The following is a 72089-nucleotide window of genomic DNA, read 5'->3' as shown; positions in this document are numbered from 1 at the left end:
TTTTATAGTTTTACATATTACATCTAAGTCCATGACACATTTTGATTTAAATTTTTATATAAGATGTGCATTATATGTCAAAATTTGTTTTCTTGCCTTTGTGTGTCTGGTTATTCCAGCATCACTTGTTGAACAGACTATCATTCCTCTGATTAATTGCTTTTGCACTTCTGTCAAAAACCAGCTGCTTATATACTATGCCATTTTGGTTACTCCAGTAAGTCTTGAAGTCAGGTAATGTGAGCCCTTCCAACTTTTCCTTCAAAACTGGCTGAGCTTATATAATTTTATAGATGGATCCTTTCAATTCTCCCACTTTATCTCCCACTTTATTCTAGAGCACTTTATTCTAGAGAAGAAAGTTCTTGCATAAGCTCTTCCTTTCATTGTTGCAACTGCTGTAAATGCTGTTGGTTTTGCTCCTCCAACCACTGCAGGAGAGGCCCACTGACTGCTGGCATCTGACTGCACAGATCCTTGGTAAACACTGAGCCATTATGGATCTTGGTTACTGAGTCCAGATGTGTAAGACTGCAAATCATTCTGTATGCATCCTGTTCCTCTTGGCACAGGAACTTGGGCAGATCAACTGCTTATTCAGGGCACAGTTTTCCAATGATTACATGAGGTACAATATGGATTGGAATTTCAATTCTCTCATATTCTGAGTTCTTTTGAGCCTGCATGGATTGAAAGCAAGTGTAGAGTAGATTGTCAATTTTTGTGCTTTTATCTACTAAGAAACAGAAAAAAATAAGTCCTGCAGAGCCTCGATCCATCATCTGGTACATGGCTCATGTGCAAATATCAACATGTAAAGGCCAAAAATTTATATGAGGGTGGGAATGATACCAGCCCACTATTCTCATTGAATGGCCTGCTATTTCAGCCACCCTCTCTACCTCTGTTGAGGCTGCAGATAGCTGCTCTGGAGAAATTTCAACTTGATTCTTCCTCTTATAAGAACGTTGCAAGATGATGGCAGAATGAATGTGAACAGTGTCAATCTGTTCAGCAACCATGTGTATTTTAGTTCTGGCACATGTAAACTTAGTCATTCTTTGTGTCATCATTTATCTCTTCTATACACAGTCCCATCACCTCCTCCTTCTCTGTGCTCAGAGCACGCTTGGAACAAACTAGGAAAACATCCGTCTCAAGATGAACCACCTGCACTGCCATCTTGGTCCGACTCTGCTCACGTCTGTCTTGGGCCTACTCAGGTCTGACCAACCCAGAGCTCCAGCCTGGGTTGGAGCTCCTCTATTTTTCAATTCAGATACTGTGCTCTATTCAGCTTCATATGCCCTGAAATACATAGAATAGATTACACATTAAGTTTTTAAACATTCTTGGAAACCTTATTCAGTTTCCTTACTAGGAAATCTTCAATTTAAACCAATTTAAAAGTCTCCACCAAATGACTTGTTCTCAATTCTGACTATGAACCACACAGGAACTGTTGGACAGATTAAATATAACATAACATATCTACTCAAGGGGAACATTATACTGCATTGAAGTAATAATTAGGAGGAAATGTGTAGCAACAAGATTAAATGTTTACAGTTCTGAGAATAGAGATACCAAAATATGTGCATTGTGTTTATCATTAAGCAAACAGTACTTATCATCAAAGTCCAGAACACAATTCACAGAATAAGACACTACATGACAAGTTAGGACTCTAACTTTTGATACTTTTGATACTAAGTCTAACTTTTGATCTTTTTTTTTATACTAACCAACTGTTTCGTATAAACTTCCATTAATTCCAAATTTACAACTGGATGCATACTCAGGGTATAGTTTGAACTTCTTTGGAGATTATTTGATAGCACCACCTAGTATTTCTAGTCAATAATAGAAAAAAATGACAACCAACTAACCAAACAAGTAAACAGACACACACACACGAAAAAAAAAAAAAAAAAAAACCCTGAAAGAGTCCCAACAGCCTAACAGTCTCAACCACACTTTTTGTAAAATAAAAAAGAAATACAGATGCTTCTCAGGTTTAACCCAGGCTCCAGTAAAAGTTTTATGAGTTGTTCCTGGACAGGCCATGTTGAAAGAGAAAATTATCCTTGTGTGATACATAGAATTTAGAAATGCTAATTTAGTGGATGCATCTCCACCATGGTACAGCTATAAAGTCAAACAAGCTTATTTTGTGACATGGAACTAGGATATTTTACATTGTGAAATATAATATATAATAGGTAGTAATATGTTGTCAAAACCCACATTATTTCGGAAAGCAAACTGGAGATTACATGGATGGGTTAAGAAGGGAAGGGGGGCAATGATGGAAAAGTGTGGGGATTAAAATGCATATATGGCAGTTCAAAGTATACAGGCAGATGTTGAGAACAGTATAGTAAACAGAGAAGCCAAGGAATTCATATATGTTACCCAAAGGCATGAAGTCAGGGGTGGAACTATAGGAGGAAATGGGTGTACTGAGAAGAGGGCATCAGGAAAGGGGCAAAGACTGAAACCCCCTTTCCTGACAGATGGACTCAGACTAAGCCCTCAGAGTTCTTTGAAATGTTATTTACTGGTTGATCCTTACCTCCTGTGTTTCTGTGTATTACAACCAAATAAAAGCCATTGAGGAAGGGGCTCTTGACCTTCCTCCTCTGAGAGATTGGCCACCTCTCCTCCCCAAGCAGATTATGTCTTAGTAGTTTTACTTTCATTCATGGCGGACAAGGGGACTTGCTGGAAAAGTCGCCCCCACAAACAAGTACAAAGCCATAAACTATGTACAACAGATCAAAACCCTTTCTTTCTAAATTAAGGTTTAGCTTTTTCTTTTTTTGCAAAGTTCATCTAGGGGAGATTTATTCATGACCACTCCAAACAATGAATGACACTATTAATTTATAAATGCTGACTCTTAAAAGACAGGTATGGTAAACTCTGATTTTTAAAAAAAATGGTGTGATTTTACCCTGCATGGTGTAGCTCAGTGGACTGAGCATGGGCTGTGATGAAAGGGTGGCCAGATCAATTCCCAGTCAGAGAACATGCCTGGGTTGTGGGACAGGACACCAGTATGGGGTGTGCAAGAGGCAACCACACATTGATGTTTCTCTTCCTCTCTTTTCCCTCTTTCCCCACTCTCTAAAAATAAATAAATAAAATCTTTTTAAAAATGGTGTGATTTCTTAGGAGCTTACTAGCTTTATCTTTCTCAGGTTAGAATTTCCATCATTCATAAGTTAAATTGATGCCAGGTATTTTAAACTTAATGAATTGAACAATATAGTTTATAAAGCTCGTGTGTGTTTAGTTGATTGTGTAGTTTCTAAATTTTGAGAACTACTGAAAGGATGTAATTAATTGATCAAAATGTGTAAAGTCTTAAGAAGTATGAAAATGACTGAAGCATAAGAACGAGCTTGAAAAAAATCAATGAAGAAATACTAGTGAAGCATTAGAGGGAAGGTGACTGATTGGGAGATTGAAAATTAAGTTTTTGATGACAAACAGGTTTTTGGCAAAGACACACAAAAAAAGAGTGAATGCTACAAAACTAATCAAACATAAATTGAATACAAGTAAGCAACAAGCAGTCTTCAATTTGAAAGTGAATAACACAGCATGATGCCAAAATTGTGAATCTTTTAATCCCAGACCATTCTAAATTGTTCTCCCAAAAGATTACAGATTAGATTTGCTACATGCAGTATTTGAACAGAATGGGAGTGTTCCATTATGATAAAATATAGATGAATAAAATATATTAATAGTTTATGAATAAAAACAAGGATATGCTAATCCAACACAGTTACACCAGGTACAACTAGTTACACTAGAAATAAAATGCTAACAACTTATTCACTGTCTTCTGCTTTAAGGACCTTAGGGGAGTAAATTCACTCTACTACATCCTCTTTGTTCATCACATCCAAGGAATCCAACATATGCAGGCCAGAGAGCACAAAAAATGCAATTGTCAACCTAAAAAAATAAGTGTAAGATTTCCTGTCTACTATCAAACCACTGAACATTTTCTAATTCAGAATAATAATAAACTAATTTATATTTCCTAGTCAATTTAAACACAACTCACATTTTGCAAAAGACAAAAACCAAATGTATTCTAATTTAGTAAGAACAGCCAAACGTTTGTTTCAATATTTTTTAAAAAAGGAATATCTTGAGGGTAACAAGCCCATCCTACTCATCTGAATGTACTGAATCCTGTATATCAGTATCCTGAAGGCTAAAAGTAGGTTTGAAAAACAATTTCCTGCATTTGTTCAGTGCAAATAAAGTCAAAGACCTGAAAAACTATACAAACATACAATATACAAATCTTAATTTTCACTAATTTGCCAGAAGTAATTCTGCTTATACCTACCTCTTAACTCCTAGAGAATGTTAGAATAAACCCATTTTTATTCAAATTTGTTAACAAACACTGTGACCTTAGGAAAAAATTATAATGGATCTCAAAAAGGAACACTTTAAAAAATACAAATGTATTTCAATTCAATTCTCCCAAGGAGGATCATTCTTTTATGAAAGAAAAAACTGTAAAACAATATGTATTTCCCCCTTCAAGACTGCACTAAACCAGTAATGTTTAGAACATAGTACCCTATTGTTTAGAACATAATGTTTATAACATAGTACCTTATTGATTGCTTTTCACATAAAGAGCTTCTTGTGTGTAATACCCTTCATGTGGAGATGTATTCCAGAATGTTATTCAGTTGAGCATGGTTATCCCATCTGCCTATTCTAAAAATTCCTATGAGTAATATGGATAAAGTAATACTTTAAACTGCCTGTCTAAAGTCTTAGAGAAGAACCACTGCAGGCATTAACTCTTTAGTGGAGATCCTAAAAGGATTAAGGCTTAATGCACTAAGGCATAGGTGCTAAGTCACTTGGACATTCAGAGATAATCTGGAGATATTTCTGGTTCTCATAAATAGGGAAGGTTGCTTCGCTAGTTGGTAAAGCCAGGAATACTCCTAAATGTCCTATGTTTCACAGGACATTTATGTTTTCAATCCCATTAAATAAAGAGGTATGTGGTTCAAGATTTCAATAGTGCTGAAGTTGAGAAACCATGCTTTAAAGTCTTATTACCTGTTTATTAGTGTTATCTAAAGTGATTTGTTGTCCATTTTACTTGCTCCTGGGAATGAAGGCAAATACAAATCAGTCATCTGATAATACACTATTTTAATATTTAGTATATGTAATTATTCAAGCCTCCTAAATGTCTAGCATTTTCAACTGATAGTGTTAAACAAACAAACCCCCTGCCTTTGGAGTGTCTTATAATTCAGTGTTATTCTTTATCTGCCACCCCCAGGAAGAGAATTGTAGCTCTCAATGCCAGAGTTTCTTAAAAAGGAAAGAAACTATTTATTAAAAAAAAGACACAGGTTTAGAGTAATGGCAGAATGTTGCCATTAAATCCCCAAGTCCCTATAGAACACTTGCAAACACATACACACTGCTCTGCCTTCTTTGCTAAACCAGGCCATTCAGGGGTACCCTATTTCAGTAATAGAAAACAGAAGTCCATAGCTCAGAAAGGCTCCTGTTCTTAATACAAAACCTCCTCCTCATGGCCAGTCGTCAAATTCTTCTGCACCCTTTCAAACCTCTAAGACAGCATTCCATTGGGCTAATACATCTTGCTTTTCTGCTTCCCTAAGTTGTGTGGTCAAAAAAGCCCCCCTCCACTTTCCAAAACCAAGTGGCTAAGCTTCCCGTAGCCTATGGCTGCAATGCCTATGTTTAAATGCTATGTGGCTGTGCCTCTGTAACCCAATTTCTGACTCCCCCCACAATCACTAACATTCCTGTATTCTCCGCTTTCCTTGGCTTCTGTAATAACTGTGGATAGGCATGGCCCCATGGAGCTGAGCCATCCATCTTCAAGCTCTCACAAATGGTGCTATGTTGGGAACTTCCCTGCCTGGTTTCAGGAGCAGTAGAACCCCCATAGATAAGTTTAAGTTCTCACCCCATAAAAAATGGAGTGAGAGTGGGAGGAGCACAGATGTGAAAAGCTGGCAATGAATAAACACCTACCCATGTTAAACTTTCTAAGAAAATTGATTAAATAATGCCACCAAAAGAAAAAGAAGAGCTGAATGGAAAAGAAATCAGGACTCACACATATGCTGCAGACCAGAGACCCACTTCAGAACCAAAGACCTATGTAGAAGGAAAGGGAAGAGTTACAAACAAATATTCCAAACAAATTGACCGGAAAGTATGGCCGGGGTAGCAGTACTCTTGTCATATGGAATAGACTTCCAAAAATGGGCCAGAGAAAGAGACCCAGGAGGTCAATTTATAGTACTGAAGTGAGCAGTCCACCAAGAAGCCATAAACAGTGTACATATACATGCACACAACATGGGAACACCAAATATAAAACAGAAATCTTGGAGTACTTCCAGAACAATATTGATGGAAGCACAGTTATAGTGGGGGATTGAACAAATCACTGTCAGAAATGATTAGACCTTCCACACAAAATATGAACAACGGTATTGTGTCATTGAACACTGTCCTACATCAGACTTAACTCATATATAGAAGACCTTTCATCCCGGAAATACAAAATGCACATTCATTTAACATGCATGGGGAAGATTTTGAAAGATAGAACACATGATAGGACACAAAACAAGCTTCAACAATTTCCAGAAAATGGAAATTATACCAAGCATTTTCTCTGTCCACAAGGAACTGAAAGTAATCTCAAGGGAGACTCTCAGAAACACTCGAACTCATGGAGGTCCTATATCAGTGAATGGGTCAACAATGGGAGTAAGGAAGAAATTAAAAACTTTCTGAAAACAAATGCAAATGTCTCACAAGAAATAGAAGTTTATAGCACATAGCTGAGGCAGTCCTGAGAGGGAAGTGCATTGGGGTACAGGGCTATTGAAATGAGACAGAAACATTTTAAATAAAGAGCTTTCCCCTGCACCTATGAAAACCAGAAGAACAATAGGAAAGACAGCCCTGACAATGTTGAAAGGAGGAAATAACCAAGGTCAGAGAAGACTGAAAAGACACAAAGACAAAAGGCACAATTCAAAGGATCAATTAATTCAGGAGCTGAATGTTTGCACACATTAACAACACCAACAAGCCTTTCAACAGCCCCATCTAGAAAAGAAGAAAGAGGGCACAAATAAACACCATTAGAAATGAAAGAGGAGCTTTCAGGGTCCTGGATTTATTGATCCTTTGAATTGTGCTTTCATCTGTGTCATTTCATTTGGGTCAAGACTTGTAGGGTCTTATTGAAAGTCAGGCCTGCACAGGACTACAATTCCTCATACTACACAAAGTGTTCCCCAGCACATTGCCTTAAACACAAGGCAGCAAAGTGGGTTGCATGTAAATTAGCACCTTTATTAGACATCCTCGGAATGAAAGACACGATGCTGCAGCTACACTTGTTATAGGGACCACTTCCTTCCCAAATGATTTTGGTTATGAAGAAACATGCACAAAGTACCCAGGTATTCTCAGGGGTGACTGGTTTTTTCTTCCTCTTTTCTTCCTGCTTTCCCTGTCAGTTACAGAAAAATGAAATTGGATATAGCTGCAGATTGGTTCTTTGAAGGCTTTAATTCTTCATAAAAATAAACTTACCAAAATATTATGAAAAGTTATGTTAGAAAGTGGAAAAGTATGGTCTTGCTGTTACATGAACTGAAGTTGAATATGTAGAAGAGTGTCTCTCTCAGGAAGCACACAGGCCACGTCAAGGAGTAAATGGTGGGGACATGTGAAGCTCACTCTCCAGGGCATCTGGGTCCATATAATGAGAGGGATAGAGAGAATGACAGGGAGAGAGATTAGCACAAAGCCAGAAGAGGGAAAGCATTCACAGGAGTGAGTCAGGGTAAGTGAGGGGTGTGGGAATTCATGGAACCAACAGCTTCTCTACATTCAATTGACTCTCAGCAAGGGGGTACCTGAGAACCAAGGAACCAGGTCAGGGTGCTTTTGATGGGCCAGCCAGGGAGGGTGGGCTTCTTCCACCCCCACCCCCTTCACATTCCCTTAACCTCTCACCCTACCTCCCCATCAATCCCCTTCTTGGTCAGATGCCCCATTCCTTCCGATAGTCTCTCCTGCCCTGCACTCCATTCCACTCTATAGATATTCCTGTTTTCCATCCCTATTCCCCTCCCCTAATCCCCTCCATGATCTCTACCGTCCTCGAACTCCACTTACCAACATGGACCTTCTCGCCCCCCACCCAGCATTGTCTTCCGTTGTCCCTCCCAACTTGCAACCCCATCTCCCTGAATTTTCCTTCATGGCCATCATGCTTTTCACTCAACATTCACATCCATGGCCCCTTCTGCCCCTGTACCCCCATTCCCCACCACCACTTGCATTCCCTTCCACTCCTATCCATTGTCCTCAAACCCTCACATTTCTCTCCATAATCCCTCCTGCAATCCACACCCCTTCCCCAGCAGAACCTCACACCCTTCACTCCGCTAAATGGTCCCTCTTACCCTCCACTCCCTGTCATTCAGGCCCCCTGTCTCCCCTGTTTCTGCCCACACTGACTTTCTGACATCATCAGCGAGTTCTTGTGAACTCACAGAACATATCTCATTCTGCCGCAAGCACACAGCTGAGGGCAGGGAGAGAGACAGGATCGGTTGGCCCTGTGCCAGGGCGGTGGTGTTTATCCACAGCTCAGCCTCAGGACTAGAGCTTTGAGTAGAAGACCAAATTGTGGAGGAGGAAGAGATGGGGGAGCCAGGGACCAGTGGCACACAGTTGAACAGTAGCCCTTCAGGTCCTGCAGGCCCACATGAGCCCCTAACTCTCCCCAACCACCACCCCTGCCCCTCACAGCCCGGCTCCAGCCTTCTTACCCACCAGCCAACCTGGGGCTGGCTGCCCCTCTAACCCTGGCCCCCCTAAACCACACCAACCATAACCCATGCCACAGCTCCACTCCTGGTTTCCCCTTTGTCCCTACTAGGATATACAGGCAATCCTCCATGGTTCTAAGGCGACTGCATAAGGAACTGACGGACATCACCAATGACCGCCTGCCCATGTGCTCTGCAGCACCAGTGGACAATGACATGTTCATATGAAAGGGGGCAATCACAGGTCTTGCACACAGCCTCTAGAAAGGAGGCGTGTTCTGCCTAAACATGCAATTCCCACACCATTACCCCTTCATTCCCCCACAGATTTACTTCACCACCCCCATCTACCACCCCAATATCAACCAGAGAGGCTACATCTGTCTAGATATTTCAGGTCGCAGTGGTCTCCCATAAGGTCCATATCCAAACTCCTGTTGTCTATCAGCTCCATGCTCTGTGACCCAAATCCCAATGGCGCCTTTGTTCCCTCCATTGCCAGGATGTATTTAAAGGAATAGGACACCTATGACACCATGGCCCGAACCTGGACCAAGAAATATGCCATGTGAGTGAGAGGTAAATGATAAACCATCACCTCAGTAAAACACCTACCTGTTGCAACCTCTGTCTTTTGACTGCTTTCTGGGAGGTGTTCTTTCCCCTTCTTTCACTGCCACATCTGCTCATGTGGAGCGGGTAGGGGAGGCAGAAGGGGGGGCAAGGCACCAGAATGTGGAATTGGGAGGGAGGACAGTTTTCATGAACATTTTACTGAAAGCCTTCTTTCCTTCTTTGGGATGGGAAAGCAAGAATAAGGGGGCAGTGGGCTTAGCATGAGTCCTTTAGAACTCAGGGGAGGAAAAAGTGGATTAAGATTAGAAATCCATTTTATTCTGAAGAACCAGTGTCTTCAGGTGTGTTGCTTTGAGCAGGATGAAGAGTAATCTCTATCCTCTACTTTGAGGTCTACATTGAACTGGACAAACATCAAGTGGATGAGGGGTAACATAAAACAATGTAATTTGTTCTCAGAATTCTCCAACCCCCACCCTTCAATGCCCACCTTTTGGACTAGTCTGCCTCCCAGCAAACTCTGGGTTGCACCAGAGGTGCAACTTCTTAGGACATGCCTAATTATAATAGCTAATATGTACAAGCAGCCCAAGTGCCCATCAGTAGATGAGTGGTTAGAAAAACTGTGGCACATTTACACAATTGAATAGTATGTGCCTATAAAAAAGGAAGGAAATCTTACCCTTTGGGACAGCATGGATGGACCTGGACAGCATTATACTCAGTGAAATAAATCAGTAAGAGAGAGACAAATACCATATTCTTTCACTGCTATGTTGGATCTAATGAACAAACTGAACTAACAAGGAAATGGGGAAAGACTCAAAGATACTAAGAAGATAGGTCAGCACCTGTCAGAGGAGGGAGGGAGTGGGTTCTGGGTGGAAAAGGTGAAGGGGTTAAGAAAAAACAAACTTTCTAGGCACAAACAACAAGATGGTGATGACCAGAGGGAAAGGGGGTGGGCTGACTTAATAGAAGATCATAAAGGGGGGATAGCTGGTGATGCTGGAACAAGATTTGACATGGGGTGGTGAACACACAGTACAATATGCAAAGGATGAATTATAGAATTTTACAATTAAAACCTGTATAACTTCATTAACCAGTGTCACCCCAATAAATTCAATTAAAATGATAAGATAAGAACATTTTTCTTACTTTGTTTCCTTCCTTTCTCTGTGAAAGTGTCTCTTCAATCCCCTGTCAGTAGAATACTCCTGTTACTGAACAGCAATTGGGATCCTGCTGCCTGCTCTCTAGGCTAAATCCTGGAGGGAAAATGTTTGGTGATTAGGAAAGGAATTATCCACACCAGGAAGAAATAAAAGACAGATGCAAACTAAAACAACAATGAAATACAACCTCACACCAGTCATAATGGCCATCATCAATAAATCAACAAACAGTAAGTGCTGGGGAGGATGTAGAACAAAGGGAATCCTAATGCACTTTAGGTGGGAATGAAGATGGGAGAAACCACTGGGGAAAACAATCTGTGATTTCCTCAGAAAACTAAAATTGGAACTGCCTTTTGACCCAGCAATTCCACCACTGGAATTATATCCTAAGAACCCTCAAACATGTGCCACACTACAGGTCAGTCATGTATGTGACAAAGCATTATTAAATGATTGGAGCCACAGAGTGAGAGGGTCAGAATTCAAAATGCAAGAGTCTAGTTAAACGCATAGACCAGGTGGGAAGGCACTTCAGGGCTTCATGTGAGAGATGATTTCGGGTCTGAATGAAAGGCAAAGATCCAGATGAATGAGCAGACCAGAGATATTTTGAATTCTGCTTTCAGAATGTTAGAGTGCTGGTTCATAGCAGGCTGGTTCATAATTGGCATGAGAAAGAGGTATTTGACAGCCTTTTCAGGACCTTGGGACCTTACAGGCAGTGTGTGTAGTCCCCTTTTTGCTAACTATGTCTGAGTGAGGCCACATTTCCTTCATGTGCTTTGACCCAAATGACATTTACAATAGCTTGCAGAAAAAAAAGCAGACAAGAATGCCACTGTCTCTATTCAGCTGGCAAATAAAGAGATTAGCAAAAATGCAAAATAAAAAGACAGCTCCCTCATTAAATATAGCCATTTTAAATGGGTTGTTTATGTTAACATATATTGTTTATTCTTTTATAACAATCCACTCATTTATAGGAGAAAAAACATATAAATAAATCATTTTTAAAATATTTTGTTTATTTATCTTTAGAGGGGAATGGAAGGAGGTAAGAAGAAAATATTAATGTATGGTTGCCTCTCATGCATCCCCTCCTGGTAACTGGCTCACAACCCAGGCATGTGCCCTGACTGGGAATCGCACCTCTATTCTTTGATTTGCAAGCCTGTGCAAATCCACTGAGCTACACGAGCCAGGGCTGAAGAAATCATTTTTAAAGCAATAAAGTATATCCAATAGTAGATGTGTTATAACCTACTGTAGGGGCTAAAAATATTAGTACGTTTCCTTCCACCTTTTAAGTTCTGTTGCCTAAGCTAATAACCAAATTGATAGAGACAGATTGACAGGAAACAGTCTATGTTTAATTCACCCTCATGGGGAACTCACACAGCCATGCTACAACCATGAAAATTCCAAAGACAGTAAGGCAACATTGGGTTTCTAGGACACTTTGGACAAAAAAGACAAGGGCGGGTTACATCGCATTAGAGTTTCAGAAGTTTCAATTAGTTGATCAGCACAAAGAATTAGTCTTATTCAGGTTACATGTCTATAGTCATTAGGACAGTGGATCAGTTACTAATGACCTCAGGGAGACAAGCAAAAGGATTCAAAGTACTTAGAAAGAAAGTGTATCGGTTTTACTTTGAGTGAATGAGACACAGGTATAGATCCACATCATTCATGGCAATTGTCGGAAGCAACTATGGCTACTGTGAACCATGTTGTGACTCCCACTGGGAGAAAAAAAAAGTTAACCTTTCCTTTACCATATGTACAGGGCAGTTAATATGGTTTCGTCAATTTTAATGATACTGCAACAGAAAACATAGCTCAGTTTCCTTTACTTTTATCCATTGGCTAAGATTATAATTAAATTTTATCTACCAGAAAACCCACATGAGATTTTAAGCACCTAGTGCTTATGGAAGACCTAAATGAATAATATGGGCCCACATATATATATGTATAATTCTTTATATAGGTATACACATACATCGTTTTGAAAATGAATTCATATTATTAATAAAACAATTTCATGTGATAGCTAAAGGAAATGTTGAGAAAATACATTTTCACATCAACCTATTTACTTAAAGTATTTTTCATATTAAAAGTGTGTATTTTTAAGGGCAGGGGATAAGACAAAATGAGAAAACAACAGTAAAAAAGAACTTTGTTCTTATGCAGCCATATTTAATACGTCCATTTATTATTTAGTATAAAAAAACAATGAATGGTTGAAAATCACATGTAACTAAGAAATAACCTTCGTTGGACTAACAAATTTATGGACCTCCAGTGAAATATAAACATACCACTGAGTAGAAGTATCTGGGGAAATCAGAAGAAATTTATTTATATTTGCTTGTTTTCCTTTCTCACACTACACCAAGAGACAGACTTGTAATGTATTCCTTCTTAGGAGTCAGCAAGAAGAAAAATGGCCATTAGGCCTGATACTATATTCCACCAATTCCATGGGACATTCAAGACCTTATCATCACAACATCAGTTAAAACATGGCAACTGTAAAGGTCATGTCTGTCATCCGAGTTGTGCTGAGCCAATTCATGTTAGATTTACTCTGAGTAAATGTCATTGCTAGAAAATGTAGATTTTCCCTTCCTCCTGACAAGTGCTTGATAATACATTGTTTGGTTAGTACAATAGCAGCAAGTTGATGACTGGTCATACCTTTTGTAAAGCTCGAAAGAGGATCATATTGATCATTTGATTAGTCATGCAGCATCACAATATACTTCTAGGTGTTTTAGGAAGTCTTTTATTTTCACAAAATCATGGGAGGATTTTGTGAAAATAAAAGACTTCCTAAAGTATCTGAGGTCCTTGTTTTTGGTATGGTAATTCAAAGTCACCTCTTTTCCTGATTTATAATAAAAGGACAGGCTGCCTTTTGCATTCTCGACATCATTTCAGGATTAGGAAATAGCCCACTATTTCACACTTCCCATCACAGCAATTGCACCTGCAAAGACTATTGCTGTCTTTAATCACTGCTTTCAGTCTTTGAAACAATCTCTAGAGGCCACTCTCAATATCACTTTTGGCAGAGAGCAGACATGAGACTAGGTGGGGTATCTTGTAATGATAGGGTGCAGGGAACTGGATAAAGGGCCCTGTTTGCCATATTAAGAAACCACTTAGCTTGGGCACCTTAACTATTGAATCGAATACTCAACTTTTCCTTTTTATCTGCCTCGAAAAATATTAATATTACACATTGTTTTTTTAAAGATTTGTTTCTTAGTGCTATGAACATCAATCTGAGAGGGAAACATTAATCAGTATTCTCTAATTCACACCCCATGTGGGGACCGATCCTGCAACCCAGCCAGGTGCCCTCCAGAAATCAAATCAGCAACCCTTTACTTTGTAGGGTAATGCCCAACCAAACGAGCCAGGCTTGTCAGGAGCACATATCTCTGACATCTACACTATAATGAAGTAGGGACTTTGGAGGTATTCAGAACTGGCTTCGCCATAATCTAGCCATACAATTTTGAATATTTTTCATTTCTTTGAGTTCAAGTTTTTGATTTGTAAACTAAAATAAATGACAGTTCACTTAAGAAATAATTTTGGCCCTAGCTGGTGTAGCTCAGTGGACTGAGCACAGGCCTGTGAACCACACAATTGCTGTTTGATTCCCAGTCAGGGCACATACCTGGGTTGCAGGCCAGTCCCTGGCAGGGGACTCACAAGAAGCAACCATACATTGATACTTCTCTCCTTCCCTTCCCCTCTAGGAATAAATAAAATCTTTTAAAAAAAGAAATAATTTTGAAGTTTAAATGAGACGTGTTTTTGAAACAGTTACCCAACAATGCTAGGCTTTACAGAAATACTAACAAATATTTTCTCTCTCACCAAATTTCAGTACCCTTGAAAGATACTAGAGTCATTTTCAGCCCAGATGCAGGTGTATGTGGATGCACTTCACCTTCTTGCAAAACCGAAAGAAGGACAATGACAAATTTAAAAACAAAAACCAACCATAACTTCCAGAAAATTAAACTGCAGGGAAGTCCAACAGCCAAAAAATAGAGAAGAAACATTCATCAAGAACTGTGAGAGGTCCCTGGCTGGTGTAGCTCAGTGGATTGAGCACGAGCCTGTGAACCATAGGATCACGGTTTGATTCCCAGTCAGGGCACATGCCTGGGTTGCAGGCCGGTTCCCAGGAGGGGACGCACGAGAGGCAACCATACATTGATATTTCTCTCCCTCTCTCCTTCCCTTCTCCTCTAAAGATAAATAAATAAAATCTTTAAAAAAAGAATTGTGAGAGGGAAGCAGAGGCAAGCAGTAGGGGTGGAGAGGAGTCGTGGCAAGGTGGAAACTGGAGGAACAGAGTAGGCAAAGTGGCAATTGGCAGAGTAGGGCACTGGTAGATCTAACAAAGCAGTGGCTGGTGGACAAGGCAGTCCTACATTCGCTTGCAGACAGACTGGGTAGAACAACTGGGGAACAAAAACAGACCACACAACCCAGAATTCCAGCATGGACATAAATCTTCAAAACTTCTAACATAAAAGAACTGTGGGGGTTGTGGCAGTGGGAGAAACTCTCTGTCTAGAGGAGCATCCATTAGAGAGACCCACAGGGAACTAGAACATACACAAACCAATTCACCTGGAAATCAGTACCAGAAGGGCCCAATTTGTTTGTGGGTAGTGGGGAAAGTGACTGAAAGCCTGCACAGAGCTGAGCAAGTGGCACTGTTCCCTCTCAACCCCTTCTCCCATGTACCATGTCACAACACAGGGACATGGGTTGCTCCACCCTGATGAATACCTAGGGCTCTAGCCCTTAATATGTAACAGACACTCTGAAACAAACAAAGAAAATGGCTTAGATGAAAAACAAATCAACACTCTGGAAAAAAACACAACTAGGTGATGAAGAGATAGCCAACCTATCAGATGCACATTTCAAAACACTGGTCATCAGGATGTTCACAGAAATTGATAATACACTCACAAAATAGAGGAAACATCTGAAGGCTATGAAGAGTGAAATAAAGGAAAATGCACAAGGAACCAAAAGTGAAGAGAAGGAAATTGGGACTCAGATCAACATACCAAAAGGAAGAAATAAACCTCCAACCAGAACAGAAAGAAGAAACAAGAATTTTATTAAAAAGTGTGGAGAGGCTAAGGAACCTCCAGGACAACTTTAGCCATTACAATATCTGGGTTACAATAAATACATTACAATATTGGGTTAAAAAAAAACTCAAATGGAAAAAGTAAACATTTTCTCCACAAAAGAATAAGAGTTTAACTTTATTCAGTGGTGGAGTTGGAAATAAAAGATTAACTAGGTAAACCAAAGCATGGTAAATTTGACAAAAGGTGTTTTAATAAAGCACTCATCATAAAGGAGAAAATCATTTATGAACAAAAAGCTATACTATAAGATTTTTCCCACATTAATATAATAAAAAGAAATGGTCCTTTAAAATGTGACTTTTATTTTGCATTCATTCCCAAAGCTTTTATACTAAAAAAATACAGAACATTACTTTAAACATTAATACAAATAAAGGTGTTTTTTGTGATGAGATTGAGTTCAGCTTGTTTTTATTTCTTTGCTGTTTCTAATTTCTACAGGACTTTGGGCTATCTTTTATTTAAAATGTGGGATAAGTTCATGACCAACAGTGAAAAGAAATTACATTATCAAAATAATTATCAAGATTGGGGTAGCATTCTGTTTATACTAGAAGGTTCTGTATGCAATTCAAACATTAATTTCCATTTTTCTCCTTTTCTTTTTGTTCTCCAGAGTCTGCAGCATTTCAAATGTTCTTGTTGAAACTCATTTATAAGTTTAATGAACACATTCAGGGGAGGGTACTCACAGGGGAGAGCGGGGAGATCTCATTCTTTGGTTGCACACATAGGCATACTACCCATCTCTCCATATACCTGACAACTCCAAACCTTCAAATAACTGAAGTGAAAACTTCATTCTGAACTGTGGTCTTCCGTACATATGAAACAGCCTGTGAAACGCCTTAGATTTTATGTCTAAATCCAGTAAGCACACTGCAGAAAGAGGTATGGCAAGTGCATATGTGAACACACGCACCCAGGAAGCTTCTATACTTTGTTAAACTCATAGTTGAAAGGATGAATCTTGTGCCAGTCAAGGCCCTGAGGATCCTAAATGGCCTGCCATCGCTAGGAATGAAACTTTACATTGGAATCATCACCTACTCGGTGATCATTCTACTGTCGATGCAAGTGTCCAAGTTGCACTAGATCACTGACAGAAGTTATCAATCTTTTCAATTTTGGATGCCTTCATTTTTAACATGTTTTATTGTTAATATTTAACAGAGAAGCATACACAGAAGCATTTTCTTTTCTTTTTTTCATTCTTGATTAGGGGCCATGTACAGGGATCTAAAAGTCTGTAGCAAGGGATTAATGGCAATGAACTAGAATAACACTAAATGTCACCTCACCATACTTGTCTATAAAACCTTCTAAGTAGATGAGACATGTCTGGGAAGCCATAAAATGTGCTTGTTGCTTACAAAAAGAAGGCCCTTCTGTGCTAACACATCATAATAGGTTACTCATAAGTGATCACATCAGTGAGGCTAAAATATGTTTTGTGCACACTTGCAATGTTGGTACCATTATCTTGGACCTAAGTAGTGATTTTATTTTTTTTCCTTTTTGCCTACAAGAAGTACCTAAGAGCTTTAGAAAGATTATACAATTTAACACAGCTTTGTAGACCTTTTGAGTCTACATACTTATTTATGCATGCTCATGTACTTACCAACCATTATATTGAGGAAACATAACTTTTTGACATGCAACAGACATAAGGTTGAAAAGCAGATTTAAGCAGATACAAGGGCAAAGTCTATTGTAATGTAGTCTTTTCACAAAATATTGTAGAGCATCTGTCTCCAAAGAGAGTTGACACCACATGCACTTTCTCTGCCAATGTACAGATTTCTTTTCATTTCTTTTAATCCTCACCCAAGGACATTCTTTTCACAGAGGGAGAGGAAGGGAGAGAGAGAAATATCCATGTGAGAGGGAAATATTAATTGGTTGTCTCTTGTATGTGCCTTCACTGAGGATCTCATGTTGGGACCCACAATGTGGGTGTGTGTCCTGACCTGGAATAGAACCTGCAGCTTTTCAGTTACCATGCATGCTCCAGCCAGCTAAGCCACAGTGGCCAGGGAATGAATACAGAATGATGCCAGCTGTGGCAGGCACATGACCAGGCCAATCTCGCATTCTCTATTTCTAATTTATTTATGTCTATTTTATTATTTTTAATTTAATTAATTTATTTATTTAGAGAGAGCAGAAGGGAGAGAGAAAGAGAGGGAGGGAAACACTCATGTGCGGTTGCCTCTTGCATGCTCCCTACTTGGACCTGGCTCACAAACCAGGCATGGGAACTCACTGGGAATCAGACTGGCCACCCTGTGGTTCACAGGCCCAGGCTCAATCCAGTGCCTCAGCCAGGGCGCATTTTTGTTGTTTGTATGTTTGTTTGTCTTACATCATTTACTCACTATTGGAAAACTCTCAGAAAACATATGTTAGAAATAATCCCTATGCTCTTGGAAAATATCAATATTGCCACTGCAAATAAAATGTGCCATCATTCTTCAAATAAGAAAAGAAAATATATGATGTTATATACTACTGTCTAGACATGCAGCAAATATAATAGGCATCAAATAATGGACAGTGGAGGATTTTTTTAATGGGAAGCCTATGACAAACAAGCCCTCTTAGCCATACATCCTCATACACACACGCACACACACACACACACACACACACACACACACACACACAGAGGTACTATTTAAATCCAGAACAATTGTAAAAGATAAGCTCTAATTCTAATGAGATGGTAATCATTAAGGCTTTACTGCTACTGATTCCAATCACATTCTCTGTCTTACGGCAAATATCATGCTTTCTCTTCCCCTTCAGGATGTTTTAACAGCAATTAAAAAAATCTTATAAGAAGTATTTGAAATGTATCGTCAATCTAGGAAAATGAGACTTGCTCTCTAAGACTCAGGAAGCATTGCCTCCTGAAATTATCTCATACACGGTAGGAAAGCAAATAAATGTGAATGTGATTGGCAGTACGCATTCTGCTGCAAAACGTGTTCTCCAAGTAACAGGGAAAGAAAGTAATGAGGGTGAGATAAAAATCCACAATCTCCCGAAACATGAAGATGAAAAGGGAGAGCAATTTATATGAAGATCTGAACGTGGATATCTAGTTTAAGAATTACAGGTATTACTGAAAAAAGAATCATAACAATTGAAAAGAAATATTCAAATTGAAATTTTTCACTTACATTGAAAACAACATGTAGGTAGATCAACAGGCTCTGCACTAAATAGACTGAGATCTAAATGTACACACACACTGAAAATATTTTAATATTACAAATTAAATTTAAGTTTTTTAAAAATGTATACCAGAGGGGAGGGGGAAGGCAATATGGGGAAAGAAGGGAAAGGGCCATCATGCAACATGTGTAAAGGACCACAGACATGAACAATGGGGGGGTAGATTGATTGTGGCAAGTGGGTAGGGCAGGAGAGAGTATTGAGGGAATAATCAGGACAACTATACCTGAGCAATACAAAGAGGAAACAATATATAACAAGAGAAAAATATATAAGCTAAATTCATGGAATGAAAATGAGCCAACTCTGTACTTTTGCATAACATCAAAAACCATCGCTGTGACCAGTGTGGCTCAGTTAGTTGGGTGCTGTCCCACAAAGGGAACAACTTGAGGATTTTGTTTCAAGTCAGAACTCATGCCTGAATTATGAGTTCAAGTCCCCATTCAGGAAGTGTATGAAAGGCAACCAATCAACGTTTCTCTCTCACATCCATGTTTGTCTCATTCTTCTTCTTTCTCCTCTTTTTGAAATCAGTAAGTGTGTGCTCAGGTGAAGATAAAAAATAATAAAAGTCACATAAATGCATTTATTTATTGATTGATTGATTGATTGATATTGAATATATATAAAGATTAAAAATATTTAAGTTTTATTATTTTTCTCAATGTTATGAGTGAATAAATCAAGAAAATGAGAGATTAAATTATGCAGCTCATTTCACACAGCTAGTGAGTGGTAGTCCTGGGCTGTCTCATATGTTATCTAGCATGCAATCATTAGAAATTGTTGAATGAGGATTGCCTCCTAGGTAAACACGGCTTACCTCCTCATACAACCATATCAAAATTACAACTAAACTATGGAACAGCTACTACCCAGAACCAACAGAAATCAAGTTGTATGGAGATCCTGCAGCCACAGAATTGAATATATATATATTGAAGACTACACATCTATCCAGACTGGTAAGAGAGGTGGAGATGTGGAGATGAGAAATGAGCTGGCCCCACACCCATGTGTGGCAAGTAAAAAGCAGGAGAGGTATCTTGGGAGCAAGGGGCCCCAGCCCCACATCAGTCCCCCCTGGCCCAAGGTTTCAGTGCCTGGAAAACAGGTTTCCATAGCATCTGGCTGTAAACAACAGTGAAGATGGAGTCAGTGAAGGAAACTGCTAGATTTCCAGGCAGTTCCTCTTAAAGGCCCACACACAAACTTTCCAGACTCAGTCCCTCTGGGCTCCAGCAACAGGGCAGCAGCTCAAAAGGCATCAGTGGCACATGGTAGGGAACTGAATTGTCTGGCTTCATGGTGACAACAGGGGGTACAGCTTCATCCCAGACAGAACTGCTGGCAGAGATCATTGTTTCTCTTCTGAGCCCTCTGCCCACAGAGCACAAGATAGATCTACGGAGGCCCAAACCCAGACACATCATAATCAAAATGCCAAAGGTTAAGGTAAAGAGAGAATCTTAAAAGGAGCAAGAGAAAATAAGTTAGTTACCTACTGAGGAATCCCCTTAAGACTATCAGCTGATTTCTCAAAGGAAACTCTGCAGGCTAGATGGATTGGCAAGGGATATACAAAGTCATGAAAAGCAGGGATCTACAATCTAGATTTCTCTATCCAGCAAACCTATCGTTTAGAATCAAAGGGCAGACAAAGAGTTTTACAGACAAGCAAAAGCTAAGGGAGTTCATCATCACCAAACCATTATCGTATGAAATATTAAAAAGATTTACTTAAGAAAAAGAAGATCAAAACTATGAACAATAAAATGGCAATCAATACACATCGTGTCAACAGTTGAATTTAAAAAAAAAAAACAAACTAAGCCAATAAGCAAAACAAAAGCATATCAACAGGTATGGAGAAGGGGTAGATGACAGCCAGGTGGGAGGGGCTTTGTGGGAATAGGTGCAAAGCTGAAGACGTGAAAAAGCACAAATTATTAGTTACATGTAGATTGTTAGATAAATTTCAACACAGTGTAGAGATTTATTGTTGGAAACCCGCTTCATACGAAATGTTCCTATTGCCCAGTAATGTAGAAAAGTCGAAAAGCTTCACTACGCAATTAACACAGTGCAATGCTCCGAAAGTTACAGAATAGTCATGGGGTTGTAAAGTGCAGTGTAAAAAATGGAGAAGCCAAAGAACATGTATGCATGACCCAAGAACATGAACAATTGTGGGGGCACTGCCTGAGGATGTGGGGCATGCTGGGTGGAGGAAGGCCAAGGGGGAAATGTATGGACCATTGTAATAGCATAATCAATAAAATATAAGATAGAAAAACAAAAAATAAAGTAGAAAAATTTTTAAGTGTTGAATGAATCCATGATCTAAAGGACTAAATGCTCATAGCTTTCACAGTATTCTAGCTTAACCTTACCAGTGTGTGTGTGTGTGTGTGTGTGTGTGTGTGTGAGTGTGAGTATGTATGCAATTCTATGTATCTATTAATTTAATCTGACTTAAGAGAGTCAAAGTTAGGAAAAGTGAATCAACATATAAAGGAATGAACAAGAGTATCTCAGCCCTCCAATCATTTTCATACTCTCCCTGTATGTATTTACAGCTCAGTTTCCAACTGTTAATTTTTCACACAGTGAAAAAAAAAACTGATAGCCCTGAAGTGGTGGATATGCAAATGGGAAGAAGCTGGACCTACAATAAACTGCTTGCACTAATACTTATTCCAGTTCTATTTGATTGGGTGGAGATAGCGAACAATAAGCATTCTAGTGGCAGTCTCCAAAAATAAACTTTAAAGTAACTTTGTAGAACATGTTAAATGTATATAAAATGATGACATAGAAGAAAACTATATTAGTTTGCAAGGTTCGAGAGAAAGTAATTGTCAGAGTAGTGAGTGGAGTGATTAATAAAAATGTTCTCTGTGATTTCAGAGTAGCTTAAGAAACCAGACACATGCAGCGAGCTAAGGAGAGCAGGGTTTAATAGCGGGGAATAAGAGGGAAAGTGGAGCCAACTCAGGGAGGCTGGGACTCATGGGGATAAGTGGCGCCAGCCAAGGGAGGTTGGGACTTTCTCACTTGTTCTTAGACCAAGGCTTAGACCACAAAAACCTGCAGCTGGGGTATCAGAGTCTGGTTGGCTAGGGTTAGTTGCCTGGTGAAAGCTGCACCCTGTTATGCTTGAGAAGCTGGCCCCGGACCCTCTTGGGAAGGGTCTATAGGCAGCTTCTCATGGTGCCATTTTCTCACCTGGTAATTTTCATTCTTCCCAAGCCTGCCTAGATCTAACAATATCTTTCTAAACTTTCCATATTTTAATGTTTTTCAATACACACAATGATATTCAGAAGCTGAAGAGGCATTATTTAGATCAAACTTCTATACATATTGACACAAATTAATAGTAACACAAAATAGCACATTTAAAAATATTTTATTGATTATTCTATTGCAGTTGTCCCATTTCTCCCCTTTAATGCCCTCTGCCCTGCACAACTCCTCCTACCAGCATCCCCCTTCCCTCTCTTTTAGTTCATATCCATGGATCATACATTGAAGTTTTTTGGCTTCTCCATTTCCCATACTGTTCTTAACCTCCCCCTGTCTTATTTCTACCAACCATCTATACTAGTTGTTCCCTGTACCTTTTCTCCCTCTCTTCCCCTCTCACTTCTTCAGTGAAAACCCTCCATGTGATTTCCATTTCTCTGATTCTGTTTCTGTTCTTGTTGTGTGCTTAGTTTTTGTTTTTGTTTCAGGTTTGATTGCTAATAACTGTGAGTTTGTTGTCATTTTATTGTTCATAGTTTTGATTTTCTTCTTTTCCTTAGATAAGTCCATTTAACATTTTATATAATAAGTGCTTGGTGATGATGAGCTCCTTGAACTTGACCTTATCTCGGAAACACTTGATCTGCCCTCCCATTCTAAATGAAAGCTTTGCTGGATAGAAGTCATCTTGGATATATGTTCTTGCCTTTCATGACTTGGAATACTTCTTTCCAGCCTCTTCTGGCCTGTAATGTTTCTTTTGACAAATCAGCTGGCATTTTTATGGGCACTTCTTTGTAGGTAACTGTCTCATTTTCTTTTGCTGCTTTTAATATTCTCTCTTTTTATTTCATCTTGGGTAATGTGATTATGATGTGCCTTGGTGTGTGCTTCCCTGGGTCCAAATTCTTTAGAAGTCTCTGAGCTTCCTGGACTTCCTGGAAGTCTGTATCCTTTGCTGGATTGGAACACAGAAGATGCTAATGCATTCCAGATGTTGAAGAATATTGCTAGAGTTGGGATCATCGAGAATTTTGAGAAGCAGTTGGTGCAGTGGCATCCTGGGGGTCTGGGCATTATTTCAGACCCTGGAATAAATGAGATATTTGAGAAGACAGAGATGCCATGAAAAGGGCAGGTTTACTTGAAGGATACGGGCAGCAGAACAGTTCACATTTTCAAGAACTCAAAAGGCGCTGGAATATTGTGAGTGTTTTGGAATATCATAGAGGAAGGAACAGTGTAGGTGTTGGGAACAAAACAAAACTAGAATACTCCCAGGTTTCGAAAACACTGCAGAAGATGGGATAGTAAAGGAGTTTTGGTAACTGAAGAGTTGAAGATGTCCAAGCATCTGTGAACTGGACAGACTAGCTCTGTCCAGGTGCATGGGAAAACTGCAGAACTGTTACCTGCTTGGTGTTTAGTTCATTACAGGTGCTAAGTTACTCCTCATCTACAGCATGTGGCATATATTGGAAACAGTCCAGGTCTTGAAAACACTGCAGATGCTGGATATTCCACATATTGGTAACACTGGAGATGTTGGGATTCTATGAGATTCGAGAACATCACAGGCTCTGAGGTAGTTGTAATCTTTGACAACACAAATTGCTTAGTTGAGTAACTCAGAACAATGAAAGATGATTGGAAAAGTGCATGTGATTGAAAACACTGCCAACATGGGAGAGTCTCAGAATCTGAGAACACTGATGGTATTAGTATATTTCAGGTGTTTTCACAGGTTGTAGACTCTGAGAGTATTCAGGTGTTTGAGAACAAAAAATTGCAGCGGTATTCAAGGTGGTTGAGAACACTGCAGAGGCTGCAATACACCAGGTGGTTGAGAACACCAAAGATCCAAGGAATATGTTACATGTTTGAGTTGTCTTTAAGATGCTGGATTGCCAGGGTGTTTCTTAATGTTGCAACTCTGTGAGAGTCCATGATTTTGGACTTTGCAGCACTGGACATTTTCCAAGAGTTGGAGACACTGCAGACCCAGTGTAGTGTGTGTTTGACAGCACAGAACAGAATCTGGGTGGCAAGGTGTTTGAGAACATGGCACACTGTGAGACAGCAGAGACATGCCAAGACTGCTATGCTTGGATGTTTGAGATCTTGTGTATGATGAGTCATGCTCGTGGTTTGGGAACACTGATGGTGCTGGGATCCTCAGCTGAGAACACTGCAGATGATGATATAGCACAGGTATTGGAGAACAGCACATGCTGAATACCCCCCGTGCATTAAGGCTTTGTCCAAGCTGGGATAGTTCAGGTATTTGAAACATTGCAGTCAGAGCAATTGTCCAGCTGTTTGCCAAATACTGAAGATGCTGTATCATCTGGGGATTTGAGAACACTACTGACAAGTGGATGGTACCTGAGATCTGAGGGAAGGAGCACCTGGATAATCTAGTGTCTGGTAAATGTTGTAAATGCTGTTCTATTTGATGTGATACTGGGGTGGGAGTGTGGCACCGGCAGGTTGTATTTGTAGGGGTTGTCCAGGCTTTAAATATGCAGACATGAGGATAGTCTTGGTGTTTTTGATGCTGAAGTCCCGGCCAAGTCATCTAGTTGCAGAATGTTACTGAGGCTGGATTGTCCCGATGCTGAGAACATTGTAGGGGATGTGAATAATCACACAGTTTGAGATATATGCTGTGATAGTGCCATGTTTCAAACATTGAAGATGCTGAGATACACCTGTGTTTGATAATATCACAGTGTAGGTGATGGCCTAGGTGTGTTGGCCACAGAGAGGGCTGGATTTGTTCAGGTGATTGAGGTCCCTGAAGATGAGGAAGTAGCCCAAGTGTTGGAGAACAGTGAAAATGCTGGAATAGTCAAGATGTTTGAGAACATTGCTGGTGCTAAGAGAGTCCATGTGTTAGACTTCACTGCAGAGGCTAAAATAGTTTTTGGCTTGACAACACTAGAGTTTCTGTGAAAATCCAGGTGTCTGAGAACAGTGCAGATGCTGGAAGCCGGGAGGTGAGAACATTGCATACACTGAGAGAGACCTGATATCTTGAGCACAAGAAGATGTTGGGGTACTGCATCTGTTTCAAAGCAGTGAAAATACTGGCAGACTTTAGGGTTTCAGAAACCTAAACTTGTGTGGAAGAATCCAAGAGTTTCAAAACATTTCTGATGCTGGCTAAAACTGTGGTGTTTTTGGAACATACAGACCTTGAGGGGTCTCAGGTATTTGACAAAACAGAAAAGGCTAGACTATTGCTGATGCAGCATAATATTGCAGACACTGGAAGAGTAAAGATGATTGAGAACAAAAAGATGCCTATTCAGCAGTTGTGTTGGAACACAGCAGATGGTTGGGTATGCCTATTGTTCAAACACCCTGAAAATGCTGCTCACTATCCAAGTGTTTGAGGTGGTTGAGGAATCTGTAATGTGCTTGTGTAAGGAAACAGTGAAGACAAAAGAAAAGCTATGGCTGTTGAGCACTCCACGGATACTAGTGCACAGCAGAAGTTTGAGAAGTTTTCAGATGTGGAATAGACGAGGCAATTAAAAACTGCTGATTTTGGCCCTGGCTGGTGTAGCTCAGTGGATTGAGCGCGGGCCTGTGAACCAGACAATCGCGGTTCGATTCCCAGTCAGGGCACATGCTTGGGTTGCAGGACAATTCCCGGCAGGGGCCAGTTCCCAGCCGGGGATGCACGAGAAGCAACCATACATTGATGTTTCCTTTCTCTCTCCTTCCCTTCCCCTCCAAAGATAAATAAATAAAATATTTTTAAAAAACTGCTGATTTTGAAATAGTCCAGGTGTGTGAAAACAGAGAAGACACTGAGAATTTATTAGGGCTTCTGAACTGTGGTCACAAATTGTCCTTGAAAATCAATTAATGACCCCTCAGATTTATTTTCAATTCCTGTGTTGCAGTAAAGTGTAGTGTGTGCAGACAAGACCATTACCTAGGGGCCAAGTACATTATCAGCCAGAGGACTAATGGGCTCTGGCTAACTTGAAGCTTCTCTCCCTCAAGGGGCCCCAAAATAATTCTAAGTGATTGAGCCTGTAAGGATCAGTGGTGCTGCATTCAGTGACTCCTGAGAAAGAGTAGGTTGCCTCATACATTGCTGGTCTGACCTGGATCTACAGCATATCTCTATTTCTCCCAAGGCCAAACACCTGTATGAGGACTGTCAGGTGATTTGGCTGTTCACACTTTGACTCTTGGCTGCCTTGTTTTACAGATCTGTCAGCTGAGTCTTCCCATCACCATGCCTGGAAGGTTCCCTGTTCTTTCTGAACACCCACAGTGACCTACACCAATCTTTGAGAACTTGTGTGTTCTTCTGAAGTCTTCTCATTAGATGTCCATTCACTCAAGCTCTATTTTTTGCAATAATGGTGATCAGGATGTAGGGTCTAGCAAGCCTCAGTGGGATCATAAGTCTTGTGCAGAGGCTCACGCTGTTGTTACTCTCCTTGTTATCTTTGGAAACGGTGGCCAGATGTGTTTAGCTAGATACTGTGTGGAAAGAGTAATGCTATGAAAAAGGCCATAACCCCAAAGAGTATAAGCCTCAACACATTCATAAGAAATCTGCCAAGTAATTGCTCCCATGGGCTGGTGTCTGGAGCCACAAGCTGGGACAAATGTACACAGTGCACCACACCACGCACCTCTCCTCTTTCACTTTGTTTTTCAGACTAGTAAGAGAGTACACTGAGGGTGACCATGTATTGATGAATATCTTGTGCTGAGGCACCAGTGATGTGAGCTATGTTTCAGGTTACATTTCAGGTGTTCTCATCGATGGCTGTGTCTGTTGCTGTGGCTTGCATCTTGGTAATACTTGAAGATGTGGGGCACATGGAAATTGATGTCTCCATTGTTATCAAGCAACATGGCAATGTAGATTAGCAGGGAAATCTGAAACATCAAATGTTCCCTTTTCTTGCCAACATTAGCACTACATATGAAGTGACATGAGTTGTAAACTCAATCCAATAATTGTAACAACATCAAAGCTATTTGTTTACTCACCTAGAAACAAGGCTTCTTCTGACATGGCTGTAACTGTGGGTACACTGTCCCTCATTCACATGAAATTATCAGAGGCATGAGGTAAGGGGATGTGGCGATCTAATGTCTTACATCGCACCCTCTCCCTTTGCTTCCTGGCTCTGTGTCCTTCTTTACCAAAGTATTTTAGGAGCTTCCTGCCTTGTACTGCCCTCATGTCAGAAGCTTGGTAGGAACATTTGAGCCAGAAAAAAAATATCTGAGCAGGGCAGTGCTTCCTGGTGCCTCAAAACAAGATCCAAACCGACTGTTGTCACAAAGACAGGAGTGTGTCCCATGCTTTTTTGATGAGAGACTTTGAATCCCGCAGGAATTGGGATCACTCATTTCTCGGAGCCTCCCCCTTCCACCTGAGAAATATGAGTTGACATGTGCTGACAGGTGTGTGTTAGGGGAATGTAAACACCCAGCTCTGTGCACAAAGCTTATTTGAACCATGTAAACTATGCAAGCAATGCTGAAACACAAGAGCCTGATTGTGATTCAGCTTTGGGATTCCAACACAAATTTCACAATACAGGACAGCCATATAGTGTGAAGGCAGGCCTGTGCAAGGGCAGGACTGGAAGGAGGAGGATTTGGGGAACACCTTGGTGCGTGGTAGCCAAGCTAAAAATGTGTTCTGTAGAATGAGGGAGAGGGAGCACATTGTTATACATCTTGAATCACTCAGCCAGTTAGGAGAGTTGCAGGATTAGTAGTGGTGGAAGGGGTGGGTTACTCAACCTATTGTATTCAGCTCAAACCCACTGTCAGCCTTATACAAGGACTCTGCCATTCTGCCATGGCCCAGGCTGAAGGCACAGTATTATGAAAATTTTAGTGTTCTCTCATGGGAGCTTCCCAGGGAAAGAAAAAAAAAAACTAAAGAAACACGGCATTCATTACAAACACAAGAGAAAAAAAACAAGAAAGCAATAGTCAAAATCTAGTGTGGAAATCTACTTTTTTTATTTAGATAACATCGACAAGCTTGGGCCCAGCAGAGTAACAGAGAAGTAATCCTTCCCTCTCATGGAATTTGGGTGCCCCCCTTTTCTGATTCTGCCACTGCAGAATCAGTGTGGGACATGCTGAGGTAGCCCTCATTAGGTCAGGGTATAATATGGATACTCACTGGTTGTTTTTGCATCTCCTCTGTCATGGAGTCAGGTGTATTTCTAAGAACAACCTGGTTTCAGTGAGCTGTAGGCCCCTTAGAACACTCAGAGGTAGATGTTTACCAAGCCCTCATCTTGAGTCTTGCTGGTCTCCCACCTAGTGCATCCATGGGTACCTTGTGCCCCTGGGCCACTGTGGACCTTCACTCAGAATGTGTGGCCAGAAATGGCCAAGATTGTGCGTATCTGCTTTGCTCATAGTATGTGTATGTTCGCATAGGACTTCAATTAACCAGCTGGGATTTAATCACACAACATGTTAGAGTCCCAAGGTGGCTTCTGGTGTATTAAAACCCATGAAGCCCAAATAGAAGGAAAACTCACTTCAGAAGCTGCTCTATGAAAGCTCACAATCACATTGTTCTGATGGGTTGAAGACAGTTGGGGCAGAGGCTGTCCAAAAGCTCATTTCTCAGCCAGGGATATTCAAGGAGCTTTTACACAGCTTTCACTTACTGCAATGTGCCTGTATCTTGTGAAAAATAGAAGGTTGTCCAGGCCCAGTGGCACAGTGCAGTGGCCTGCAAAGAGGGAAGTCTCAAAACTCATGCAGCTTTCTCAGGGCAGCCTAACCTATGTGTAGAAAACAATGGTGTCTGTTCATTGGCTGAATTTGAACCCAGTCCTCTGCCTCACCCATATCTTACCTTTTACTGCATGGAAGAAAAGGAAGCCTTGACAACTGAAAGCATTATAGCCAGAGTCTTGTGACCTCAGACCATTTGTACCAGGTTCTACCTCAGTTTTACATGTCAAAGCTGGAGACTGCTGTTACCATTCCCACAGTACTGAACAGAGAACCAACCAGAAAGGTTGAGAATCTTGCTTTGGGTGGCACAGTGGGAGGGCGCATTTCTGAGACTCAGACATAGGAAGTAATGAACCAGAGTGTCACAATGCTGTGAATCATGAGATGTGAACATTGAAGGCAAGCAAGTAATGAGGTAGATCAGGTGCCTAGATGGAGCCTGGCTGGCATCCATGACCACAGACACACCCCTTCCTTCCCTTCACAACTGAGACTCAGAGTTCTGGAGATACCATGGCAGGATTCAGAAGAAGCCAAGGGAAGTGTGGGGTGTATTCAATAGGGAGCAAAAGCCCCAAGTATACAGGACTCTAGGGAACTCCCTTTCCTGGTGAGTCTGTCTTCATTCCCCTTCCCTGGGCAGTAACCTAACTAGATTAACTGCACACATAACCTCTCCAGGAGTTCAGTAGCAGTGGCTGAGCATATGGGTTGTCTGTGGTCCTCCTGGAATTCTGTTTCTTCAGTGATAGGAAGAATGAGGTATCTGGGCTTCCAGTTAGTAATCCAACAGAATGTATTAGAACACAGGGTGGAATAAACTTGTAGTACATGGATGCTGGCATTTCCACAGCAATCACGGAACTGTTTTGTATCACATCTATTTTCATGGGTGAGAGGGGTCTGTTGAGCATGTGACTTGTCTACTGATTACACTCTTGGGGACAGCAAGGGGCCAGGCCTGCTCAGACCTGTGGTATGAGATGTGTGGGGTACATTGGTATGTGAGGTGTGTGAGGGGCTACTGAATGATAATTACCTATCAACCTCCATGAAAAATTGAGGCTACTTTGATGACCGTTTCTTCTGGTGTCTACTGAGATATGACTTCTGTGACAAGCCTTGCCCACAGTCCCTGAAAGCGAGAGACCTGACTTCAATGAGAAACAGTGCCTACATGGCAAGCAAACACAGGGTTTTGCCTCCTTGTGGGTCCTCTTGTGTGTGTTGAGATTGGCCTTCACTGTAAAGTGTCACCCACACTTTGGGCAAACATAGGGCTTCTTCCCTGAGTGTGTCCTCTTATACCACACTATAACTGATTTCTCTGTGTAGCCCATCCCACAGTCTTTGCAAACAGAGGTTCCCTACCCTGAATGAGTCCTCTGGAGGGTGATGGCATCTGATATCCCTGCAAGCATAGGCACTTAATGTGTATTTTGGTGTCTCTTCAACTGTGACCCACCATTAAAGCCATGCCCACATCCTCCATGCATGAGTGTTACACTTCTAGGTACTCCTCCTCCCACAAATAATATTACTGAATCCTGTTGATGCACTTTGTGCAGTGTATTTGGCTTTTCCTTCATAATTTTTCCACCCTCACAAGAGCTCTCCTTAGGCGCAGTGTGTGCTGTCAACCAGGGCCCTGAACGTCCCTTTTGTCTGATCCTTTTAAGCAACTACTGGGCCCCCTTTTGACCTCTTGACTTTCATCCTTGTCACTTCAGCTCTGGGTAACAGTATCCTGATGCTGCTGACTGGGAAACTCTGAGCAGGGTTCCACTAATTGGACATTTTTCTTACAGATGTCCTCAAATCAATCTGAGAGGGGTGACTACATTTCACATGTCTGCAGAGCAATTTCTTACTGGAGAAGGCCCGAGGGCAGGATGAACAGGAGTGCATCTCTCATTTTGGTTGTCCTAAAAAAAATCTGTGGTCAGCACACATGTTTACAAGCCTGCCATGCCACATACTTCATCTCCTGAGTGGAAGAATAGCTCTAAGAATCACTCTCCTTGTGGTGACAATGCAGGCTGTGTGCCCCACAAAGGATTCCTTCAGAGTCTAGTTTTCTTTTTATTCCCATGCACTGCATCATCTTCAGGTATGCACAAAGTCCAAACCAATTGTCTTTTCCACAAAGTTCCCAGACTAGGGACTTTTTAGGACCATGACAGTTCCCTTGACAACCTGTATAGATGGAACTGCAGTGACCTTTCCCATGCATTTGTATTTTCTAGGTAGTGTTAAAGAGATGAACTAGAGGCCCCCAAAGAAAGGGGTGTCTGGTTGCTCTCTTTTCCCAAATCATAAAATCAAATTATGTTCTCCCACAAACCACTCTCCAAGTGTCCATGCCTGATTTCATTCCCCGTGAATGAGTGATTCCCCATGAGGCCATTGAAAAATAAACAAACAAACAAACACACCATATTAACATAGGTTTCTAAATGTTTCTCCAAACATGCTTCTTACCCTGCTGACTCCAATACAATTCCGGTCAAACAGCATGTTGAAGTGGAAGTAATCTCTGAGGCAGTCCCCTACTGATATTTATTTTCCAAATATTAGCAACACAGAATTTTAAAACAGACACCCCACTGTAGTCTGCACCTGAAGACTGCACAACGTTTCATCTCACTGAGAAAAGTTCCTAGTGGCTCAGGTGATATCATAGGAATTGCATTTTCCAGCTACTAGGCATCTATCTGAATGCCATTCCTACTCTGTGAATCCAGACTGAGACTTTAGTGGCCTCAGCCAGGCTGAAGAACCATCTCATATTGTTCCTCCACTAACTGGCATCTGAATCCTTGGCCCACAGGAAACATGGTAAACATTATCTCCTGAGGGAGCCCTTTTCTGACCATCTGCCACACCGCATCACCCCCTCCCCAGCCCCAGCCAACACTCATAGTGATATTTAGGCACTTTGTCTTGCATTGGTTTTATCCAAGGGCTAACCTAGGTGCAATATTAGGCACATTTAAGCAAATGCGCCTGGTAATCCCTCCCTCATCTGACTGTGGCCCAAGTGTACTTCAGCACCTGTTTGTCTATTAGCAATTTAATGCATACCTAAGTAATGATGATTCAGTTCATATAGAAATACACATTTCATTTAGATAGATAAAGGATATTAAAAAGAAACACAAAAATGTTTGGAAAAAGTGCCTTGTTTACAAAGCAGGTCATTGCTTGTAACCTATGCACACAGGGCAAATGTGTTGGCATATTTGTATATGTATGGTTTTAAAAAAAATAGAACAAAACTAAAAATATAAATATTGTTCCTAAGCGTGAGAGGTATATAAGCTGAACCCTTGATTTATGAAGCATCTGATTGGAAAACTCTCTCACTTTACAGAGGATTTCACTCTACTTCAGAGTTGGTCCATGACAATTTCTAAGGACAGCCCTTTATTTTTTTCCACTTTGAAGAATGACAGTGGTGCCCCACTTGTCCCAGGCAGAAGCTGTTTCTTCCTTTTACCAACTCCCTTGAGGCCCAGCTGCTGGGCATACTCGTCCCCATACCAGAGAAGCTGCTCACAGACTGGCCTGACGATCTGGAAGTTTCTGTAGAAAATCTGCCCATAATATTGAAAGGCCACCAGGTTCTGCTCTTCATCATGCTGGGCACAGTTTGCATACCTTGAATGGATGTAGATGAAGGGAAAGAGACCACAGCAATGAGGCCCCACTACCTGTCACAACCGCGTGCAGCTCCTCACTGAGATTTAAGAGCCTTAGGCTCTGATGTCATCCACTTCCCACCACATTCCATGGGCACCTTCTGTTCAGTGTCTGAGCCTCTGTCAGAATGTGACATGTCATGTCATGTCAGTCCTGGTGAAGGACTGTCTCTAAGACCTGCTTATGGTGCTCATCCTTCCTGGTATCATCTTCCAATGCCCAGTTGCAGACTTAAGTTCCACCTGACCATGAAACCCAGTGAGCTCTACCTTGTCTAAAGCCTATCCAGATTTTCTTTCACACCAAAGAGCCTGGAACTTGATCCAGGTTAGTTCACAAGATTCAATTCCCAGCTCAGGTTTGTCTTTTCTTGACACGTCTTTCTCAAATTTCCCCACACTGTACCTGGGGTACTTTTCCCTTGTCCCCACTAGGTGCTCATAGAAACTTGGATCTCTCTGTGTCTTAGCAAAAAAAAAGCCACAGAGCACTATGAGTTACACTCTCTCCCCATAGTTACAGGGGAGCCTCTGAGAAAAGGGGCCCGTGAGCATTCCTATGCATGCCTCAGAACACAGTTCTAGTTAGAACTAACACTGGGATGCATTGGCACTGTGCACTTCTCAGAAATTTGGAACACTTCAGTTAAGTGTTTCTAATAACAATTGCCTCCTGTCTGTCTGCAATGAGTCCTGAGTAGGGATACAGGTTGTGTGAACTCATTTGTGTGAACTCATTTCTGTCAGGCAGTGTCAATAGGAGTGCAGTCCAGTTTTTCTGGGGATTCTCGGTTCCTATAGTTTTTTGCTAGGCTCCAAACTTTGTTTGGCATAGTGATTTATATTTTCAGGACATATACTATTTTTTATCTCCTTTTCTCTAAAGGTCTCTTGACTTGAAAGAATACTCTGTGGAGGACGAAGAGGAACATAGGATTGAGGAAGATTCTTGGGGGGAATATTATGACAGGGAAAGAAACACGGGCAAGAGGGGCATGAAAGGCCTCTCTGTCACCTGGATGTCTAAAGACATTACCTCATCCAGTTGGAACAGGATTTGTCCTCTACATCCAGATATTCATAGCAATTACTCCCTTTGGTGATCTGTATTGTAGAAAAGAAGTTAAAGGCTTTTTTTGGTTATTCTTAGGTGGAAAGGTTATTGTTCAAAGAATTGTTTTACTCTACTGACAAAGACGTTTCAGCCCGCCTGGGGATTCACCTGCCTTCTGTGACCATAAGATATTTTTCTTGCTTCTCATCTACATATCCAAGTCTGTCTGTCCCAGGAGAGCAGGAGCCCCCAAAGAAATGAGCCACTCTTTTTGTCTGCACATCTTTGGTCCTACTTCTGCTCTGACCATTAAACAAGAGCCCCGTGCTCATGCAAAGTCCACTCAGTACACAGGGCTAGCCATATTGTCACTACTCACGTGTAGCATGGGAGATGAGGACCCACCAAGCTACAGAAGTGACATGGGAAGCCAGAGAACAGGGTAAAAGAAAACCACTTCTCACCATCCCGGCATATCCGCTACTGAGTGCCTCTTCATCTTGTGTGCCCTGGCCCTCAAAAGGACCAAACCAGACACCCTCCGGCAGATCAGATGCCTCATTCCATATTCCAAGACCAGTGTCAAGGTTGTCCGAAGGTCCGATTCTAAACCCAGGGGGCACAGTGAGAGCTGAGCGATCAGAATGCCCCTTGTCCAGTGTAGTGTATTTTATAAACACAGAGGGCCCATTCACAGGGCAGATGTCAATGAAGAAGTCCTGACAGGTCTCACAATCAGTAGGTGAGAGGAGAAGGCAATGTGAAAAGTATAGGGCATGTCCATGAATGTGAAGCGCTTCAGAGACAGCCCAAAACTCATATCGCAGAACCTCCATTGTTTACTTCATTCTCTGGGTGGAAGGGAATTCTCCACTGGAGGAAGGGATTATTTACAGGCTGAACGACTATATGAAGTTGCTATACTGAATCACACTAAGCTACCGTGCACGAGGTTCACTTACAGAGGTAGTCATCATCCAGGGGCTCACTGACCTCTTCATACACATGGCCCTTCCCTTCTCATAGGCTATTCCTCTTCATGACATTGTCATTTCTCCTCCATTCTAAGTTGGAGGAGAGCAGGCTAACAAGTTTGGTGGCCTGTGGAGTGTTAGTCTCCCTTTGGTCCAAAAATGCACAGTGCCTTCCCATCAAAATTTCCTCCTTTCTCATTCTCTGGTAGTTTCTCTGGTAGTCAAAGTTTGGTCGAAAGAGACCAAGACATCACTCTGCCCCCAGATGGCTAATTCCATTTTAATTTCTTGATCTCCCCATTGCCTGGTTTTACTTCCCAATATTTATTCTTCACAAAATATTTATTGCAGGCCTATGGGGTGAGTAAGGCATCATTCCAAGGCCTATGCATAAAACACCTAGATGGCATATGTGACATCATAGTCAGAGATGCACTTATTGGGCAATTGCATGTGTCCATTGTTTTAAATTTAATTTAATGCTTTCAAACCATATATTAGCTGTGTATTCTTAGTTTTGCTTTCCACATTAGCATTCAGAAGCTCAGAGAACTTAAAAGGTTTGCTCAAAGCTCCAGTGCGAAATTCAGTCTAAGATCCATCTGGCATAAATCCAGGACGACCTGTAGTGCAGTCTGTATACCCAGGCTATACAAACCAGCTATTCTAGAGGACTTAGAGAAACTCTAGTGTCCACATTACTTGTTCTTACCCAATTCTCTTCTGGATTGCTCTGCAGAGATACTTGCTTCTCCAGGATGGGACACTGGTTTCTGGCCCTGCTCTGAGCCAGTTCTGGTCAGCAAAATGATTCTTCCAGACAATTTCTTGAACTTAGATTCATCACTGAATGGTGTTCTGGGCATTGCCTTTAAAGTAAAAGTCACATAACAAAACATCACATGCAATTATTTTAATTCATATTACATATATGGATTTTGTCACTACTTCAACAAGTCTTGGATATACCTCAGGAGGATGACTATTACAGGGGGAAAAGAGAGCCTATATGTATACTGAATTCAACTAGAACCCATGCCTTAAGGAAGTGTTCTTTCAAAGTTCTCTATAATAGTGAGATTAAGGGATGTGGGATGATGAGATATGGGACAGCTTCTGGCAGAAACACATGTAGACAATAAAGGAATGACACTAATTTACAAATCTGTATAACTTGGCAAGGGGACTTGTACTTGGATCAGTTGGATCCCAACATTCTATTGGAATAAAGCTGTACCACTGGCAATGAGTTGTTTTGGTTTCCTTATCTATAACATGCCAATTCATATTGTTGTGGTAACCATGACCTATAGTGATGTTCACTGACATTCTTTGTGAGCACCTAAGACCACAGTCTGTGTGTGGGATTATGGTCATGCTCTCAATGTATTTCTCAGCTGCCTTCATGTTTGACACCTCAGGATAAATTATCTTCAGTGTTCATTGACCCAATCTAGTTTAAATTGTAATTGTGAGATCATTCACACAGCAAATTTTCAGGGGGCCCTCGGGGCCATGAGACTTCCGAGATGAATCAGGAGGTATGGACCAACTTCTCAAAAATCTCACAATTTGAAGGCCAGTCAGGCTTAACAAAAGACTCCAAAGAGAAAGATGACACAAATATAATTAGCACTCAGAGAAAGAAGCTGTTACACCTTTCTACATGGCTGCACATTGGAAGTCAGTGGCAGGCGGATGAGTTTTAGCTGAGTAGTGTGTGACCTCTATGAAGTTTTTTATGGAATTGAGTTCCTTGCTTTTCAATCATGAAATGTGATACTCTGCAGGGATGGCAGCTACTTTTCTTGACTGGAGCCTTGTGATGCTGGGGAGCTTATATCCTCCACCATGTAGGACCATTCACTGTACAAATAGTCTGTAAACCAATATTCTGCCCTCAGTCAGAGAAGAAAAGAACCATGACTGAAATCTTCAATCTGCTAAAATATATAGTGGTACATGGATATGATGGCATAAATGTAAAAAACTATGGTACATTTACACAATGGAATTCTATGCTGCAGAAAGGAAGNCAAAGGCTACAGAGCCAATGGTAACTACTTTACACATACCTGTATGGGCTTTTCTTCCAGTTTCCCATCTCTTCCCACTTTTCCCACAGAATACATTCTTCTGTGATCAGCAGTGTCCTTCCGAATACCGATGCCATGGAGAACAGAGTAGATTTCATCAATAATTCAGTAGTGTGAGTGAGAACAAGGAGAGGGCCTTCTCTTCCTCCTCAGTGCAAGGAGTAGGCTGAGGCCACTGGTGGTCTCTACTCAGTGAAGAGGAAGCTTTCTGTCCCTCTACTTTGGTCCAGGTTCCCTCAGGACCCCAGGCCTGCCCCAGTTTCACCAGCATTGCTGTGCAAGGCTGAGTCCCATCATTTTCAACAAAAATATAAGGTACCCAGGAATAAATTTCAGCAATGAGGTAAAAGAGCAGTACTCAGAAAACAGTAGGACATTATAGAAAAAATAGAAGATACAAACAAGCTGAAGGAAAAAATGTGTTGATGGGCTGGAAAAAATGCCATTGGAAGGTAAATACTACCTCAAACAATCTATAGATTCAATACAATTTCAGTTAAAATACCAGTGGTGTATTTCACTGATTGAGAGCCACTGATTGAGAGGGAAACCCAAAACATTCTGAGTAGATAAGCAATCTTGGAAAAGAACAACAATGTTAAAGGTATCATGCTAAAGTTGAAGATACCATGCTTAAGTTCAACGTACCATGGCATGAATCCAGGTCAATGAAACAGTTTAGAATCCAGGCCTGGTGGGCATGGCTCCATGGCTTGAGTGCAAGCCTACAAACCAAAAGGTCATAGGATTGATTTCCAGCCACAGCACAATTCTGGGTGGTGGGCCCGGTCCCTGACTGGGGGCCTGGGAGAGGCAATTAGTCCATGTGCCTTTTGCTCTTCAATATCTCTCTCTCTTTCTTTCTTTCTCTCTTCCCATTTCTCTAAAAATAAGTGAATAAAAACTTTTCTTAATAATGGAAGAAAAAGTAACTATAGAGCCCAGTAACAAACTTATGCCTTTATAGCCAATTGTTATTCATCAAAAGAGGCAAGAATATACAATGTAGTAAAGACAATGTACTCAATATATGGTTTTCAGAAAATAAGACAGATGTAGGCCAAAAAATGAGACCACATTTTTTCTTCATACATGAGAATAAACTCAAATTAATTGAAAGATTTTAATGGTACACTTCCACCATAAGATCCTAGGAGAAAATATAGGTAACAAAAGCTTAGCCCAGGCTGGTGCATCTCAGTGGTTTGAGCAATAGCATTCTTGGTGGTTTTATTCCCAGTCAGGGCACATGCCTGGGTTGCTGGCCAGGTCCCTGATGTGGGGTGTGAAAGGAGCAACCTCACATTAATGTTTCTCTTCTTCTTTTACCCTCTCTAGAGATAACTAAATAATATCTTTAATTTAATAAAATAAAATATAAGAACATGCCCTGCTGTTGCTGACCATGTAGCAATAAAAACATGATATTTTAGATATTTTAGATATTTAGAAATTTTAAAAATATTTAGACTCCCTGCTACTTGAGTAAGTGGCACAAAGATGACAGTGTACCCATTGTCTGAATTTGGGGGACAGCATTTCCCAGGCAGGCTTGCATCTGGAATTCAGATAGGTGAGGCAGCTGCAGTTCCAATCTCTTTATGAGGAAACAGAGCCAGGATCCCCAGCCAGTTCCTCCTGTGCAGCAGCCAAGGGAACGACAGGAAATTCTTGCCCTCACCCTTACAATGTGAGAGCACCATCCCCCTGTCTGTTTGCATCAACCATGCCAGGTTCCAGCTACCCCTTTGGCAATTTTCCTTGGAGAAAGGGACAGGAAGAGACAGAAGGTCAGAGTGGAGACATTCAACCCCCCTTTTGCATGTGCACTGGAAGCTCCGCCCTGACAAGGCAAGGTGGGGAGAGTGTCTGACTTTGGTGTGCAACAGACCATGCTGAGGAGAGAAGGACAGAAAATGGCCAGAGTCTGGTAAAAGATTGCAAACAAGGTCAGAGAGGTTCTACATTCAGCGTGCTCAGATACTGATCCTGCCAGTTGGACTGAACTGCTGAAGACAACTACAAATTTTTCTTTTCTAATACTTTCTTTATATTCTCTTTTCTACCTCATTTGTTGTTCCTTTCTCCTCTATTTTGCTTTCTTATTTCTGAATATCTCTTGCTATTTTCACTCTACTTTTCTCATTTCTAGTTTCTTCTATTTTTGTCACATTTTAATTTTCTTTTATTTTTCTTTCTCTACGCACTTCTTATTATTACTTTAGTATAAACATTTCTCTTTTTCTCTTTCTTCTTTCATTTCCTATTCCCTTTTCTGATTCATTTTTCTTCTTTAGTTACCATTGTTTCTACTCTTTTGTTATTATTTTTTAATTTATTTTTGAATACTCTATGGTTTTGTTTTTGTCTTCTGGAATTTCTTCCTCTTTGTTTCTGATTTTTTGGTGTTTGGGTATTTTTGTTCTTGTTGTGGATAAGTTGTTTACTGTTTTATTTCTTTGGTCTTGTTATGTAGTGTGAGCACCGGAATGGAAATTTGCATGGAAATCTGGTCAGAGCCTCACAGTCCACAAGCCTGAGTGTTAAGCTAGCCAGTGATTGGGTCAACTGCAATAAAAAAAAACACAACAGGAGGGCTCACTTAAGTATACAAGGCTCATTTCTAGAGCATACAGCTCTGGTGCAAAGAAGACGGCACCACTGAAACCCAAAGGGCATCTCCTACAGAAGGACACACCACCAGTTCTGGAAGTCATAGTGGGTCTTTAATAAATAGAAACAAACACAAAGAGACAGACAAACATAGAGAAAGAAAGAGTTCCCAAATAAACAAACTAGAAGAATCTCCAGAAAAACAGCAAAATAGCATAGTGGTAAATTCAAAGTAATTTAAATAAAGGTGCTCAGCAGGGTGAAAAGACACATCAAAACTATGAAAAAGAGCAAGGCAAAAATAAAGAATAACATACATAGAATACAGAAAATACCAAAGGAATGGTTCATAGGTTGGATAAAGCAGAGGATCAAATCAGAAAACCAGAAACAAGGTGGGAATAGAGCTACTTCATCGGAGTAGCAAAAATATAGTATCTTAAAAGCAGAATACCTTAAGGGATCTTTGGAGCAAAATGAAATGTATCAATGTGCTCATGTCAGAGGTACCGGAAGGGGAAAAAAGTGAGCAAGGGGTAGAATCCCTGATTAAGAAATAATGACAGTGTCTGGCCAAGATAGAGGCATAGGTAGAAACCCTGCACTTCCTCCCACAACCAGAAGGAGGATAAAGACCCATCTAAAATCAAAAAGCAACCTGATGCCAGAAAACCAAACTGCATGGAGGTCTAACCAGCAAGGAATTAAATAAGCAGTCAAACAGAAAAAAAACAGATATAATTTTTGTTATATAATGAATAATTTCTATTAGTTGGCTAGTTTCCAATCCATGGACATACAGTTGCATCCCTGTTGCCTGAAATAGGTAAGATCCAGAAATCGTCTCCCCATTTTACCCTGTGAGAGGAAGCAGTAGCTGTAGTGACTCTGCTCTGTGGACCCATGACCTTAGATTAGCTGCTCCATTTTTCTGTAAAATACTTGTAGAGTTTCTCAGAGTTTGTGTGTGTGTGTGTGTGTGTGTGTGTGTGTGTGTGTTTCTTTTCTGTTCAGATGAATCACATCTTCTTTCTGAATCCCTTTTATCCATGATTTGCATTGGAGCTTCTCCTCACAGTTTTTGTAGATGAATTGTTGCTCCATTTCTTGTGTTCGACTCTTTAAATACTGAGGAAGTTATTTCAAGTCTGCACCAGGACCTAGAGGAAATTGGGAAGTTCCGGCTACAGTCTGGTGCAACAAAGACGCTTGACAGGCAGCAGGAGAGCCATGTCCACCCTAAAGACCTGACCAGGCTCAGGGTTCGTGCTCCTGCGTGGTGCGTCCCTCTCTTATCAGCGGCTGGAAAACAAGCCACAGAAACCACCACGCCACACTCCTGGCTCAGCCTGAGTGAAAGGTACACACCAGATGCAGAACAGCGGATCCTGGCAGGGTGGTACCAGTCTTCCTCCAACCAGTCCCAGCACAGATCTGACAGACAAGCTCCACTCCCTTCCCCACCCTCTGGGTTCTTCTCATCACCCACTGGTGGACAGGGACCCTGATGAAAGCACTGATTGGTGGCTCGTGACCACTGTGGTCTTATCCTCAGGAACCTTGCCCTTTGTGACATCATGCCTTCCGAGGTCAGGAAGAGCAGCAGTCTTGAGGAAACCCTCCTCCAAGAGAAGCAGTGCAGCAGGGGCTCCATGAGACAGAGAGGTAAATGGGGTACTTTGCTTTGTGAAAACTTTAGCCCCCGACTTTCAAAGCTCAGCCTAAGGAGAGCTCAGGTAACCTCTAGCTGCGGCTCCAGAACCCCACTTGTATGCTTTCATGAAGGACACCAAAACTCACCCAGAAAAACTCTGGGTCCCCCAAGACCTTAAACTCCCAAACACCCTCACACACCCTATTTCCTCATCCTGGGCCGACCTACCCACTGATACCACAGGAACACCTGATCTCCCCATACTCAGAGACCCAGAATGTCTGTGTCCTGGAGACGCAGTGTCAGCTGACCACAAGCCCATAGTGAGAGACCCCAAATCTACTCAGCCTCAGAGGTCACAAAGCCTGTCTCCATAAGCACTGCACATGCCCTCAGACTGGATGGGCCCAGATCTTGTCTTGAAGGGTCTCGAGTCCTGGGCCCTGAAATATTTCCATCTCCTAGAGATTGCCTCAGCCTCTCACATGTTTTCCTTCAGAGACCCAGTTGAAGTCCAGAACTACTCCCTGGTAAGGGTGAATTTTCGATCACCATCACAGACCTCTGGAAAGGTCAGGATAGCCTCTGCTATAGAGAACAAGCTTATTTTCAGGCAGCTGTGATGGGTTTATTGTGTAAATAGCACACACCATGGCAGGGCTGCTTTGTGTTTCCTGGTAGTTTATGCCCCATCCATCCCATAGTCCTTTTTGGCCCATACTCTTCCTTCTCTGGATGGTCTGGCAAAAGGGGAGGGAGCTGTTCAATACTCTGCAGCATTTCTGCTTCCTCATCCTCAGTGCCAAGGGAACAGAAACACTTATATCTTGCCACAGTAGTGTACTGAAGAAGAAACAGGGACAATGATGCAGAAGCCGACAGTGAGTGATGGTGTCTGAAAAGCTTGGGGCCAGTGCTGGTGCAGAACTGCTCCAGATCTCCACTGTCACTAGGCCACTAGCTTGTGTATTGTGAACTAGGTAGAAAAAGCACCCAGCCTTCTATGTTGCTCTGAGGTCACTGGGGAGAAATCCAAGGGTGGTCTCAAGGAACAGGGACTCTACCAGGAGGGACAGGGCTCTTCAAGTGATTCACCAGTAACCAGTATGCACCAGACATGACAGGTGGACACTCTGCTCTTGTTTGAATGTCAGTAGGTGTGGGTTTGAACAGTGTTCCACATGGCAGAGCCGACTTAGGGCAGCCAGGAGAAGGCAGAGTGTGCCTCCAGGGACCGTGGAGCTAACTGAGAGGTACAAGGCTGGTAAGCAAGCTAGCTGCCTTGGAATTGCACCAACACCTGGCAGCAGCACTGATCCTCTCTGAGCCTGTGAAGATGCATGATGCTGGGGCAGGGTGGCAGGAAGTATAAAGGGAATAGAAATGTCAAGATCAGTGTGAGGCCACCTGAGAGAATACTCAGAGTGATCTCATGCACAAGGGGCGCTACCAGGAGTGACAAGGCTGGGGACAGAGATGCCACAGTGCTATGCAGGTGTCTGGGCAGGGGATTAGCAATCTCAGTCCTTATGCAGAGTTCACTGGCTGTGTCAGAGAACAAGATTTGGGGTCACAGAACACTGCAGTGCAAATCAAAGAGAGAGCACAGAGTTCCCTCCCTTAGGAACCAGGAAGACTACTTGGAGGGACAGCGCTGGTGAAAGAGCTGCCCCAGTGCTGTGTCCACACCCATATGATGGGATGGACCTCTCTGGGCATGGGCTGGAATAGTTATGGGAATGATGGGACTCAGCCTTGCACAGCAATGCTGGTGAAACTGGGGCAGGCCTGGGGTCCTGAGGGAACCTGGACCAAAGTAGAGGGACAGAAAGCTTCCTCTTCACTGAGTAGAGACCACCAGTGGCCTCAGCCTACTCCTTGCACTGAGGAGGAAGAGAAGGCCCTCTCCTTGTTCTCACTCACACTACTGAATTATTGATGAAATCTACTCTGTTCTCCATGGCATCGGTATTCGGAAGGACACTGCTGATCACAGAAGAATGTATTCTGTGGGAAAAGTGGGAAGAGATGGGAAACTGGAAGAAAAGCCCATACAGGTATGTGTAAAGTAGTTACCATTGGCTCTGTAGCTTTTGTAATGGTAAATGGGATTGATTGATTGATTGATTGCAAAGGCTCTGTAGCCTTTGTAATAGTAAATGGGATTGATTGATTTTCTGATAATTCATTATTGGTATACAAAGTTCAACAAATTTATGAATACTAAATATTACATTATGCTACTTTATTGAATTTGTCCATCAGTCATAGTAGTTTTTTGTGGGTTTCTAAGTGTTTTCTATACAATGTATCACATCTTCTACAAATAATGTAAATTTTACTCCTTAGTTTTCAGTTTGGATGCATTTTGTTTGTTCTTGTATGATTGCTATGTCTAGGATTTTCAATACTAGGTTGAATAAGAGAGATGAAGGCAGACTTCACTGTCTTGTTCCCAATCATAAGGAAATGACATTTAATTTCTTTCCATTTCATATGTTGCCTGAGGGTTTGTTTCTTATGGACTTCATTATGTTGAGGTATGTTCTTTCTATTTTCATTTTGATCAGAGTTCTAATAAAAAATACATTTTATCAGATGTTTTTCCTGAATCTATTGATGTAATTATGTGGCTCCTACCTCTATTGCATTTTTGTGAACTATCACAATTGTTTATATGTTGATATTGTAACATTTTTCTATCCCCAGGATAAATTCCACCTGATCACAGCATATGATCTTTCTCACCTATTCTTGGATCCATTCTGCTAATATTTGTTTGAAGATTATAGCATCTATATCCATCAGCGATAATGGCCTATAAGTTACTACCTTTGATATGTCTTTATCTGGTTTTGGAATTAAGATAATGCTGAACTTGTAAACTAAGCTCTGAAGTGTTCTTTTCCTTTGAATGTTTTGAATGGTTGGAAAAATATAGGTGTTAGTTCTTTAAGTTTGGTAAACTTTCCTCTGAATTTGGCCAAGGACTTTTGTTTGAAACAAGTTTTTCAAACAAGTTTTTTTTTGTTTTTGTTTACTGCTTCAACTTCATTAGTTGTAATTATTCTAATCCATTTTTTCTGATTCAGAGACATTCAAAAAGGTGCTCAGAATCACTAGAGATCAGAGAGAAGCTAAGTGAAACCAGAATGAGATACCACTTCCCACAGTTGAGAATGGCCATCATAAAAATTCAATAAACAACAAGTGTTGGGGAGTATGTGGAAAACAGAGAACCCTAGTGCACTGTTGGTGGGAAGGCAGACTGGTGCAGCCACTGTGAAAAACAGTATGGAATTTCCTAAGATAAGTACCAACTGACTGCCTTTTGACCCAGTATTTCCACTGATGAGATTGTATCCTGATTTTCCTGAAACACCAATCCAGAAAAACCTATGTATCACAATGTTCATAGCAGCACAATTCACAAGCAACCTGGAAGCAACCTGAAGTGCCCATCAGTAAATGAATGGAGCAAAAAACTATGGTATATTTACACAATGCAACACTACACAGCAGAGAGAAAGAAAAGGATACTTCCCTTTGTGACAGCGTGGGTGGAACTGGAGAACATTATGTTAGTGAAGTAAGCCAGGTGGTGAGGGACAAGTACCGTATAATTTCAACATTTTCTGGATCATAATCAACAAAAGAGACAAGCCTGGAAAATATAACCAGAGGTATTGCAATTGAGAACAGGCTACCAGTAACCCGAGGGAGGTGGGAGGGAATACTCGGGGGGAAAGTGTGAAGGGTTTACTTAAATAACTATAAGGACACATGGACAAAACCAAGGAAGTGTGGAATCAGGGGAGTGAGATGGGGATGGCTGGGGGGTCGGCTGGAATGAGGGAAAAAGCAGAAAACTGTACTTGAACAGCATTTAAATTAAAAGGGAAAGAAAAATAAAAAGAATTGTACACCGAAAACTAATCAACACTGTAGAAATAGAAGGGGCTATAAGAAATGATTTTCAGCAAATACATGCAAGCAAATGGCTAATATGAATAAAATGAATAAATTCCTAGGAACATACAATCTTCCAAAAGTGAATCAACTGTACTTGAAAAATAATTAAAATAATTAAATAAAAAAATTGGAGAAAAAAAGAATCCCTTGGGACATAGCGTGTGGGGTGTACATATCTGAGAGGCTAACAGTACGTAATTTGTCAAATAAATGAATGATTAAGCAAAAAAAATGAATCAGAGATCTTTTTCTATTCTTTATTTGTTGTTTTTTAAGTAGAGTTGTCTGCATTTCCCGCCCCCACCACTCCCTATATAAATAGCCATACTCATCTCCCTCTCCTGATTCCACACCCCTTAGTTTTTGTCCACGTGTCCTTTATACTTGTTCCTGAAATCCCTTCCCCTACCCCCCTGAAATTTCCTCCCCTCTCTCCTCTTGTCTTTAAAGTAGACTGGTCTACTTGTTAAAGTAGACTTGTTAAAGTAAACAAGTTAACAGTTCAAACAAATTTGAACCCCACAAAGCATCAGGTAAGTGATATGAAGCCTAAACCAAATTGTAAGTACATTTAAATTTAATGTGCTTTCTGATGTATTAGTATTTTTTGTTGTTCATCAGAAAAATGTATGCTTTATAAAAATATTTTATTTATTTATTTATTTTTAATGAGTTGGTAAGAAAGAAAAATATCAAGGGTGCTTGCCTCTCAATCACTCCCTACTTGGGACCCGGCCCACAACCCAGGCACATGTCCTGAATGGGAATCAAACCAATGACCCTTTAGTTTGCAGCTTGGCACTCAATCACTGAGCAACCCCAGCCAGTTGAAAAAAGGTACACTTTTGGAATAAGAATTTTGGGGGCATTAATGGAATAAGCCTTACTTTATTGATTAAGCATTAATAAGGATCTAATGGAGAACTGTACTACCTGACCTTGATGTGGTTTTTAATCTTTAAAGTACTATAAGTCCTTCCAGATTATGAAGTGGACAGAACTGATGTTTGAGTCATTTATAGGATTGGGAGATTCTGCCAATGAAATGGAAAGAAGAGTGATTAGGATCCTGGTCCTTAGCCTACTAGTCTTCCCATCATTAACTTTTTAATATAATAATTTGTAATGGCATTTCCAATACCTAAACATGGTTAAATGGTATTGGAAAAAGAAGTACTAGTCATTTGTAAGAAAAGACAGTTGTATTGTTACTTCTATACTTATATCAACATTCATTCCTGAATGATCAATGCAATAAAGTGCTCACAATGAATGGGCTTAATTAGATGTTCAGTCAAATCTTGATCTATCAGTATGTGATTTGGGGTTGGACATTTGATTTTTCTAAGGTTTCTTTTTTCAGCTGTAAGAGGAAATAAGTGCAGGACCTAAGTTATAGAATTTCTGGGGTATCAAAGTGAGAAATTTCAAATAAAACACCCATGCACTGCTGGCAACATAGTAAGCACTAAAAAGTAGCAGATATGAGTGCTATAGTTTGTTAAATTAATACAGGAGACCACAAAAATATTAGAAGAGAACACGGACCAATACTTTTATGCTGGTATTGTAGTTTATAAGAAGGACAATGATCAGGAACCATAAAAAAAAAAGCGGGTACTCCCACTTTTAGCTAAAAGTTGGCTAAAACTATTTGCCCCACTCTGGAGATCCCCTGAGGCTCCACCCAACATACAGGCCCACCCAAGCTGTTAACAGTGTTAACAGTGTTAACAGTGTTTTTTCCATATGAATGGCTGTTCTTGGCTAATGCTTTAAAACTTCCTAAATTCTCTCAAACAGGCAACATTTGACCTTAGCAAGCCCCCATGTCCTGTCACATTTGCTAAGAGGCCCAAGGGCCAGTAAGAACAAAAGCCAGCTGAGGTGCACAGCTTGACTTCATCTGGGAACCTCCAAGACCAGCGCAAGTAGCATCCATCTCAGATTGCTTTATAGCTAGGGCTAGGTGACCCAGGGAAGAACACAGATGGGGGCTGACCTTAGCTAGTACCACCTGGGACACATCAGAGGTAGTAAACCCAGCAGATCAGTTACAGACTACTGTACTAGAACTATCACTCTGCATCTGCACAGCCACAAGACAAAAGCAGGTAGTTTCCTACACAGGGATAGCAATCAAACTACTATCAGATTACTCAACAGAAATATTTCAGGCCAGAAGGGAGTGGCTTGAAATAATCAAGGTGATGAAAACCATGGACCTACAATCAAGGCTACTATACACAGCATAGCTGTCATTTAATATCAAGGAGCTTCCAAGATAAGAAAAACTAAAGGGGTTTGTTAACACCAAACAATAGTGCAACAAACGGTAAAGGAATTGCTTTAAGAAGGAGTAACAGAAAGAAAGAGGAACACAGCAAAAAAAGGAGCCTAAAAAATTGTGGTGTGTACATGTCTATCAATAATCACCTTAAATGTAAATAGCTTAAATGAGACAACCAAAAGTCATAGCATAGCCTAATAGATGACAAAGCAAGATGCAAATATATGCTTCCCCCTAAAGACCAACCTCAGATTGAAAGATCCACACAGCCTGAAAATAAAGGGATGGAAACAAATGTTTCATTCAAATGCAAAAGAGAAAGTAGCTGGGGACCAGTACTTATATCCAACAAAATAGGCTTTAAAACCAGGGCAATAGTAGACACAAAGAAGGACACTACATCATAAGAAAGAGAACACTCCAACAAAAGGAAGTAAAGCTAGTAAGCAATTGCACAGCCAACATAGCAGAACCTATGTAAAACATATAACTATGTAAAGCATAGGAGCATATATATATGTAAAGCAAATCTTGTTGGTCATAAAAGGAGAGATAGATTGAAATACAATTGTAGTCAGAGACTTTAACACCCCCTTGACTTCAGTGGATAGATCCTCAATTCATAAAATTAACAAGGAGACAGTGGCCTTATCCATACTGTTGATCAAATGTATTTAATGGATACCTTTAGAGCATTTCACCGCAAAGCAGCAGAATATACATACATTTCAAGTGCATGTGGAGTGTTTTCTAGGATACGCCACATGCTAGGGAACAAAACAAGTCTCAATAAATTCAAGAAGACTGAAATCAGCAAGGATCTGACCACAATGATATGAAACAGGAAGCAAACCACAAGAACAGTACTGAAAAACATACAAGCACATGGAAGCTAAATAACATTTTATTGAACAATAAATAAGTCAATAGCATACATAATCAAGGAAGAAATCAAAACAGACCTTGTAGAAAATGAGGACACAATAATGCAAAATTGCTGGGTTACTAGAAAAATAATCCTAAGAGGGAAATTCATAGCATTATAGGCCTATCTTTTGAAAATGACAAAAAGCTCAAATAAACAGCCTAATTTCACACTTAGTGGAACTTGAGGAAAATCAACAAATTCCAAAGAAAGTAGAAGTACGGAAATGATAAATATCAGACCCCAAATAAATGTAATAGAGTTTAAATAAACAATACAGAAGATCTATGAATGCGAGAGTTGGTTCTTTGAAAGGATAAAAATGATAGGCAAGCCTTTAACCAAAATCATCAAGTAAAAAAAAAAAAGACCCACATAAATAAAATCACAGGTGAGAGAGGAGAAACAACAACACACACCGAAGACATGCAAAGGATTAAAGCAAATATTATGGACAACTATATGCCAACATACTGGACAACCTGGATACAATGGATGAATTTCTAAAACATACCATTAATTAAAACTAAATAGAGAGAATCATAGAATCTAAATAGAGAGATTGCGTCAAGTGAGGTCGAAGCAGTAATCAAAAAAATTCCAACAAACAAAAGTCCTGGATCAAAAACACTTGAGTTTTACCAGACATCCCAAGAAAAAATGATATGTCTCCTTCTCAAATTATTTCACAAAATTAAAAAAAAAAACCACGGAGGGTCCCAAACTCATTTTTCAAGGCCAGCATTATCATAATACAAAAATCAGATGAAGATGCTGAAAAAAAAATACAGCTCATTATCTCTGATGCACATAGACACTAAAATTTGCAATAAAATACTAGCAAACCCAGTACAGAAATGCATCAAAGAGATCATACACTATGATCAAGTGAGATTCATTCTGGGAACGCAAAGTTCGTACAACTTTTGCAGCTAATATATGTGATTCACAGCATAAACAAAAGGAAACGTAAAAATTATATCATCAAATTAATAGATGCTGAAAAGAGCATTTGATAACACCAGCACCAGTTTATAATAAAAACTCTCAACAAAGTGAGATTAGAGGGAGGATACATAAAAACAGTGAAGACCATGTATGACAAACTCATGGCCAGCATCATACTCCATGGGCAAAAACTACAACTCTTTCCCTTAAGATCAGGAAGAAGACAGGGATGCCCACTTTCATCTCCCTTACTCAACATAGAACTGGAAATCCAAGTCACAGCAATCAATCAAGAAGAAATAAAATGCATGAAAATTGGAAACGAAGAAGTAAAACTGTCTTTTTTTGCACATGAGATTATACTCTGTGCAGAAAACATAAATATTCCAGCAAGAACCTATTAGAATTGACAAAGGAACTCAGCTAAGTAACAGGATTCAAAATTAATATCCAGAAACCAGTAGCATTTTATATGCCAGTAAAAATCTAAGAGTAATGGAAATTAAGTAAACAATCCCATTCAAAATTGCTTCAAAAAGAATAAAATACCTCGGAATAGAGCCCAGAAATAAGCTCATACTTTTATACTCCATTAATATTCAACAGATGTGGGGGCATTATACAAAAGGCTAATGATAGTTTATTCAATAAATGGTGTTGGATAAATTGGACAGATATGTGCAGAAAAATGAAACTACTCCACCTTCTTACAAACACACAAAATAAATTCAAGATGGATTCCAGGCTTAAATGTTAGAATAGAAACACTAAAAAACATATAGGAAAATGTATGTCACACAAAATCTTCGACAGTGCTCATAGAAATTTTTTATTGAATACGTCTCCCCCAGGGAAGGGAAATAAAAGTAAAAATAAACAATGGGATGACATAAAACTAAGAAGCTTTTCCACAGCCAAGGTATATATGAACAAAAGAGACAACCCACAGAATAGGAAAATATATTTGCAAATACATCCAATAAGAAGTTAATATCCAAAATTTACAAAGTAGTTGCAAAACTAATCACCAAAAATACAAGCAATTCAATTAACCAATTGGAAAAGGAACTAAATAGACACTTTTCCAAAGAGTACACACAGATGGCCCATAGACATAAGAAAACATGCTCAATGCCACTAATCATCAGGGAAATGCAAATCAAATCCACAGTGAGATACCATTTATCACCTGTCAAAATGTCCAGCATCAATAAATCAATACACAGCAAGTGCTGGCATGGATGTGGAGAAAAGGCATCACTTTTGTGCTGATGGTGGGAATGCAGACAGATGCAGCCACTGTGGAAAGCAGTATGAATAATGTACCTCAAATGATTAAAAACGGATCTGTCTTTTGACTCAGCAGCTCCATTTTGGGGATTATATGTTGGGAACCCAAACCACTAATTCAAAAGAGCATAAGCACCACTATGTTAATCACAGCATTATTTACAATTGCTAAGATAGGGAAGCAGCCCAAGCGTCCATCAGTAGATGATCAGATAAAACAACTATGGGATATTTACACAATGGAATGGTACTCAGCCATTAAAAAGAACTAAATTTTACTCTTTGTTACAGTACGGTTGGACCTGGAGACTACTATACTAATACTAATCGGAGAAAGAAAAATACTGTATGATTTCCTTCATAGGTGAAATCCAATGAGTTAAGTGAACTAGGAAAATGGGTACAGACTAGTAGCTGGAGAACAGAGGGCAGGTAGTGGGGAGAGAAGGTTAGGTGGTCGAGGGATTGAGCAAAAAGGAAAAAGGACTCATAGCCATGGACAGCAGGCTGGTGATTACTGGAGGGACTCAGTATAAGAGAACTAATTAAATCTTTATTGATTTAATAAAAAAAGTAAAAGAAACAAATTTCTGGAAAAGAAGGTGTGTGTGTGTGTGTGTGTGTGTGTGTGTGTGTGTGTGTATTACAGATGTATATATGTAATAAAATATATTATAATATATTTTGGATGTGATATATATATATATATATATATATATATATATATATATATACACACACAAACATTTGTAATAAAAATTTCAGAATGTGAAAATTTGCTTTTTAAAGCACTTTTTGTTACCCTTTAGGCTATGAACTTTCTATTATTTTCCTAATATTCTTAGGAAATGATCTAAGATCATTTCTATTCTTGAAATGATCTAATGTGGTGTTTTCTTTGTCTTTCTACAGTTGTTGAAAAGCTAAGAGAAATGATGGAAGAAAAAATGAAATTAATACTGGTAAGGAAAAGTGGAGATCTATATATGTTTTAAAAACGCTTTAACACAAAATTTTTTACCTATGTATATTTGCAATAAATCTCCACTAGTTTGTTATGTTACATATTGAGTTTAGTTTTATGCAAACACCTTTCTTCTTTTATCTTAACAAAACACCTTTGTTCTTTTTCTTTTGGATGTAGGTAGCTTTTTGTGCTTAAAGTGAATTTTCACTTATATTTTGACTCTATGACATCTCAGATAAGAATTTAAAAGATTGTTTATTTTCTGAAGAAATTCCAGACTTATTTTTATAAACATAAATAATGTTTATAAATAAGAATTTAAAAGATAAGAATTTAAAAGATTGTTTATTTTCTGAAGAAATTCCAGACTTATTTTTATAAACATAAATAATGTTAAGTGGAAAAGATGACATGAAAGGAGCAATGCTTTAAATGAGAGGAAAAGTAAAGGGTTAATGTGGATTGGTTTGTATCTTACTATTCAACTATATTTTTGAAATTTTACATACGAAGAGCTTAGTAAAGAAGAGAAAACAACTAATAATGAGTTGAGCACCATATCAAGAAAAATTGATACATAGGTTTTTAACAGAGGAAGCTTTCAGGGCAATGGTCAAGCCCAGTTCGCAACGCCAATAACTCTTCCAGAAGAAGTGGTAGATTTTGAAAAATTCCTTCAGCAAATAGGAGGTCCGCAGGGGACTGCAATGATTTTGATCACCAGAGGGTTGTAAAGGTGAGAAACAAGCATAAAGAAAAGCCAACATTTATGGTAGAAGTTCTAGAACACCCATCCTGGAAGAACACATGATGAGGTTCAACAGTGTGTGGAACAGTATCAGAAAATTCTGGCTCAAGAAAAAGAGAAAAAAGAGAGAGATTGATAATTATGATAGTTGTTGTTGTTTATTTCTGTGCTGTAGGTACTGTGTTAAATTTCTTAGTGTTTATGAACTTCACAACTCCAAGAGTTATATTGCAGTTTCTACCGCCTCTACCTTGCCAATCTTAACAGAAGGTGAAATAGGCTTTGAGAAGTTAAGTAACTTTACTTAACTAATGGAACTATGGTTTGACTTTCTCAAGGCTTATTTATTTCTACCCAAAGAAATAACACAGTAAGCCAAATAACTTCTGGTTGTGGGCAAAACCCTGTGCATCCACCAGAAATGTGGGAGATCCAGATCTGCCCAGGCTAAGGTAAAAGGCATCTGACCAGCAAGACCACATGGTTTTCATTAAAAAATGACAGAGACAGTGGAAAAAAAATATTGACTGGTAAAAGTTTCACTGAGGTTCAGAACTTTGTCCTCATTACTTATTTGGAAAGACTCAAAACATTGACTGCCCAAGAAAAAAAGAGTTAGCAAATGCCTAAAAAGTTCTCTTTTCACAAAAAATATTCTTCTAGCTTTGGTTTAGTTAGGACTTCTCAATCTTGGAACAGTTGACATTTTGGGCTACATAACCCTTTGCTATGACTCCTGCCATGTACATTGTAGGATGGTTAGCAACATTCCTCGTTTCCACCCACTAGTAACACCCCCTTGTTCTCAGACAATCACCCCCTGTGATGATCAGAAATGTCTCAAGACATTGCCCGATGTCCATAGAGGGAAAAGTTGCCCGTAGTTGTGAACCATAGGTTTAAATGTTTGAAATCAGAGTCACATCTTTTACAGGCTTCCATTATTATAAACTTCAACTCACTTGATATAATAACAAAAGCATGACTATTGAACAGATGACATACCTAGGCAACATCAAAGGAATATTCACTCCATCTTTAGTCTCAATCCACCAAGCTACACAAGCCAGGGTTTTATAGTTGTTTGTTTGTTTGTTTTCTTTCATTTTAAATAAAAGAAGGTGTGGAAACTTCTTTGAGGTAATAAGTCCTTGTACCAGAATCTAAAATAAATGAAGAATGTGTTATACAGAGGATCCTTTACATAGGCTATGTAGAATAAACATAATATACATGTCTTCAGTTGCAAGCTCACAGAAGAGATGCCAAATATAGATTTCTTATGTTTGTTTTAAAATTATATTAGGACATTTAGGAAAACAACACTAAAAAATGGTTACAACCAACCTGTATTTCCACCACCACAGAATAACGTTTCCCAAGAGTATACTCACATACAGTGGTAACTCAGTATGCATTGTTCATTCACTCTGGGATTGTTGACAAGTTCTGAAGCAAATGAGAACAAAGAAAGTAATTAGTGATAAGCATTTTCTCTTATGGGGTAGTGCTGTGCCTCATACAAGCTCTAGCAATTTCAATGAGTCAAAATCAAATGTGAAGTGATGAATCCCATTTCTTATATCAATGGGATAAGTACAGGGTTTGATGAGTTCTGAAGCTGATGAGTATGGAGGTTTCACCATTGTTCGCAGGCCAGCACTCAGTATACTGAGTCAAGCCAGTCAGGTTTGACTGCATATTTAAATAGGTACCATCATACAGTACATTTAAATTACTATAGTGTAAGCACTTATGTCAAATTTCACATATTTTTGTATATATTTTAATCTTTTTAAAAATTTAATTGTTGTTCAAGTACAGTTTTCTCTCTTTTACTCCCATCTCAGCCCACCCCACCAGTGCTTCCCACTTCCCTTTCATATTTCTGTATAATTCAAATAGTGTAACTTAATGGCTAAATAACATTCCATAAATGAGAGCTCTATCAATCTCATACTTTGAAGGCTTGAGCTATTTTATGCATTTTAGCTAACACTGTACAGTGGCGTTTTTGGTAGGGGTTAGTGGAATCCTGTCATGTGTATTTCAAAACCCTTATATGATCAAAATAACACCTGAAAAATAGCCTACTTATGTACTTAGGAGTATATTATGTTATTTCTCAACAAGTCCATAATAGAAGTATTTCCTCCATATTTGGATCAGATTGGTCATTCTTGAGCTAAGAATCAGGTGAAATATTTGAGTTACTTTCAAGGGCCAATTTGAATAGGATTGTCTTTCTGGGAATATACACAGTGTGCAAAGTTGATTCTATTTATGTATAGTAAGTTAAATGTGTGTGATATTACTCCACTTTGAACATCTCCGACATTGGTGGCATGCATGTGAGAGAGATCTTAATTGCAATAATATATTGAAAACTACTCTGATTTGGCATACCTGAAGGGGAAGAATTATGGCCACCACATTTGTTAGAATCACAAAGGACAGCCCTTCACTTTTACCCAGCTTTTTGATAATGTGGTGTTCATTAAAGATACACAGAAAAAAACTGTGAATGAGATAGCACTTAAATTATATAAAGCGGTCCCTGGCTGGTGTAGCTCAGTGGATTGAGCACAGGCCTGAGAACCAGAGGATCGTGGTTCGATTCCTAGTCAGGGCACATACCTGGGTTGCAGGCCGGTTCCCTGCAGGCCAACTCCCAGCAGGAGACGCACAAAAGGCAACCATACATTAATGTTTCTCTCCCTCTCCCCTTCCCCTCTAAAGGTAAATAAATAAATAAAATCTTAATATAATATAATATAATATAATATAATATATTATATATAATATATAATTATATAGAGAGTATATAAATTATTATGTATAGATTATTATATTTATTAATATAGATTATTAATAATAATCTCTATATAATATTATTATATAGAGATTATTATTATTATATAGATTATTATACAATCTTAATATAATGCTATATATATAGCATTTTGGATTATTGAGTAAGTGTAACTCCAGTCCACATAGTATGTTTCTTTAGGGAATACATTTTCTAAGAAAGGTAGTAATTAATTAAAGTTATACCCAAACTTCTATTAGCTCAAATGATTATTTAAAAACATAAAAGCCAAAATGTATTATAGGTGTGAACCTTTGGTAGATTATTTTCTTTGCCCTTAAGATTTCTTTTTTGAAGTTTTATAGAGAACATGACTGAAGCAATTTATGTCCCTCTTTTTGAAAAAAAAATTGCTAGACACACGTTATTTCATTTCATTTTCATTTTTGTAAACCAAAACAAAGATAAATGATATTTATGTAAACCATTTTTGTAATATACGGGTAGATGGAGAACATATGGAGCTTACTTGCTGATGCAAATAAAATGGTGATAAAACAGTGATGCTGAAATCAAAACATTGGCTCAAGCAGAGTAAAGTCGAAGACTTGGATAAGATAAGCCACACAGGAGGGGGGAAGGAAGATGGCGACAAAGTAGGATGGAGTGATTCAAGTTTCTGTACCTGGGGAAAAATTCCTGACAGATCTACTGAGGAACAGCGCAATCAATCAACCATCCACAGCATTTGTGAAAATAAGAGTCCAGAGATTGTGATGGATGGACCAGACAGCTACTGGTCAGTGGGGTCTTGGGGATGTGAGTAAAGACAAAAGTGGTGGTGGCAGGGGCCTGCGCCCTCAGCCAGTGCCTAACAGCCTTGGTCCCGCCGCAGCAGTCAGGGTCCAGAGGCTGTGGTCGTGACCAGCGCTGTGGGTGTCTTCCATGGAGAACTCCTTAGAAGCTAGCACCCAGAGGGTCTACAGCAGACTCTTTGGGCCTTGGGCCTTCTGCAGTGTCCTTGAGAGAGAGCTGTCTCCCTCCCTCCCCATCTCAGCAAGGCTGGGTGACACAGGGAAGAAACCTGTCTGGTTAAGTTTACAGAAAGAGTAATGAGAACAAAGGGCTGTGTTCAACTCTGGACTCTGTAGTGGCCAGCCCACTGGCCTGCCAGTCCGGGAGAATTGAGTGGACCACTGTCATCACTAGTCTGACTGAGGATTGAACTGGGCTGAGGGGCAGACTTTCTGGAGAAGTTTTTATTGGAAAGTGTACTGAGGTGTTCTGAGAAAGCAGCTTGCCTTGCTTCCCACCAAGCTGGCAGTGATCCATAGGAGGGGCAGAAGTACGAGTCTTGACACAGGACTTGGAAGGACCCTGACAGATCCCATGGGACCCAGGCAGCCTGTTGGGTGTGCAGGCATCCTCACTCAAGTCTGGGAGCCTGGCTGGTGCACCTGCACCCCAGCCCACAGAGAGGTCCTGCTGGAATGAGAAAAAATAGTTTGGGCAGTTTGAAACCAACAAGGGAAGTTTGTTTCATTTTGTTTTGTTTTGTTTTAGTAACTTTTAGTAATCTTATATATTTTTTAATTTTACTATTGCTTTATCTTTCAATACTTTGTTCCTCTCCTTCCTTTTTTCCTGTTTTAGCCTTTCTTCCCAAATTGATCGCTTTTCCTCCCTTCTCCTACCTTTTTGTTTGTTTGTTGCTTTGTTTTCTTTTATCCACAAGCTACACAAACAACTGGGAACTGTGAAAGGACCAGTGTGGGACCTAAAGAGAGGGCATCTCAACAGTAGAAACAGAGAGACAAATTTCACTTTGCTATGGCTGAGAAACCTCAAGTTGCAGCATAGTTGTATTACTTTTTTTCATTATTCTCACTTCTTTTATATTTTCATAGTATTTTTGTTTTCCTCTTCTTTCTGTATAGGCTTCTTAGTCTTGGCTGGTTACATTGTATTACTTGACAAGTTTTCCCTGTTCTTTCTGTCACAGTGTATTGCTAATTAGCTATACTTCAAGCCACTTGTTTTTCTTTGGCGCACTACCAAACCTCTATACCCCCTATTCAGACAGATCACATAGAGTCTGTCATAGGAATGTTGCTCTAATATTATTGTAAATCATAGGTGTTCTATACAATTATAAATACTTCACAACATGTCTCTTGGATCTTAGCCCACTTTACAGGTTCCTGAATTCTATTAGTGTAGTGATTAACTCTACTTTCTCACACGCTACACCCTTTACTATTCTTTAATCTCACCTTACCTCAAAATGTGACCTCCCGCAACCTCACTGCTTTCTAGATCTAACTCACAAGCCTTCCCTCACCAAGAAGAGACTTATCTTTTGTCCATTCTTTCTTAAAAGTGGAAAGTTGGGTTGAAGATTATGGTTAACACTATATATAGCCTAAAGATCTTCTATCTCTTCTCTACCAGCTGTGACTGTAAATATCATAAAATACTCTCCTGCTGTCATAAACCATTTTGCCTCCCCCTACAACTGATCACACACACATAAAAAGGAAGAGGAGAACATCAAGATGCCTTCAGGAGAATGCACCACTGAATCTCACATGTATTCTACCACAAAAGTTCACACCATAAACCCAGGAAGTCAGAACACATCAATTTGAGGCTAACAAGAAGAGTCTCACAAACAATGGGAAGACACAGAAACAACCCCAAAAGAAAGAAAAGGTGGAAGTCTCAGAAAGAATGTTAGATGAAAGAGAGGCAAGTCAAATATCAGATATTGAATTCAAAGCACTGGTTATCAGGAAATTGAAAGAGCTCACAATGATCTACCGGAAACTGAAGGGGAGCTACAATAAACTCTCTGCATACTGTATCAACATGAAAAAGGAAATAAAAGCTATCAGCAAAGGCCAAGAGGAAATGAAAAATACAATTTCTGAACTTAAGAACACAGTAGAAGGAATGAAAAGCAGGATCAATGAAGCATAAGATCAGATCAGCAAGTTGGAAGATGAAGTAGAAAGAAACTCCCAGAAAGAGCAAATAAAAAAAAAGAAAAAGAGGCTCGGAAAAAATGAAGAGGGATTAAGAGAAATGCAAGACAACATAAAACACAATAATATCTGAGTAATAGGAATACCAGAAGGAGAAGGAGAAGACTGAGAGATAGAAAACACATTTAAAAGAGTAATGACAAAAAGTTTTCCTAATTTGATAAGAGAAAAAGTCACACAAATCCAGGAGTCACTGAGAGTCCCAATCAAGAGGAACACAAAGAGGCCCACTTCAAGACACATCATCATTAAAATGGCAAAATTCCAAGACAAAGAGATAATCTTAAAGGCAGCTAGGGAGAGAAAGAAAGTAACAAACAAGGGAGCCCCAATAAGGTTAGCTACTGACTTCTCAATAGAAACACTCCAAGCAAGAAGAGAATGGCAAGAAATATTCCAAGTAGTGAGAATCAGAGACCTACAACCAAGGATACTTTACCCAGTAAGGCTTACCCAGTAAGGCTTACCCAGTAAGGCTCTCAATCAAGATAGAAAGCCAAATAGAGAGCTTCCAGGACAAAATAAGTCTAAAAATATGCCTCCACAAAACCAGCTCTGCAAGAAATACTGAAAGGACTGCTTTAAGGAAAGAAAGGAAAAGAGAGAGACAGAGGGGAACACAGGTACAAAAATGGCAATGAATAACTACCTATCAATAATAACCTTAAATGTAAATAGATTAAATGCTCCAATAAAGAACATAGAATAGCTTAATGGATAAGAAAGCATGACCCACACATATGCTGCCTGCCAGAGACCCACCTCAGGACAAAAGACCATCACAGACTAAAAGTGAAAGGCTGCAAACAAATGTTCCAAACAAATGGGAAAGAAAAAAAAGCCAGTATAGCAATTCTCACCTCTGACAAAATAGACTTTAAAAAAGACCATGAGAAAAAAAAAACACCCAGAAGGTCACTTCATAATACTCAAGAGAAGAATCCACCCAGAAGACATTAACATTATAAATATATATGCACCCAACCTAGGAGCACCCAAATATATAAAGAAAATCTTAGAGGACCTCAAGACAGATATTGACAGCAACACAATTATAGTAAAATATTTTAACACCCCACTGTGAAAAATGGACAGATCTTCCAAACAAAATATCAACAGAGATATAGAGGCATTAAACAACATCCTAGATGAAATGGCCTTAACTGATATATACAGAGCACTTCAACCCAAAGAACTTAAATACACATTTTTCTCAAATGCACATGGAACATTTTCAAAAATAGACCATATGATAGAACACAAAACAAGCCTCAACACATTTAAGAAAATTAACATCATACCAAGCATTTTATATGACCACAAGGGACTGATATTGAAAACCAATCACAGAGGAAAAAAACCCAAACACCCAAAATCATGGGAGACTGAATGGTATGCTATTAAGCAACAAATGGATCAAGAATGAAATTTATTTATTTATTTCAGCAGCAAAGTAAAAGCAAAATAAACATACACCAAAAGTGAAACAGTCAAACTCTGGTCAAGTAAAGAAAACTCTGTGGTAGTAAAGTGGTTGAAGTAGATCTGCATATGTACTGACATGATCTGCATATGTGCTGACATGAAACTGCTCATTATGCATGGTTAAATGATAAATACCAACATAGGCAGAGGCACATTTTGTTGTAATGAGTTTTAAATATAAATTTATAGGAACAACTCTGAAAGAATACATAGAAAAAATATGTGGATTGGGAAATAGATGGGAAGAGATGGGGATGCAGGAATAGGATACTTAAATTTTCTTCTATATATCTGCATTGCTTGAATATTCACAACAAATATGTTTCTGTATTTAAAAATTCAAGTCAAAAAGTCAGCTTAACTTGTCTTAAAAAAACAATAAAATAAAAACCTTTTTAAACAATATTTAAGCAATATAAACAATATGAATATAGACAATATAAACAAAGGTAAATGACATTTATGTAAACCAAAACACAAATATTGGTCTTTTGCTCATGTCAAAAACAATGTACCTCATTTAATATTTTATCAATTTCAGAAACATTGTCAAATACTTGGTTAAATTAGTTCTCCCCCTAAACTGCATTTCCTAAGAGAGGAAAATTAGAGGCAGTGTGATTCAAGAGACCTGCCCTAAGGCCACACACCTTAAGTGGCACAGCTCGACTGAAATCCCAGGCTTCTGACTCAGAAGTCCTAGTGCTTGCTTTACTGAAGTATGTATGTCCGTCAGGAGACTGTTGTGTGTGGCACTTAAATATATTGTGAATAATTAACCAGACTTCACCATGACCTTTCACTAAACTCTGGAGTTGTAAAGACCCTAGTGGCATCAGTGTGTGGTCAGACCTTCATCATCAACCTCTGCAAGTATTGAGGAATCACAAGGGATCAAGGTGAAAATTGTGTGCTCATTTCTCTCAGCAGGAGCACAACTAGAGAATTTTATAGCTAGAATAGTGCAGGGTAGATTATAGTCTATCATTTTACAAAAGACGACATTAAGGTTCAGAGAGATGAATCATTTGTCGCAATAATGTAGCTAGGTAAGGGTAGAGGCAAATTAGAATGCGGTTTTTGGTTTTTCTTATCCTTTGTTATTTTCATCACTCTTATCTGTTGTTTACTATATCTCATAAAATATTAGGATTAAGTGTTTGGGAATTTACATAAAGTGGTTTGATATTAAAAAGTAAGATGCTGCCCTGGATGGTGTAGCTCAGTGGATTGAGCACAGGCCTGCGAACCACACGATCACAGTTAGATGCCCAGTCAGGGCACATGCCTGGGTTGCAGGCCAGTTCCCAGCAGGGGACTCAGGAGAGGCAACCATACATTGATATTTCTCTCCCTCTCTCCTTCCCCTCCCCTCTAAAGATAAATAAATAAAATCTTTTTTAAAAAGTAAGATGCTGAATGATTTTAGGTTTCGTTGATTTCTTAGTGAGATTACTGCCTTTTAAAAATAATATGCTTAAATTGTAAGCAGTTTCCTGTAGCTAAATGGAACATGTTTTAAGTTAAAAAATTGTGGAACTTCTCTTTTGCAAGCATTATGATCAAGAACTGTTTGCTAAGATCACACACGGTTTGGTTTCCATTTCCAACTGTTCCCTGTCATGTTGTTACTGAAAAAAAGTGGGGTTCAGCTGCCTACCATCAAATACAGGCATAGGAGAAAGGATGGTTGGGAAGAAAAAAAGGTCTTTAATAAAATGTTGCACAACTTGGGGGAAATTGGGGACTTTCACAAAACATGGACAAAACCTATTTGTCCTCCAAGAAGCTGATATCCAAAATCAGGCCCCAGAATTCCACTCTATCCTTATCTGTCTGCCCTTCTAAAGCCCAAGTTTGCTAAGGGGACAATTTTCCATCTTCAGGCTCTCTCCCTTGAATCCGAATGGTCCTGATCTGCAGTTCCCCAAGGTGGGGGCCCAAGACTGCTGCCAACTTCTGTGCCTGGTAGTTCAGGGGCTGTGTCTGTTGGTTCCAGACAGAGAGCCCCAAGTTTCTGCCCTCCCTTCATTTAAATCTCCTGGAGGCTTGTTCCTCTGTGTGCTATGCAGCTAAACCCTCCACTTTTCAGATTAGATGGAAAGGTTGGCACTGCTCCCTGCCATTGTGTTAACCTTTAGATACACATGCTTGAGTGACCTGTGATTTCTCCTTAAATCAGGACCCAAAGGTAACAAGAGGGATTCCCCCTTTATTACACTCTGCCTTGTGTAGACTCCATGCAAGGACCCCTTCCCGCAGCACCTCTGGCGAGGTTGGAGAAATCTGTCCTCAGATGCTGCCCTACCATAGTTACTGGGCCAATGTGACTCTTGTTTACCCTTTACCCAGGGACACAGCCTCTCCTGTGCTGCTTTGGGACCCTCCCTTTCACCCAGCAATTTGGCCATATGTCCCCGTGTCCATGAGTCTGTTGGGCCACACCACAAATCTCTAAAGTGAAATTCTCAGTTTACTGTGTTGTTAAAAGAAACACTGTTAAATCTCTAATCTCTATGAAAGAAGTCTTCCATCTTCCTTTACAAACTGTAGTCTAATATATCCAATTCTAAAAGTAACCTGTCAAATTTACAAAATCTTATTAAAAACATTTCTTAGTTATAGAATTTCACATTTACCTTGTGTGTATCTCTCGGAACATCCTGCAATAGGTTGTATAAGGTGTGTCTTTTTACTAGCAAATCTCATGTTCCTTTTTATGTTTAAATGTTGTATTGATTGTGCCATTACCATTATCCCAGTTTTCCCCCCTTTCCTGCTACCTGCTAAAACAGTACTCCCGTTCCTTCCAGTAGCCCCACCCCTGACTTCACGTTCTTGGGTCGTGCTTATGCTTTCTTGGGCTTCTTTATTTATTATACATTTCTCAGCATCTGCCTGTCTACTTTGTACCTGGAAAATATGCATTTTAATCCCCACACCTATTCCCCCAACGTCCCCCTTCCCTTCTGATCCGATTCATGTTATCACCAGTTTGCTTTGCAAAGTAATGTGGATTTTGACAATACATTACTATCTCCTGTGTATTATATCTCACAATATTAGATAAACTACTTCCAGGTCACAAAATATGCTCGACACTATGGCAGTACCATGGGGAAGATGCATCCACTAAATTAGCATTTCCCAATTTTCTTTATCACATAAGGATTATTTTTTTCTTTCATCACGTGATTTTCCAGGCACAACTCATAGGTCTTTAAGGGGAGCCTGGGTTAGAACCCAAGAGATATCTGTATTTTTTTCAACCGTGCAGTTGAGTCTGCTAGGCTGTCAGAACTCTTTCAAGGTTTATTTTTTGTTTGCTTGGTAACTGGTGGTTGTTTTCTTTTTCTATTACTGAGTAGCGATACTAGGTAGTGCTATGTAAAATCTCCAAAGAAGTATAAACTACGCCCTGAGTATGCATCCAGTTGTAAATTTAGAATGAATGGCAAGTTTATATGAAACAGATGGTTAGTAACAGAAAAGGATCTAGAGTCCTAACTGTCATCCAGTGTCTTAATTTGTTGATTGTGACCTGGAATTTGATGCTAAGTACTGTTTGCTTAATTATAGACACAACGCACATATTTTGGTATGTTTTTACTCTGGGCTGTTCACATTTCATGGTGTTGCTACATACACCCTCCTTATTATTATTTTAATGCAGTATAATGTTTCCCTTGACTAGATACACTGTGTTATGTTTAGTTCATCCAACAGTCCCTTTGTGATACACAGTCCGAATTGAGAACCACTCATGTGGTGGAGACTTTTAAATTGGTTTAAATTGAAGGTTTCCTAGTATGGAAACCGAGTAAGATCTCCAAGAGAGTTAAAAAACTCGATGTGTAATCTATTCTGTGTATTTCAGGGTATATGAAGCTGAATAGACCACAGTAGATGATGTGAAGAATAGAGAAGAGGCTGGAGCTCTGAGTTGGTCATGCCTGAGTGGGCCTGAGGCAGACATGAACAGGGTCAGACCAAGATGGTGGTGCATGTGATTCATCTTGAATAGGATGCCTTCCTAGTTTGTCTCAACCATGCTCTGAGCACAGAGAAGGAGGAGGCGATGGGACTGTGTATAGGAGAGATGAATAATGACACAAAGAATGACTCCAAGTTTGCATATGCCAGAACTAAAATACACACCATTGCTGAAAAGGTTGACATTGTTCACATTCATTCTTTCATCATCTTGCAACGTTCTGATAAGAAGAATCAAGTTGAAATTTCTCCAGAGCAGCTAACTGCAGCCTCAACAGAGGCAGAGTGGGTGGCTGAACTAACAGGTTGTCCCATGAGAATAGTGGGCTGGTATCATTCCCATCCTCATATAAGTGTTTGGCCTGCTCATGTTGATATTTCAAAACAAGCCATGTACCAGATGATGGATCCAGGCTTTGTAGGGCATATTTTCTCTGGTTTCTTAGAAGATAAAAAACAAAAAAGCCTGGTGGGCAACTTGCTTTCTATCCATGCAGGCTCAAAAGAACTCAGAGTATAAGAGAATTGAAATCCCAATCCATATTGTACCTCATGTAAGCATTGGGAAACTGCCTTGAATCGGCAGTAGATCTGCCCAAGATCCTGTGCCAAGAGGAGCAGGATGCTTATAAAAGGAATCATGGTCTCACACCTCTGGATTCAGTAACCCAGATCTATAATGGCTCAGTGTTTACCAAGAATCTGTGCAGTCAGGTCAGCAATCAGTGTGACTTTCCTGCAGTGGTTGGAGGAAAGACTGGAACAAAACCAACAGCATTTACATGAGTTGCAACAAGAAAAGGAAGAGCTTATGCAAGAACATTCTTCTCTAGAATAAAGTGCTCTAGAATAGGTGGGAGACAAAGTTGGGGGAATGGAAAGTATTTGTGTACAAAATTAAACAAGCTCAATCAGTTTTGAGGAAAAAGTTGTAAGGACTCACTTTACCTGACTTCAAGACTTACTGGATTAATCAAAATGGCATAGTATATAACCACCTGGTTTTTGACAAAGGTGCAAAAACAATTAATTGGAGGAAGGATAGTCTGTTCAACTAGTTATGCTGGAGTAACTGGAAACACAAAGGCAAGAAAACAAATTCTGACATAAATTGCACACCTTGTACAAAAATTTAACTCAAAAAGTGTCATGGACTTAGATGTAGATGTAAAACTCTAACAAGTTTAGAAATAGCACTGGCTGGTAAGGTATGGATGGGTTGATTGAGTGCTGGCCTGTGAACCAAAAGGCTGCCAGTTTGATTGCTAATCAGGGCACATGCCTGGGTTTCCAGCCAGGTTCCCCAGTTAGTGGCAGGCAAGAGGCAGCTTATCAATATATTGTCTGCACATTGATGTTTCTTTCTCTCTCCCTCTCCCCCTATCTTAATGAAATGGATAGATAGATAGATAGATAGATAGATAGACAGATAGATAGATAGACAGATAAAATTAATACATAAGAGCTTTAATAAATGAAAACTTACCAATAGTTTTAGAAATAAAATCGTAGACAAAATTTTATTGTCTTTGGCTAGGCAACAGGTTATCAGCTCTCACCCCAAGGCACAGTCTTCATATTGGACAAGTTGACATATTGGACTTTATCAAAATGAAAAAAAACGCCCTGACAAAATTTTAGAGGAATAAATTATTGAGACAATTATTTACAAACCATATGTCTAATCAATCTAGAATACATAACAGGAAAAAACAACCCTACAATTAGAAAGTGGGCAAAGTGCTTAAATTCATAGTTCATTTAAGAGAATAGCAAGGAAACACAAGAAGTGTTATTTAAACATCCATATACTATATGACCCAACAGTTTAACTCCTAGACATTTATCACAGGGCAAGAAAATTTGTACATAAATTAGAGAAGCTGTTTAGAGCATTTCAAGTGGAAAGAAATGATCTCAGTCAGAAAGTGGAATCCTTGAAAGAGCAGGGCCCTGTGAAAGCAGCAGATGTAGATTTAGCAACACCTGGGATACAGCCCTGTACTACTGTTGATTCTCAGAAAGACTTGAAGCCTTTATCCCAAGGAGCTCCAGGAATCTCCTTGCAGGATGAGACCAAGGGAGGAAATGAAAACAAATGCAATCCTAGAGACCCTTGTCACATGATCTATTTTGGGCATTAATTCAGTTGATGTAGTGATGATTGCTTCATGTATTGAGACATACCTTGTATATAGCTTTTCCATAGCAGTTAGAATATGTTTTCTGATGAAAGTTTTCTACTTCTGCATCTTCTTAGGACTATTGAACTGCGTTACACATGAGAGTGCTTGGCCGTCTTGTGTTGTTTAGATGTATACATTTCTGCAGTTGTATTTCCTATCTGCCTTCTTCTCCTCTTCATCGGAATATGTCTATTCATCGCCTTATGGTTTTAGTGTTATCGCTTAGTGTGCCCATTGCCTTATCTCTGGGTCTTGCACCTAATTACAGTTAAACTTAAATTTGTTCTAACGGTAGCTCCCTATGTGGAAAGTAAAATTAATTCAAACTCTCTAGCCCACTAACAAAAGAACAAGCTATACAAAAATGATTAGTTTAGTTTAAGGGCTCATCTTTTTTTATTATTTTATTTCTTTTTTTAGGTTTTTTTTTGGGGGGGAGGATAAGGGAAGGAGAAATAGAGGGAGAGAAACATCAGTGTGTAGTTGCCTCTCACATGCCCCCACGGGCGACTGGGCTCCCAACCCAGGCATGTGCCCTGACTGGGAATCAAACCGCAACCCTTTGCTTCATGGCCCACGTTCAACCACTGAGCTACACCAACCAGGGCTTATTGGCTCATCTTAATGCCATCTAAAATTAAGACGAGTATCAGATGCAAAACAAGCATAATATGTTAGATTCATATCAACTTTTTGATAATATTTTTAACACTTGACAAATTGAGATGACTGCTGAATCTCAAAGCAGGGGTAGCTTATGTATATGAAGATGCCATTTGTGAAGGAACTGGGGATTGCAGACAAGTCAGTGGACAAATAGGCTCAATATTTACATGTCTCAAAACATCATACTGCTTTAGTTCATGTTAGATGTCTAAGGGGGAAAAATTGGTAACAGGGCTCTGAATTTAGAATGGGCAAATTTCCCAACATGGTGATTTCATTCCTTACTTCTTTCAATGCCTAAAAGCTACATTTTTTATTTCAATGTTCCTCTCACACTTACAATCTAAAATTGGTTAAAGATGCACAGTTATCTACTAGGGAAAAGAACCAAGAATCTAAGTAAAGTATAAACTTCCATGGCAATCAACAATCCAGACAGAAGAGGAAATGTACATGACATCTGACTAAATACTACACCAACATTAGCAGAATCAAAACCTCCCACCCCCACAACAGTCTTTTATGACTACATTCCTTAGGTATCAAATGAAATTTGGGTCCCAACTCTGTGTAGAAATGAGGATACATGTGAGAGATATAATTCGACTTGGAATTGATCCTACTGATCAGATAGTACTAGGACCTACCTGCTGCTAAGTTTTTAACACTATACAAAGATATTTTTGTGGCCCGTTATACTTCTTTGTCACTTGTTTTGTGTGGAAGGTAAATCTTGGATTGACAGCAATGTGATTGACAGAACTTGGTCTATCTATTCCTTTGGTTGTACTGGGTGTGTTAGATAATATAGTGTGAAATAAGATTAAACGGATCTAGCTTGTTTGAGGAGCTTTTTTTTCTCCTTACCAAGTGGAGAAAGACGGGATTGGGTGGGGACCTGATAAAAAGCATTCCCTTCTAAATGACCTGGAGCATGCCCAGTATCAACTGTATTCTTCAATTGGAGTTGGTAAACCAGGATTGCAACTGGCTTGTGCTGCCTTTACTAGGGTATTTGAACAAGTCTCAAATACTGATATATGACCCTTTGGCAGCTCTTGTTTGAAAATACCATAGCTTGCCCAGGAATGGTTTACATGCCACAATCTATTAAATTGTGAGCATTTGCTCCATTTTGTTTTGGAGTTTGTAAAATTTATAGTGGTAATGGGTTCCAAAGTAGAGGAATCGATATGGGTATGAAAGAACAGACTGTTTTATATTCAGAGGAAAAGAAATACATTACATGATTCATAAGACATTTTTTTAGTCATTAGTGAATAAAGACATATAGTCACTACCATAAGACATAATCACTGTCTTATTACACCTGTCATCATGGTTCATTTCCATAGGTCTCATTCTCAGAAATAACTACCTCTTTCAGACTGTAAATGAAAAGAACCAGAAGAAAAAACAAAAAGAAAGGGATGCAGTACTATCTACACTGCTTTATTTTTTCAGCTAATGTATCCTTCATAGACATAGCTAAATTGATGAGGCAGTCTTACTTCATTTTGCAAAGACATGTTGTACATGCTGTTCACTAATACAAATTTTATTTTATCTTCTGTGTTAAGGTTTAGTAACTGTGTAGTGATTAACTTAATAGCCTCTGTATTAAATAATTACTTGAACTGAAAAACTGTTGAGTCCAAACACAATTTTTTAAATGGGTGACTTGTCCAGTTCTCAAGGCTACTTAATTATAGCACAATTTGGATAAGCAGAGGAATGTACCTCCAGTTTGTCTTGCAAAAGTCACTTAGCCAGAACTCTCAGCATACAAAAAGCTAGAAGAATAAGGGTTTTTTGTTGTTTAAACCTTATGAAAATTGTAAGAAGTAAAGTCACAAGCTCTTTATTTCTGATATTTGAAATCTCTTCTTAAAGTGTTAGCATGGTGCTAGAAACATTTGCACACAAAACCATGAATATACATGCTATAAATTGTATGACTTTTAAATTTTATTTTTAAATATACTTCTACCTAATGTATTGTGCTGACATTGGCTAATAAAGTTGTGCAGCCTTGAGGTATGCAGTTCTTGGAAAATACACCTGTATATTGTATTTTGTCTTCTCCACCCCAAGTCCATTCTCCTTCCATCACCACTTACCCCCTTTACCCTCTTTTTATTCCATACCCCGCTTTTCCTCTAGCAGTTGCCTTACTGTTGTCTCTGTCCATTACTGTTTTTTTTTCTTTTAGTTTTTTGCTTTTGCTCAGTTTCTTCGAAGTTTCACCTAGCCCCCAAATCCCATTGCGTCTGACAGCTATCAGTCTGTTCTCTATATCCATGCATCTAATTCTCTTTTGTCTGTTTTGTTCACTCCACTCCACTTATGACTGAGATCACATGGTACGTGTCTTTCTCTGACTGATTTATTTCACTTAGGATAACTCTCTACAAGTCCATCCATGATGTTGTGAAAGGTAAGCAAAATTCTATGTTCTAGTTGAACAGACTGGAAGAAGGCTGATGATTTATTTGAGTGCTTCATTTAGGCACAGATGAAAATAAATCGAGTATCATAATGGTTCCACACAAAGGTGAAGTCGCACATTGTTTGTCTTTTACTGCCTGGCTTATTTCACTCAGCATAATGCTCTCCAATTCTAACCATGTTGTTACAAAGGACCCCCTCTATCTATCTGCTATGCCATAGTCCACCGTGTGTAAATGTACCACAGTTTGGGGATCCTCTCCTATAGTGTTGGGTGCTTAGGCTGTATCCAGCACTAAAAACAAAACGAAAAAGAAAACAACCAAAATATATGAACAAATACATCTGCCCCCACCCCACCCCCCATTCTTGGGTGGCACACGTAGACTATCTTCTGAGGAACTGAGGGAACAGCCAATGGTATCCCAACATATATGATGATTGGAGACCAAAAATTGTAGAGGACATTAAAACTCAGGGGGTAAGGAGAGTACTCCGAGACAATAAGGTCCCAGGGACTAGCGTGGGGACTAGATCAGCTGCCACCCCAGACTGGGCACCTGCTGGGTCTGCTGCAAGTTTCCCAAGAGAGAGCCAGGTCAAGGGCTCCCAGCCCTGCCAAACAAGATTTGAGCAGCGTGAGGCTCTCCCACCTGCCTTCCAAAGTAGCCTCCCTGGGCCCTGGCCCCTTGAATTTGCAGGGCGGGAATGAAGATGAAGGGGAAAGCACTCAAAGGTGGTGTCCAACCTCTGAGTCTGTGGGTACTTCACTATTGATTTTAGTGGCTGGGGAGAGTTAGGCCTTGAGGATCCCTAACCAGTCCTGGATCTGGTTGGAGAGATGGGCTGGGAGAGAAGCCAGGTAGTTTTGGGGAGAGGCAGGCTTGTGAAGAAATTTTTCAAAACCAAAAAGAGAAAAGAGGCACTTGGAGGCTGTTTGGAAAATTTTCCTGTAGCAGCAGCCCCCTACCTCCTGTATCCCTACCCAGTCCAGCTGCATGGTGCTTCTGCAGTGGCACAGAAGATCCGGAGTTCACACCGAAAGCCCAGGGGAGGGTGAGAACTCACACCCGAGGAACGGGTGGCTGCCCCTCCTGCCCTGGTAGCTGTGGCCAAGTGCTCATGCCCACAACCATCGCTTGGAAGGCACCTGACCCCACCTCACAGACGCACCTGGAACCCAATATCTGCACCCTGGGAGTAGCCACAAAAGAGCATGTACTTGCATCAACAACAGCAGCCATGGTGGTACCCCTGCCCTGCATGGCCTACTGGCTTTCTAAGAGGAAGGGGAAGACATCTCCACAGAAGAGAACTGTTAGGCTCAGGAAGACAGCAATCCCAACAAAGACTTAACTGTTTGGGGGGGAGGGGCTGAACTAGCCTGAGGCACATTGATAGCCCCTAGCATCTAGGACAGCGATAAAGAGTGATAAGGTGGTATGTGGACTGCCCCCAATGGGTGCACATCAAAGACAGCACCACTGGTGGACTGAAGGTGTAGGCTGGGCTCAGAAGGGCACTGCAGACCTGGCAGCGAAGTAAAGAACTGGGATGGAGGCTAGGCAAACTGGAATAGGAAAGAGTGTGGCTAAGTAAGAGAAAAAAAATAAAAACAATTTTTCCCTCAGCCTGCCACAGCATGATGACCAGCAGAACTGGCCTGGCCACTTTGAAGCCTACAAAAGAATCTTTTATTTTTTAAGTAATTTGTTTTTGTTTTCTTTGAACAACTTCCTTTCTTTCCTTTTTAAAAAATTCCCTCTTTCTTCCTTCCTTCCCTCGCCTTTTATTTCTACCCTCCTTTCTAATTACTTTTTAAATCACCACATGTAAGACAATAAAACCTGGAGGTGTGAAGGACTAGAGTTTGACCCATAGAGGGGTCATCTGAACAGTTCAGACTGTGAGGCAAATTTCACTTTGCAAGTTATTGTATGTTTGCATTATTCTTTTCATTATTCTTACATCTTTTAGTTTACTAGAATTTTGGAAGTTATCTACTTTCTGTATAGTCCTCACAGGTCTTGTTAAATTGCATTGTTTGAGTTCAGTTATTCTGTCTTTCATAGTGTATTTTTAATTTTGTATCTTCCTCTTCGCTTATGTTACAATAGCACACCAGTCTAGTTTCTTTAGTCCCTATTCTTCTTATCCAGATCATAGAGATTCTGTCATATGATGTGTGCTCCACTACTCTTGTAAATAAATTCTTTTCCACACAATTGTAAATTCTATACAGCAACCATACCTAATTTTAGCCCATCTCACTGTTTCTTGAACTTTATTACCATTGTGGTTAACCCCATTCTCTCACAAATTACACCTATACTCTATCCCTTGTTCTCACTTTACCTCATAATCTGACCTCCCACAAGCTCACTGCTTTGTAGATCCAACTCACAATCTTTCCCCACCCCTAACAAGAGTCTAACCCTATTTCCACCCTTTCTAAAAAGTGGCAAATTGGCTGAAACTTCATGGTTAACACTACACATATACAAAGGATCTCCTGTCTCTTCACTACAGGACCATACTTTAAATACCATAGAATGCACTCCTGCTGTCTTAAACCATTTTGTCTTCCCCTTCAAACTGTTCACAAAAGAGAGCAGATTGGAGCTAAGAACAACAGTATACCTGCCCAGATAGGAAACCCACCAATGAAACCACCAACAGATAACAATGGTAGAAGGTGAAGCAGGGAGTGGAAGCCACACTAACCTTCACCCAGGACCCATCTGGAAATACAATGAAATGGTGGACAAATTGCCCAGAACAAGCAACTGAACAAGAGTAAGAGAGGAGCCTAAAAACCTTTTACACACAGAAGAATCAGCTTCAAAGCAACCTGTCCACACCTGCACATCAGAATAGAAGACATGGTGGATGGAGTGACCCTCAGTTAGCCAACTAGAGGGAAGGACCCACCAAAGAAAGACCCAACAACAGTCAAAACCCAAAGACATACAGAGAGCCAACCCAACTGATGGCACACAATAAGTGAGCTCAGGAGATAAAAAAGTCTGCATGACTGAAACTTACAGGTTTTATACTATAAGAATTTCACACCACAAACACAGGGAAGTCAGAGCGAATCAATTCAAGAAGCATAGG

General features: G+C 39.9%; 3 pseudogenes; 1 reads left to right on the top strand and 2 right to left on the bottom strand.

The window, feature by feature from the left end:
* Positions 1 to 344: 344 nt before the first annotated feature.
* On the bottom strand, positions 345 to 1182 carry LOC118995245 (lys-63-specific deubiquitinase BRCC36-like; annotated as a pseudogene).
* Positions 1183 to 30891: 29709 nt separating this feature from the next.
* On the bottom strand, positions 30892 to 34697 carry LOC118995244 (histone-lysine N-methyltransferase PRDM9-like; annotated as a pseudogene).
* A 28976-nt stretch (positions 34698 to 63673) lies between these two features.
* On the top strand, positions 63674 to 64510 carry LOC118995251 (lys-63-specific deubiquitinase BRCC36-like; annotated as a pseudogene).
* Positions 64511 to 72089: the final 7579 nt, after the last annotated feature.

The sequence above is a fragment of the Sturnira hondurensis genome, unplaced genomic scaffold (assembly GCF_014824575.4).
Source record: "Sturnira hondurensis isolate 20B ecotype Veracruz unplaced genomic scaffold, ASM1482457v3 Scaffold0010099, whole genome shotgun sequence".
In the NCBI taxonomy this organism is placed as follows: Eukaryota; Metazoa; Chordata; class Mammalia; order Chiroptera; family Phyllostomidae; genus Sturnira; species Sturnira hondurensis.
Note: the sequence above shows the minus strand (reverse complement) of the source record. Positions and strands in the feature narration are given on the sequence as shown.